Here is a 72,089-nt window from a genome sequence, read left to right as displayed (position 1 = left end):
CAAAGGACAACTTCAACAGCTTGATCAGGGCTGCCGAGTTTGTCTTAAAATACTGGGTAAAAGAAAAGAAATAAGAAAATGTAAAAATTCTTCTCTTTTCCAGTCCAGGCCAAAGTGGAGAAAAATACCAAAAGTCTGTTAAACAGATGGTCCGTCGGCAAATGTTCCCCAAAGGTGGTAAAAGCTCTTAAAATACAATTCTTGCCTTTAAGGAGTCTTTGGTCCTTTGTCATCTGAAGAAATAGGTCTTTGCTTTTAAAAGTTCGATCCGTCGATGCAAAGTTATTCTATCAGATGAAACCTCCAGCATTATTTGAGAAGTAACGATTAACTCCGAAGCCAATCTGCCACGCTCCTTTCGGGTCTCAAAAGAGCCATCGCTCAGAGTTATCTTCTCTACGTTTTACAACGTAGGGCACGCAACTTCTTAGAGCGTCTTGCACTTCTGAAAATGCTATAATAGCGGTTCTGGTTTTTAACCAAACTCTAGGCATTACCTCATTGATGCCTAGACAGGTTGACTTCATTGATAGATGAGTAATGTCTAAATGCCTCTTGGCAGAACTTCCCTTTTTTACCGGTCTTGACCAGTTTTGGGTGCAGAAAATAGCCTATTGTTTATGTCACTTCTCTTTTCTTAACGTTATCAGTTAGCTTCAGCTGCAGATGGCTCGGTGCTGCTTACTTTACTTCTCCTTTTCTGCTGGGTTTTGCCCTAACATGCCCCTTCACTGCTTTAACATGTCTCAACTTGTCTCCTCTACACACAGTAATCACAAATGAATCAACATTCATTTAAACATTCTTTTCTTAGGTATACTTATTGATCACATTACATATATCTAATTTAATGCAATACATCAGTTCAAATCATCTTTTTAATACTAAGCTGTACTTAACATTGGTTAAAATGCTGGGTGTTACACTTCTTTATGAGGCCTTCTGGTGCCTGGTGGACCTGTGGGGCCCTGACCTCTGCCTAACTTGACACTGTTAACACTGTAATTCCCTGCAGTGGATCAATAAGTCCTTATCTTATCTTATCTTATCTTATCTATCTTATCTTATCTTATCTTATCTTATCTTATCTTATCTTATCTTATCTTACCAGATTTTAATTCAGCACCTTGCAGGGATTGGATTGTTTTGCTTTCAACACACTTTATTTATTTATTTATTTATTTATTTATTTATTATTTCTGGTCTACAGTTAAGTTCAAGCAGGATGGCAACCCCTGCCACCACTACCAATCCTAATCCTCCTCTCCTTGAAACGTACATTGAGGACTGATAACCTTTCTTGTATCTTACTGAGAACAATTTCTGGATACAAGCAAAGGATTTGAGGAGTGAAGTCATGAGGAGTCACAAAAAAGAGAAATGAGAAGAGGCCCAGTTTGGATGTTCATTTGTGGCCTTTAGAGGTACTGACAGATGGACTCCGTGACCTTTAAGCAGAGTCAGACTGGATTCTTCTTGTTAAATTATCCCAACACCTTTCAATAGTGAGAAGTTGCGGCTTTAAAGTGTTCCTGTTCAGAATTAAACACAATTATGAGACTAGCTGTTTGGAAAACACCTTTTTACTTAGTGACCACTGAAACCATGAAAAAAAAATTACCGTTCCAGATTCACTTGAGGCTGTTGTCATGTTTTTCCAGGGAGATATTTGGTATTGTGTGAGGAGACTGATGTTTGATTTGTGCCTCATACCTGGTTTTCAGTCATGTTGAGGTTTGTTCTGTTGCAGGGCTGGGGTCTTGACTTTCCTTTGCATTTCTTGAATCTTATTATCAGCAGCAAGATGATCAGCAGAGCGATAGCCCCTATAGTCGAGTATAAGACTGTGGCTGAACAAAACCAAGAAAGACAGCTCAGTTTAACACAACCTCAACAGATGAACTGATAACTGATATGCCCTCGACAGAAACTCACTTGTCTTGATGTTCACACCCTTTTCTATTATTATTAGCTGTAAGATTAGATGCAACAATGGTTTTTTGAAGCATATATATATATATATATATATATATATATATATTATATATATATATATACATATATATAACAGTATATATATATATGTTGTGTATACAGGGTGGGAAGCAAAATTTACAATGACCTTTAGTTGTTTTTCTCAGCAGGCAACTACGTCAATGGTTTTGACACCAAACATATTATGGATGTCATAATCAATACTAACACTATTATCCGCATCCTTGTTCAGAAACTTTTGCCCATATGAGTAATCAGGAAAGCAAACGGTCAAAGAGTGTGTGATTTGCTGAATGCACTCGTCACACCAAAGGAGATTTCAAGACATAGTTGGAGTGTCCATAAAAGACTGTTTATAATGTAAAGAAGAGAATGACTATGAGCAAAACTATTACGAGAAAGTCTGGAAGATATCTATTAAAGAAGAAGGGGATGGAAAGTTGTCACCCAGATATTTGAGGAACACTTGCACAAGTTTCAGGAAGCGTGTGAAGGCAGTTATTGAGAAAGAAGGAGGACACATAGAATAAAAACATTTTCTATTATGTCAATTTTCTTGTGGCAAATAAATTCTCATGACTTTCAATAAACTAATTGGTCATACACTGTCTTTCAATCCCTGCCTCAAAATATTGTGTGTGTGTGTGTGTGTGTGTGTGTGTGTGTGTGTATGTATGTATGTATGTATGTATGTATGTGTGTGTGTGGTGTGTGTGTATATATATATATAATATATATATATATATATATATATATAAATTATATATACACATATATATATATATATATATATATATATATATATATATATATATATATGGTTTATTGTTCTTATTTATTATTTATTTTGTTGTTTTAATTGTATGGCTGTTTTTTGATCTATTCTTGTATTTTATTTTTATTTGGGTTTATTTATTCTTCTGTACGGCACCGTTTTCTTTTTTTGTACAGTTCTATGTCTTTATTTTATTCTTCTATTTTTTCTTTCAATTATTCTTCTGTACAACACTACGCTTGTACCACTGCGGTGTTTTAAAGTGTTTTACAAATAAAGCTGGATTAGATTGGATTGGACAAATGTGATTTGAAAAGAGATTGTAGTTTTGTCATACCTTGTGGAACTGTTTGCACTGGTGTCTGTATGAAATATCAGTTCACTTGAGCTGGTAACACTTTGGTTGTCCATGTGGAGAAGTCACGAATGTTGTAGCATTTGTAACAGTTTCTTTTTGGTCCGCTACATGTCAAAGCAGAGATATAATAAAAGTATTTTGAAACAACAACAACAACAACAACAAAATCACATTAACATAATTCACTTACCTTCTTTTACAGAGAGATGTATTTCAATATATGTATCAAAACCAGGACGAGCCACTGCACACCAATACTTTCCTGTATCTGAAAGCTGAAGTTTAGTGAAGGTCACAGTGAAGGCTCCATCACCCGAATCCTCCAAAACGATCCTCCCCTCCATTTTGCTCCACCGGATTTTACACTAACCAGTTTATCTTCATTGGCTTTGCATGGGGTCCTTGCAGAGGTACTTTGTGTATGGGCAGGCAACAGAATGTAGCACTTGAACGAGACTTCACCTCCCTCTGGTCCTTCTGCGTTTGATCCTCGTTGATGCACTTGCCCACGTAGCTGCCAGAATTGCATGATGTGAAAAGAGCTGAGGCAGTTTGAGTTAAATAATATGTTTAATTGTTACACTTACCACATAGGAGGCAGTAAAATGTAGAAATGCTCTTCATCCTGACTTCTTCAGTACCAGGTTTATTAGTTTCATTCAGAGGTGTCTCAATAGGTAATCACCTCTCTACATCTGTTCAAGTTGTGTACAGACTATAGAAACTGTGTGAAGAGCTGCCTAACCTTTGTTGTCTCCCCCTTTCCTGAGGTGTCGATTCAGAGAGAAGGTTGTGGGCGAGCGCGTGTCTCGCATCATATTTTCACATCGTCTACTTTTGAGGTCAAAGGCTGGTGATAATCAGCTGAAACAATCTACAAGTGGAGACAGATAAGCTACAAAGCATGCATTTTAAATGCATGTCTAGTCACCTTGCAAGATACAGTTGCTGCAATACGATAGATCACATATGGGTACGATGAAGTGAAAGTGACCATCAATATGAAAAAGTAAAATAGCACACATCATTTATAAGTGGGCTCATTTTTTAGCTGAAGATTTCTACTTTATGGAACTGTTTTTTCTTTTAAAATACCACTTGTAGAAAAAAAAAGTTCCAACTGCTTTTATTGATTGTACTTTTTACACTATAGCCATGCCTCGGACATAAAAATATAGCTCAAATTTGACGCTAAAAATTATATCTAACATTTTAAAGAATGTATTCAATCTGTTGATTATATAGATGATGTTAAGTTTCAAGTATATAGTCATTATTTTGTGAATATATTGATATTTATTGGTTTGAACATTTGTGAGTTGCTTAAAAGGCCCTGCCCACGTGCTTTTAATTTTCAAGTTACTTATAATTCAGATGTTTGAGTGAAACTTTCAGAAAGTAATGATCTTTTAATACGTTTTGGCTGATGCATACAATGGTAAAAAGTCATCCATGTGTCACTATGGCAGCTTGTCCACGTGTTACCACATTCTCATGTCAATAAAACAGAGACTTTTTAATATTTTACTCCTAAATTTATTTTCAGCATAGTTGAACATATTATCTAGAAGGTTTTATCCTACTTGATATCAGTTTCTGTTAAGAACCACGTGTTTTGAATGTTTGTGTGAAGCTTAAAAAAACTGATGTTCATTTCAAGTCTACATGTTACCAAGCAGTAATTTACCATTTTTCACCTAAAAATTTTACCTCCCCAACTTTTGTTGTACATAATGATAAAGTGCTTTTAAATACTTACTCAAATATGTATAATACATTCATATAAGTTACTCTGCTTACATGACAGAGACTGTTGAACACCAAATGTGTCCACGTGTTACTACAAAATGCCAATTTTTAATTTTCAAGTTACTTATATTCCAATATTTCAGTGAAAACTTTCAGAAATAATGATCTTTTTGATATATTTTGGCTGATGGTAAAGAGTCATCCAAGTCAATAAAACAGAGACTTTTCAATATTTTACTCCAGAATTTATTTTCAGATTAGTTGAACATATTTTCTAAAAGGTTTTGTCTTACTTGATATCAGTTTCTGTGTGAGAACCACAGTTTTTGAATGTTTGAATGTGACATTTTTGACCTAAAAAATGTATCTCCCCAAATTCTGTTGTACATAATGTTAAAGTGCTTATAAATACCTACTCACAATATGTATAATACATGCGTATAAGTTACTCTGCTTTCATGACAGAGACTGTTGAACACCAAATGTGTCCACGTGTTACCGCTTGATCAGACCCATAAGCCACAAAGTTACACAGCTCCCAAAATGTCTCTTTCATTTCAGTGTGATGGATGATTTAAGAAAAATATAAATAAAAAGGTTTTCAGAGATGGCTGTGACATTTAAATCGCACAACTCTAGAAAACACTCATCATATGGTATATTCTACACGATGTCTAATGTAACACAAAAACATAAAAGTGTGACAAACAAATAATAAAAAGTTGGAGATGTGACAGATATTTTTCTGGTTGTAGCAGGGTCAATGTTAACAAATTCTGAAGGTAAAATGAAATGAGATAAGTTAAATTAATGTAACTTTACCTTATTATTGCTTCCTCTTTTTAAACACACACTGGCTGATTGTTGGAGCTAGTGCTGTTTGGGGAACTGATGTCTGAGGTCAATAATGTAGTTAATAACAAAATGAAACTCACCATATTCTATTAATATGAACATTTAGAGGAAAGATCATTTCATAGTTACCACAAGAGATGTTACATATTTGCTTTCAGCTGTGTCATGATGTTATAAAAATGAACCATATGTGACTGACAGTACTGTGAAAAAATCATAGGCCACCTTCAGCTTTGTCGTTTTCATGGGATGAAATGTGCATACATATTATTTATTCATTGTCTATTCTTTATTTACAAGAAATTAAGTAAACATGTGCACAGCTTTAAAAGACACATAAAACCTGAACTAAACTGGTTCTAAAGGTTAAAGTCACTGTTTAGTGTGACCCCTGATCCCATGATATGAAGCAGCACAAACAATTGACCACACACAATAAAATAATGCAATAAATCTCTAGTAAACAAGATCTGAACAAAGGGTTAAAGACATTTTTAAGTGCAAAGGGAGGTCATAGTAAATACTAACACTTCGGTTTATTGTTGTTTTTTTCCTGATACTTTAGGTTTTATTGTTGTACATACTTTTATTGTTGTACATACACATAATATATCCAGATTGATCTTGATACAGAGACTGATAAATGCATATGTGTAGTTATTAAACTTTAACCCTCCAGTATCTGGGTGCACCTTTTAGGCACACTTTGCACTTCATTTTAAAAAAACTCATATTATTTTTCACAATTTATAAGGTTAGAATTCAAAAGTGTTCATTTTTGCATGATCTTTAAAATTCCGGCCACCAACTAAAAGTTTCACATTGTAAACAAAAGAAAATTACAAGACTAGCATCTGTCTCCCAAGTGTGCCTAAAACGCACTATTTCTTCCATTTGATATGTCTGATTAGGGCTGACCTTGATTTACAAAAATAAAATCAAATTAGAGCAGAAAAATTAAATCAATATGTAATATTTAAGTGTTTGATTTATAGTGTGTGTGCTATTTTTCGCACACTTGGTGACAGATGCTAGTATTTTTGAACATTGACCTAGCGCGCCAAAATAATAATGCAAATTAACCAATGTTGGAGTTAATCATTGACATATGCCGGATGAAAAAATCAAATAATATGTGATCCACTTTTTATGTAGTATATTGAAAACAAATTTTTTTTGTTTTGTTTTTTGCATCTAAAAAAATGGTTTGTTTACATTACAACAAGGCATTTAAAGGGTTAAAAAATGTGACAATTATTAAGTATTTGGTATTTTTATTTACGGCTCAGGTTTATGAAATAGAAAAAAGTAGTAAAGAATTAAATACAAACTGTAATGTTTGTTTTTTTGACATTATCCACAAGTGTGCGAAAAAGGCACACTTGGTGCTTAGTAAGGGCCTTGCTGGACAGGATACCGGAGGGTTAATAACCAGCACACTATTCTTGGCCTAGGATGTTTGCACTAACTGTATATGTACGGTATATGCATTCATTATCTGAACCCGCTTTATCCTCACTAGGGTCACAGGGGTCGCTTGGAGCCTATCCCAGCTAGCATAGGGGCGAAGGCGGGTACACCCTGGACAAGTTGCCAGTTCATCGCAGGGCATGTACTGTATATATTTTTATATTTCTTTGGGTTTCAGTTGGCATAACAACAACATATCTAATCTTTCTGTCTTTTAGGATTGACCCACCCCAGCCCTCCATGCACCCTTGTCCCCTCAGGAGCAGATATGACCACTAACCATACTACAGAAGTATTGGTTAGAGGCTGAACAGAATATGAAATAATTCCTTCTTCTGCTTCAGCACACTACTTCTATTCAATTGTAACTGTAAGCTCTTATAGGACTCTAAAAAGAGGGTCCAATCTCCCTGGAATTGTTTAGAGCCTTTAGGGCTGTAACTTATTTTCTCAGGTGCCTTGTGTTTCTAATCCACCCTTTGGAGGTGGAAAGCATTTGCACCTTCCTAGACACAAGAATGAGCTGCTGTGGGGAAAAGTTTGCTATCTCTCATATTAGATTGCCACTGATTTGTACATTTTAGTGTATACACAGTAAAATGCAACCATGAGAGTTTAATATGATTTTCCCCATTATTATTGTTCTTTATGTTATAAATGTTTATTTATACTTCCTGGTCTGGTTCCTCTTAACCATAAAGACCCAGTGCTAATTTTGTGACAGTTCTCAAATGAATTTTCTTCTCTATTTAACATTCTTGACTGATTTTTCATCAATTATTATACCATTATCTTACTTATTTTCAGAATCTCAGATCAGACCCTCTTTATTGTCATTGTACAAGTACAGTGAAATTAAGGTAAAGCTCTCCAGTTTAGTGCAAGACATTACAAGGCACAACAAATGACAGTAAGAAGGCACACTTAGTTTACATTAGAAAAAAATAAAAACTAGAAAATAGAAGTATTGCAACTAGGAATGTTTACCAAAAAAAAAAAAAATAGAATTAAGTAGTGCAAATAGAATGAGAGTAGTGCAAATGGTATTGGAAATAACGCAAATGATGTGAGAAAATAAATATTGTAGCATAAATAGTGTGAAAGAATAAAATAATACTTAAGACTGTAAACATTAGACAGATGTTGCAGATGTTATAGGGTATGGTGAGGTTATTGCAGTGAATATCAGTGTTCTTGTGGGTGTCCTATTGACGTTTGTTGGTTATTTATTATGGTGATAACTTTGGGGAAGAAGCTATCCCTCAGTCTGTTTGTCGTGGTTTTATGTGACCTGTAGCGCCGACCTGAGGGCAACAGCTCAAACAGGTGGTTACTGGGGTGAGAGGAGTCCTTGATAGTCTTGGTGGCTCTGTTGAGGTAGTAAGAAAAGGCGATTTTTCACTTTTCACTGTAAATCATATATTTTCCTATATTTAATTTCCTATACTGAAACTTAGATTTAAAGCTCAGAGTGAATTCAAAGGTTATTATATCAACACAGAGAAAAATGAAGAAAAAAAAGACTTTTTCCAGTAAAATATAGTCATTAACTGAATATAAACCCAGTGTTATTCCTTTAAAATCACATGTTAGTCATCTTTATTCAACACCATATGAATCTCACATGAACACGCTGGTCATTGCATCTGTTAAGTGTAACATTATTAACCCATAAAGACCCAGCGCTGTGTTTGTGTCAGTTCTCAAATGATTTTTTCTCTATATTTAACCTTTCTGAAGTGATTTATCACTATTATTACAATATTATCTCCTTCATTTTGCCTTTTTTTCAGCGGTAAATCATGTATTTTCCTACATTTAACTCACTGATCATGTAGATGTTCATTAAACCCAAAGTAAAATCAAAGCTTATTAGATAAAAACAGAGAAAACTGAAGAAAAAGGGATTTTTTTTCAGTCAAATCTATCATTAACTGAACATAAACCAAGTGTGTCCATCCACTGTCATTGATCCAATTCCATGGGTTTTACTGGTGAATCAATGTTGTAAAAGATGACAGTGTTTCCACGTTCAAGTTCCACGTTGAAGTCTCTTCAAATGTTTTGTTCTATTTACTTGGAGTCATACCGGTCAATGATTTTAATGCAGAGCAGAGATATATTTTACATATTTTACTATTGATTGCTAAAAAAATAGTAACAGTAATTGGAAGAGTGTCAAATCACCAACGGTAATAGAATGGAAACAAAGACTGAAACAAGTGTACACTATGGAAAGAATGACCGCATCATTACAAATGAAAATGGATCTTTTTAAGCGGAGATGGCACATGGTTGAAGACTATTGTATAATTACACTTTTTGGGTTGTTAACAAGAATTGCTCTTATAAGCCCTGACATGAGGTGTTTTGTATTTATATAGATGTGTACATATGTATACAAATAGTATGAATGTTTCGATACTTGGCAATGTATCTATAGATGTAGTGTAGTGTCTGCAACAATAATAATACTATGTGGTGTAATTTATTTATTTATTTATTTTCTTTTTTCTTTTTTTCTTTTTTTATTTATTTATTTTATTTTTTTTATGTGTGTGTCTTGTCCCAGATGTTTGTTCTGTTTGTGTCGTGCAAAAATCTAAATAAAAAGTTAAAAAAAAAAAAAAAAAAAAAAAAGACGACAAACTGTATTTTACACCAATTATTTACATGCATTGATTGGATTAGGGATCAATAGGTATTAAACATTTTAGATCAGTAGATGGTTTTGGCGATGGTGGATGTTTGGGTCTTTATGGGTTAATCTACAGTAATTTAAAAAAAAAAAAAAAAAATGTCTTGTTCATTCACTCATTCCTTCATTGTGGTGTGTGTGTGTGTGTGTGTGTGTGTGTGTGTTCAGTAACAACACACTGATGTCCACCCAGGCTTTCTTTGCTTTTTCCCAGATTTTTAAATTGCTGCAGAGAAATCTAGCAATAAGAGCAATGAGACTTTGAAGATGATCACTGAACGGCAGAAAAACAGAACAATGCTCATATTAACCTCCAAAAGCTGAGGCTGAATATATATATTGCTGTAAAATAACTGAATAACTGAACTCTGATGATTATCAGTCTGGAGTTTCTCTGTTTTTTGCCACATTTGTACATTAAGGGATTCCATGATTTATGCAGATACTTTATTTTTAACTGTTTAGTAGATAATAGTGATTATTTTTGAACACATGTATATGGTCAGTAATTAAATACAAATACCCGAAAAAACAATATCAAAATTAAGGGCCTTAACTTGCTTGAGTAAAGATTATAGTAGAAAAAAAAAAACATGGAAGCTGGAAAACAGTGACTTTCTGCAGTGTTCACAGTGAACACATTCTGTGTTACTTTTAATTGCAGTAAAATGATTCATTCTCAAACAAAGTAAAAGCAAAGTTTGTAACTGTAAAACTGTAAAAGACAAATGAAACTTTGAAGTAATTCCTAATCAAGACAACTGATTCCAACTGATTGAAAATTATAGAAAAAGTAGAATAACTAGAGGCACTCAGAGAGCGCAGACCTCCGCCAAGGCTGATCAGTTGGCCCCCCCGTTGGCCCCCCCAGCGCCAAGGAGGTTATGTTTTTGCCAAGGTTTGTTTGCGCCCCCCCCCCCGATCACCACCAAAATTTCATCATTTCTTCCTTATCCCACTTCCACAAACCCTGAAAATTTCATCAAATCGTCCCGTAACCTTTTTGAGTTATGTTGCACACTAACGGACAGACAAACAAACAAACAAACAAACAAACAAACAAACAAACAAACCCTGGCAAAAAACATAACCTCCTTGGCGGAGGAAAAAAACAGGAGAGGCAGAGGTCTGACACATTGCTCTGGGCTGTAGAGAGTTACAGCATCAAATCAGTGTGTAGCGTCCTCTTGTGGTCAAACACGAAAACATGAAGCAGAACCCAACCTCAGACCTGAGTGTCAGATCTATTTATCTACTCTTGATGTTTGCTCATAATCTTCCAAACATTTCAACCTGATGATCTTGAACATTTCAGACTATGAAGCTTTTCCAATTTTGTCATGTCAAAATGTGTGCGTTATTTTATTCTGTCCCTGGTCACAAGCATCATTTAAATATTTAACATTTTTATAGAGACCTGGGATTCCATTACCCTGTAATTGCACATGAATAATTGTAATGGGTCCCTGAAAACATGACAGAGGGGCTAAAAATTCAAACTAGATGTAGACTAATGTTATGAAGCAAGTTTGGAAGCACTTTGCATCTATTATAGAAATAAGTATTTGCTGAAATAAAAGAGACCCTATTTTTCAAATAAAATACATTTAATGTCATTTCATGTTATTTTTATTCAAAAATCCGCATGTAACATGAAAAAAAATGACATGAAAATTACATATATCTTTTTATTCTCTCACAGGCACATTATGGGAATCGAACTAATTATGTAAGGCAGAGTGTTTCACAAAAACAAAATCACTAATGATTTATACGTGTTTAAATGGGCAGGTTCCGCATGTAACACGAGTGGACACGATGGGTTACACACAAAACGTGGAATGAGACTGAGGAGTCATGAAAACCCACATGTCTGGTTTAGAAAAGCCACCAGAATCATCAAAATTAACACAGTGTCTTTATTTTATAGTCCTATATAAGACCATTTACAGCCATGTTTTCAGGATAAAATGTACTGACACCTAGGTAGTTTTTCATGTCCCAATTTTGGTCCAACTTTTGCCCCAATATTTTATTAAAATTCATTAGTTTTGGGATGGCTCAGAGGTAAAGTATAATTTTTTTGCATTTATCTGAGGTCATCATTAGGTACATCCTGGGGGGAAAGTATGTCTTACAATTTGTCTTTTATTATTGGGTCTAAAAAGCTGGAAAAAAGTGTCAGGTACCAAAATGAAACCCAGTTTCATAGAAGCACCCAATTATAAATGAGTAATTTAAGGATTGATGCATTCATTATATTACTGATACAACCATTTCTGAGCATTTCTGCAGACAGGAACAGGCCAGTAGTTTCACTAACAATGATGCTCAGTATCAACCGAGTCTCAGCTCTTCTTTGTTGCCTCTTCATCAGAGTGTGGTGGTAAAAGGGTGAATCGTACCCCATCAGCTGTTTAAGAGCCCTGGGACTGAACCATGACACCAGGAGGAGCAGCAGAGACTCAAACAATGCGGATGTATTTCTAGAAACTTTCATTTACATAAATATTGTTGTGATATTTGAGATAATGTAGTGATTTCATGTATATATTTAGATGAGTTAGACTGATTCTTTCAGCTCATGACCACTTTTTTTGTGGTGACTTCCAAATAATAATTTCTCTACATTCAACCTTTCCTAAGCGATTTATCACTAGTCATCCTCTGCATTTTGTATTTTTCAGTGAAAATCAGATATTTTCCTATATTTAATTTACCCATCACATGATGGTGATAGAGCAAATTCAAGGGTTATTATATTAAAACAAAACAAACAAAAAAAAGAGGAAAAAGCAGACATTTTCTGCAAAATGTATTATGTTTCCATGTTCCTATGACCATATCTGATGATGAAAAGCTGAGAAACTTCATTTTACTAGAATTACTTAAATGTATTGATAGGCTTAATGGTTCAAAGGTTATTTCAGATTTTAGAACAGTAGATGCTTTTGGTCAATGGTGACTGTTTACGTCTTGAGGGTCAATAAATGCATTCACTTCCTGTCTCATGCCTCCCTGATTGTATCAAACTGAGGTTTTTGCAAAAAATGCTTCACAGGTTTTCTTCCCCCGATTAGCTGTTCAAGGCAACAACAATTTAACACTTGTGCATGTTGTCCACCATATTATATCTATTCTAAAATCAAAATATTTACACATAATATGCCAGAGGAACAGTTTATATAATCTAGTGCATAACAGTAATATAATATTATCACAATTACTTGGTGGAATTAATTTATTTTTATTTATTTTTTTATTGTATATTATTGTATATTGTACATATTATGTTACTTGATTATCTTTATATATCATTGCTACGGCCACCTATATGTGAAACTACTTTGCATCTCCTCAATAATGTGCAATTATTAGATGTACTCTACTTGTATTATCTCTATGTTTTATCAGTTTATTACCTCCTGTTACAGTAAGTGCTTTTAATTGTTATGTACTATTGTATTGTTATACAATTATATCTGATTTGACAAGTAACATAAGGCACAAAAGTTTTATCTTATGTTATGTTATCTTATCTTATTTTTTTTATCTTATCTTATCCTGAAAAAATAAGAAGAAAAAACAGTTATTTACCATTGAAGTATTTTCTTTATATATCTTTAGTATAATTCTCTCAAAATAATTCCAATTGAAAACTAGAAGAAACAACTAAAAACCAATCTTTTTTTTTTTTTGTTAGATCGATGCATTAAATGAGTTTATGCTTTAATACTTTATGAACTTGTGCATTCATTCATCACCACATTAAGAAACTACATCTGTCATTTCATTTATAAAATGAAGTAGCAGATGCTTGACATGTAAAGGAAGAACACTATTCAAATATTTGTTCTTTATTTGAAAAAAAAAAAAAAACATCAGAGAAAACTTGAAATGCTGTTTAGTCCAGGGCTTTTGGGGTCAAGAGCCTGGTAGATGGAGGCATACTGAGAAACATCCTGAATACTGGACTGGGCATCAGCAGCTGTTTCTAAAGCCTGCATCCTCATTTCTGTCTGCGTGGAGGCAACATTCTATGTTCCACACAGTAATCTCCCTGTGAATGAATAAGCACCATCATTTATAACATGCAGTGAATATTTGTTCAGAATAACAACAATTAAAATCCATGACTAGCAGAAGTTGCTAACCTCATCCGTGTTGGTCACAGATATGTTCTCACCAACTGAAACAAACAAGCATCAAGAATTATTCACAATACCTCGAGTGTTTTTGTGCTGTTTGTTTGTGGAGAAATTTATATGATTAAAGTGTGCATGTGTCACATTACCTGCATTACTGCGCCAGTGTCCATAAAATATTACAGGGATAATTGCACAAACCAGAAGAGCCAGGCTCACTGAAACAATGATGACTATTGTTGTATCTGGAAGACAACAGGGACAAACATGCATTGACGTTGGTCAAACAAGGCCTCTGAGCTAAAAAGAAAATAGGTTTCATTTATCTTGAAGACTTATTCTATAAAAATACTGGTTCCAGTGTAATTTGATACATTTTTCAATAGCGGCCATTATATTCATCTTAGGGTTCTATTTTTAACCATTGCTTTTCATTTAAGGCTGCAATACATATGAGTTACTGTATAATAAATCAGGCACTAACACTTTTGTTTCAACAGTTGTTGTGGAAAAAAACACAGTTCTTGTTAACCCATAAAGACTTTTGTGACAGTCCCCAAATTAATTTTCCTCTAGATTTAACCTTTCTTAAGTGATTTATTTCCATTTATCATGATTCTATCCTCTCCATTTTGCATTTTTTTTTTCTGTGAAAATCAGGTATTCTCCAATATTTAATTTACTGATCATGTACTTTAATCATCATGCTGAGATTACATTTGAGGATCATTATATGAAAAACAGAGACAACTTAAGAAAAAGTGACTTTTTCAGTGAAATATATCATTAACTGAACATAAAATAAGTGTCTCCATCAACTGTCATTGATCAACTCCATGGGTTTTACTGGTGAATCAATGTTGTAGAAGCTGATGGTGTTTCCATGTTTACTACAGAGCCTCTAAAATCCAAATGGGTCACATCTGATGACCATGCAAAGATGACAAACTGCATTTTACACCAATTATTTACATGTATTGATAGGATTAGTGGATCAACAACAATTTACATTTTTATATCAGTAAATGATTTGGCCACTGGTGGATATTTGGGTCTTTATGGTTAAACAGCAAAAACACGTTGTAACATTCACAAGAAACACTTACAATGGAATGACATAACTTAACACAATCGATATTCTCATATAAAACAGACTATTAATGTGTTTATGACTCTGACATGATCAGTAAAAGCACAACTTTGAACATCCATTCAATTGAATCCATTTTAATTCAATCTCTTTTATTAGTTGGCAGTTAACTCAGTTTCCAAATCTACAATATCGTGACTAAATGAGTTATAAATTAACAATGTGAACGAAACCAGAGTATTTGGACATTTTGTTTCATATGTAATATCTGTAAAATATCCTTCATGCATGTATTGTTTTGAGTTTGAGGAAGTGGTACAGTTCTAATGTTATTCCCTCAGCAGCAGAGCCATAAGGTACCTGTAAGGCTGGTTGCTCCCTGCTTCTTTGTCATCTCCACGGTAGCCGGCGGGTGGATAATGCGTCCGGATGCCACGGTGCTTGATGGGAGATTGCCCTGGGTCAATGTTTGTGCCTGTGTCTGCAGTGTGGTGTTGGATTGAGAAGATCCAGGGGGAACAGTGGGACCTTTGAGACACAAGGGCAGATGCAGACAGAGATAACATAGTATGTTTGTGTGCAGTTATGTTCTATATGGGTTTGTGAAATTGCTCATATGATCAGGGTCAGATGAAGGCTGTATGGGCCCCCACACCGCCTCAGTAATACTATCAATCATGGAAAATATTGTTTGTTCTTTTTTTCAGAATCAGAGGAAAAAATTCTAAGACGTCAAATTCAGTTAACATTTGTACAATACGCATGTAAATGAATGTGACACCAGCTCTGATGCATACAGCTGGAATTGAATAAGCCAGTGTTATCATGATAAGGGCCACTAAAAAACAAAATGTCCAGATTTTTATTATTATTATTATTATTATTATTATTATTATTATTATTATTATGAGAAAAAAAGTCAGAATTCTGAGAAAAAAGTCAGAATTTTGACTTTTTTTTCTCAGAATTCTGACTTTAATCTCAGAATTTTGACTTTTTTGTGGACTCTTAATTTTTTTTTTTCCCTTACATTTAGGGAGAGTGTACAGAAGAGGGTTAGGGTTGCTGGAAAAAAAAAAAGGGTCAAATTTTTTAATTTTTTTTTTTCAGTGGCTTTAATCCTCTTCCATATAATACTGTATATATTGGAATGAGGAGTTTTTCTATGACTGCCATTGACACAATATATAATATGACCAACTAGAATTACTGCACACAGTTGAACGTCTCCACAAACAAGTCAAGTTGCAGAGTCTGTCCAGATTTGTACAAATATGGTGGAAAACTATTTTCTGAAGGAATAAAGGCATTTGTGTATTTTAGTGAAATGATCATCATCAGTATACTAATGATGATTCCAGTGAATTATTTCCAGCAAAATATTTTTCTAGAGCAGTATGTGCCTGAATAAAGAACAGAAAAGGTGTTTTTACAGAACAGTGAAGTCAACCTCTGATGTTTTAGATATCAAATGTCATCAGTTCATCATTTTTTCCTATATACACTTGAACCTTTTTTTTTTTTCTCAGAGTAATGAATGAGATAACAGACATGTTAACCTTGGCGCAAGTTCTAATCCATTATCCTTGGGTCCAAGTGTCCCTGTCATATAGCATTAATCAAAATGGACAGTAAGGACATTGTTCGGACGCTTGACGTCTGATCTTGGGCCACTAAAATGTTTCTAGTTAAATGAACATGTGTGTCCGATTTAAAGACATTCTGTCAAGTTATTCCTTTATATCATGTGTTAGTCATCTTTATTCAACACCATATGAAGCTCACATTGTATCCTGTTAAGTGAACATTATTAACCCATAAAAACCCAGTGCTGTGTTTGTGTCAGTTCTCAAATGATTTTTTTTCTCTCAATTTAACCTTTCTTAAGGGATTTATCACCATTTATCACAATATTATCTCCTTCATTTTTGCCTTTTTTCAGCGTAAATAATGTATTTTCCTATATTTAACTCACTGATCATGTAGATGTTCATTAAATCCCAAAGTAAAATCAAGCTTATTAGATAAAAACAGAGAAAACTGAAGAAAAAGTGATTTTTTCAGTCAAACTATCATTAACTGAACATAAACCAAGTGTGTCCATCCACTGCACTGATCCAATTCATGGGTTTTGCAGGTGAATCAACGTTGTAGAAGCATGACAGTGTTTCCACGTTCACTACAGAGCCTCTATACATCCAAATGGGTCATATCTGATGACCATGAAAGATGACAAACTGTATTTTACACCAATTGTTTACACGTATTGATTGGATTAGTGGATCAACAGGTATTAAACAGTTTAGATCAGTAGAGCTTTTGGTCAGTGGTGGATGTTTGGGTCTTTAGGGGTTAAATAACATAACTCATCCTTTTCCAAGATCTCAGTAAATCTTCTGAATAAACCTACGGAGGATCTAACTCACCATCTAGGACGTTGATAATAACTTCCTGGTGCCATACAGTAAAGTTATTCTTCAGTCCACAGTGGTACTTCCCAGCATCCATCTGTCTCAGCCTCATTACGGTCACATTGATGACTCCAGCTCCTCTGCTGACCTCCATGCTGTATCTCCCTCGCTGCACGATCACATCTCTTATCCTCTCAGCCTGAATGAGAATGTTTTCTTTGGAGCACACTCCCTTGCAGAAGTAGTACATGTTGTAGAGGTTGGAGCTGGTGTTTGTGGTCCAGCTACCGGAGCAGTGGATGGAGACCTGTCCTCCAACATAACCGCGTACCTCCAGGGCCCCTGAGGTCTCTGCACACACCACTGGAAGGAGAGAAGAGAGGGATGGTTACAGCTGCTGTAGATACTGTGAGCAATGTAACTTAAGTACTCGATAAACAGCTTTATTCAAACAAACAGTTGACAGTGGACTGTGAATATAAAAAATGATCAACTTCCAAATCCCTACATCTACATCAGAATACCATAAGAATATTACACAGGTTAGTTTGAAGATGTTTTAGTATAAAAACATGTAATCCATATTTTTACACAGCTTAGTCACATACAGTTTGTCATTGGAGCCACTTTTAGCTTTGATTACCGGACACATTCAGTGTTCATACCATGCAAAGTTTATGCAATGTCGCAATGAAAGTCACATTTATTTCTGCCCACACTCAATTTAAGGCTAAGATTTATTGATGGTGGCAGAGTCATACTGCTGCGTAAAACCTTCCCAAAGATGGCAAATCCACATGTGAAAAGGATGTCTCATGCTCTCTGAAGCACAAGCCCGATAACTCAGATCAGTCCTTACATTGTCCAGACTTTATTCTTTGTATAAAGTTGCTGTTTGTTCAAGAAATGAGAAATGTCTCCTTGTATCAGTTCCAAAACTTGTAGCTGAAACGTATTAATCACTGCATTAATAATGGAAGGCTCTGACCTATTTGTTAGTCAACTAGGTATAACTTTTGCCTAGCAGTGTATAATACTAACTATAATACATATATAACTACTGTATAATACTAGCGTGTCGACTCGTGTGGAACCATGGGTTCTAGATGTGGTAGATTATAATGATGCAGTTCATTCCTTTACTTTCTTGATAAATTCCACTGGCATTTTCAGTTGAATAACCTCTCAGCTGGCATGTTTGTTTCTGCACAGAAAATTTTACACCATGGCAACGTGGCCTTGTTGTTTATCAGTTGCTAGGTAACCCACTTCAGTTCTGTGATTCTGGGCAATTGTATGGCTATTGTATTCCAAAATTACCATCTCCCAAATACTAGTCCTATCAACTTGCTGTTTCGCTGGTCTCTTCCTTGACCAAAAATACATACGTTTGCCAAACTACAGCAGTCAGCTCTTTTTTTGTGATTTTGTGTGATGCCCGATACACACAGAGTCCACCTCCCTTTTATAATACAGATAATATTTAATACAGAAAAAGAAACAAAGCAACTTTGAATTCCTCCTCCTCATCTTTAAGATTGGTGCTCACTTGCATAAGGTGGTCATTTTGTTTCATAGGTTCATTTGCTCCATCAGTAAAATATTTAGAAATTAATATTATCAGTGTTTATATAAGGTAAAAATGTAGAATTTTAGGTAGACATTGAACTTTAAAGAACAACCATTAAATGGTTATAGTACTACTATGCACCAGTTTATGATAAGCGTGTCATTGTTTAATCTCCTAAGACCCAGCAATGCATTTCTGTCCTATAGGAGAGAAGAGTTTCGCAGCTTTATTGGAAAACAAACAAACAAACAAAAAACACCATAGGCTATTCCATTAAAAATGTAAAAATGCATCTGAAAAAACTGCTGCATCGTGTTGTTTCCAATAAAGGCAATTATTTAATGTAAAAAAGCCAAAACTTGTACTTTCCTGGGTGTCAAGAGGTTAAACAATTTTAACATTTACTCAATGAAATGTTAAAGATCTTATCCATGTGTATGTTAAACATTTTTTGTACAAAATAATAAAACTCACCTGTGATGAAACAAAGGTTGACCACCAGAGAAATCTTCATTCTTTGTCAAAGTTGAGAGTAAACCAAATTAAAGACAGCGGAGTCCCACAAAGCAAGATGAACTGGTGTCTGCTTCAAATTACAGTCATCTGATTCTGCACCATAAACATAGTTGTGTTAAAGATTCATAAAGGTACAAAGATGTGATTGTGTAGTAAGTGGTTGCAGCTCCTTGTTTTTCTTGTGCTCACTAAATGGGAATGATCCCTTTTCAGCATGCCTATGTGTGGTGGGGTTTTTTTTAAACACAGGATAATTTTCCATGCACCTCCTCCTTCACTCTGCTTTAACAATCCAGCTCATGACTGAGATACAGTATAACTCTTTACTGTTGGGTTTGTGTGCATTACAGTACATGAAGCTGCAAGGCAAACTCAACAGTCTGATGACCGTGTCATGGGGATCTTCTGTGGGTCCCCTGAGTCATGGTTTTTAAGGCACAATGATCAGACTGAAATCGCTGAAACATCTTGTGAAGGGTGAAGGGACTGAAACATAGTTTTTCTTTAAGTGCTCATCTTTTCATACTTTGTTTTTTTTTTCCCATATTCTTACTTTCTGAATTGTATTCCAAATTTGTCCCTTTGATGAGCAAAGTTAATTAAAATTCTTTTAGCATGGAATAATCAGTTTCTCCACAGTGCACGCAATATTCCAACTGGCCACAAGACAGCACTGTTTATTGCAAGTGAAATAACTTTCCAATGGCACCTCCACAGTATCTGCTGGACACTGACAGTATGGGAAAAGAATACAGGTAAATTGAGACTAAAATCACACTCTGAACTTCGACAAATGCTTCTGTAAATTCTTTTTGTAATTTAGTATACTTTGACTTGGCATTGTGCATATGTATTCATTTGAACTTGATGTGATTCGGATACTGACCAAACACCAGGGCCGTCCAGAAGAAAACGTTCAAGACCAAAAATAACCATCAACTGTTTTAAGAACCACAACCATTTTTATTGAGTGTCAAACAATGTTTCTCACTAAAAAGCTGCATTCTCCTCATTCAAACACAAAACATTCCACCATTCCAAGAAGTGTACTCCACCAGTACACAAACCATCAAAGTATCTCAACTATGTAAACAATTCAATACAAAACTTGGAATTTGCACATACAGAAAACACCTTCTTTCTAACAGAAAACCTACAAAATAGCTCCTGTATTAAAGTGTGCATTTATGTCACATGTTATTATACAGTTTTTGTCAACAAAATATTTCCTATGTGAAGACCAGTTAATGTCGGTCATATTTACACACTGTGAAAACTGCAGATGACAGCATACACTTCGGGCAGTCTGTCCCATGATTCTGTTCTTTTGTCTAGTTTGCATCACATGAACATCCATGTGATGACTGACAAAAGTAAAAGTTGGCAGCCTAATGTACAAAGTCACACTTGTCTTGTTTAAGATCGCGGTAGGACCTGAGCGATGGTGTCCTTAGCGCTCTGACTGAGCCTTTCTGGAAACTTCACTTCATACTCCACTATGAGGTCGCCTCGCCGATCGGGCCGTTTGGGATATGGCAGCCCCTCGCCGCTCAGCGTCGCTTCATGCCCGGCTGCACAATATCTGTAGTCGTTACAGTAACCGTTCTGCCTTCCAGTGTGGGTGCATTGATTGTGCAGCCACATAAAGCCTGGACATTAGAAAACAAAAAGCCCATTCAGAGTGTTAACAATTTCACTTACTGAGGCACAACATGAACATTTTTTTACTCCTTATTTTTTAACTAACAAGTCTTTGGTTATTAATATGCATTTCACTGACAGGACATTATAAACTGGCCAGTACATAATATTTGGCTCCTCAACCAGATTTAAGGACTTTGAGGTATGGCTGAGTCATTACCAGGATATTCTAATGAAATTATACAGTATATCAAGACACACAATGACACTGATCATTATGTAAAACAAAAACAGTAGTGATATTTTTGACATATCACCTAGTCTGATTATTATTTTTTTTATGTGTACAAATAAATATTTTCCTGTCTTCCTATTATTGCATCAGCCTTTAAAAATGTCAGAAAAAGAAGTAAAGACTAGAAAGATAAATTAAAAAGCTTCATCTAGATTCTGTACTTACATCTCTGAGTGAGATCTTGGCTGTGTAGATGATGTCAGAGCCGTCACGTTTGAACACCTGATGTGGCTTATCCTTTAATACAAAAACCACATCAGCAGGAATGTTTGTGGGAGTCTCATCCCCCTCTTTGGGAAATGTGATTTTGGTGCCCTCTTTCCACCCCTTTTTATCTGCACCTCCAGGATTTTATCTTCTGATCTTACTGTCCGTCCATCTGGGTTCAGCCTTTTACGTGACACCTTCATTTTCTTGGTGCAACCTGACAGCACTTCCTCCAATGTTACCCGGAGGTCACGAACCACAGCTGGGTCTTGCTGTTTCTTTACAACACTGCTATGGGGGCCCATTCCTCCCATGCCAGTGCTGAAGGAGCGAGGGAACCCGCCCATCCCACCCCCTCCCATCCCGCCACCTCCCATCCCTGCCCCTCCCATTCCAAAATGGGCAAAAGGATCATTAGTGTCCATGTTCTCATCCATGCCTCCATTGCGACCTCCAAAGAACTGTTCAAAGGGGTTACGTCCCCCAAAGAACTCTGCAAAGATGGCATGAGGGTCTCCCTGGAAAGTGTAGCTGTAGGTGCCAGGACCACCATTGCAACCACCTGTGGGACCACCACCTTTCAGACCTACAGAAGAGAAACATCAATAAAGATGAATAAAAAAAAATTTGAACAATATATGAACTTCTAACAGTTTAAAGTATACTTAATATACTGTAAATATAACAAAACATATCCTTCAACAAATACTGAATAAAACCTAACCCAAATTGTTTGTTAACAAATGGATTCTGCATACTGTCAGATGATTAATTAAATTAAGTGTGGTCCAGTTTTAACACGTACACTTGCTTTCATATGTTTGTATTATGTTGCATCAAAATGAGGCACTGATATCTGTATTATACAAGAATCTGTGTCATAGTGCCAAGGGGTTTTAGTCAGTCAGTCATCTTCTGAACTGCTTTATCCTCGAAAGGGTGGGGGGTGGGGGTGCTGGAGCCTATCCCAGCTACCTATGGGTGAACAGGTTTTAGTATTTTTCCAATTTTACTTGTGTTGGTATCCAAAATAACCTGTTTTAGTTATGTTCTGTGAACTTAACAAATTACAATAAAGTAGTAAAGTATCCCTAAAGTATTAAAGTATCAGCAATGCTAAAAAGAAAAAACAAAAACAAAAGAGGTACACTGGCTGCGAAACAGCCTAAGTTAAAATCCAAATCATAATAGTCTCCAAACTCGCGAACTTTTTAATTAGGAGCAGAATAAGACAGGGAGACAAAACTTTCTTTGACATAACCAGCACTAAAAACACCCCTCTTTACTGTTTACACAGATCACAGGAGGAAATGTGGCGCAATCTTGCAAAATTCTGCTGCTTCAGGGGGTCAGTCCTGAATGAATAGTGCTCACTTTTCCAGATATTCTAAGCTTATTAAAAGGCAAAAAAAAAAAAAAGAAATCTTGGAAATAAACAGGACTTTACTTGTATGATGAATGATAGATAAACAGTAAATGTTGAATCATCTTCTATAAATTATCGAAATTATAATCACCATTATTATTTTCATCTTATTTAAGATGTTTATGTTGAAAAGATAGAACAGACAGTCTTTGCACAACATTACAATACTGCTCATTAGAAAGATAAAATAAGATGGGTTTCCACGGCAACGTATAAGCCGCCATATTGGATGGATTTCTAATCAGCTGTTTTTAACTATTTACACTCCCAAACTGCCTTGCAAAAAGTGAATATATTTGTGAAACACAGCCTTTGCCTTTTTAGGTTTCCATACTCATACAAGGTTAAAAACAGACTTTAGTGACAACATTGTCAAAGCATCCTAATCCGCTGGACCACTAGAGGGTCTGCTAATCCCTTCATGACGTCACATATAAACGACAACGGCTCTACAATTGACTGTACATGTTTTCTGCGTTACTTGGTCATTAACTTTTTGTATGGGCATGTAAAGTCAGTGTATCTGCGTGCAGAGCCTCGCCTTTCCTGGCTCTGAAACTATGCCTGACAGACGAGTAGATCCGCTTGCTGGGAACGCCATTAAACTGGATGGCACGCGCGTCATCGGCCCGTGGACTGAACTAGTTTTGTCGGTCCCACACGCGCATCTTTAAATGTAAAAGGTACTAATTCACTCCCAGTAGAGTACAAAGTTGAGCTACTGAAGCTGAAAACGTCCAAAAAAAACATCTAACAGCGTCTCTGAATCTACGGATTTCGAGAGCCTTACCTTCTTCTCCGAAGCGGTCGTAGATGTCTTTTTTCTTCGGGTCACTCAAAACATCGTAAGCTTCGGCGATTTCCTTGAATTTCTCCTCTGCTCCCGGGGACTTGTTTTTGTCTGGGTGATAACGCAGAGCCTGTTTCCGGTACGCTTTCTTTATTTCGTCCTCTGATGCTCCCTTCTTAATTCCTAAAATGTCGTAGTAGTCTTTTACCCATTTTGACCATCCGCAAGTCTTATTCTGTCAAAGCTGTTCGTCGAAGGCCAGCGACACGTCTAGGGTCGGTCCGTGAGTGAACTCAAACCGCCGCGTCGTGAATATTTGCTTTATAAACAGCGTGGAAACTTCTCGACTTTTCCATAATCAGCCTGAACAATCTACACTGACAGTAAGACACAGGACACGCCCCGCGTGACGTCACAGTGTGGTGCCTTCACGGCCATTCGGAAAAAATCCCAGACCGAAACGATGATCCTGTAAAACATAACAAACACTGGTCATCAATTAAAATATTCCAGGATAAAAACAGTTGAAACGCTACCAAGTTTCAGAAATCACAATCGTGGAAAAAGGTTTTCAGACACCCCTAACAATTTTACACACTCTCAAATTATATTATTATCATGAAGTATTTGTGGGAAAAAAAAATCTTTCTTTTGCTTGAAATTCATTGGTCAAGGCAGCAACTGAATAAAATGCAAGAAATAGTGTGAATCCTAAAGAAAAAACAATATAAAACAATAATAATAAGAACAACAACAACAATAATAATAATAATAATAATAATAATAATAATAATAATAATAATATACATAGTAAAACAATATTATTATTTTGGTTATTATTATTATTATTTATCATAATACACAGTGAAATATTGGCTTAAACTGCACTTTTGTCATTTTTCCAATTGCCTATCAAAATCAAATTAAATCTTATTTATATAGCACCAAATCAGTCATAACAAAAGTTATCTCAACAACAACAAAACTGTAGACTGGTATTATGGTTGTTAGACAAGAGAGCAATAATGTGTCAATATGGCAATTTCCACACAAGCAAATAGTCTTTTAACAATATTTATAACTCTGTTGCAAGTAATTTGTCTTTTCATTTTCACCCAGAGAACGTATTCTTAAGGGAGTTGGACAAGGCCGACTGGAATGACAGTCATAAGCTCAGCTCATACCAACTGTCTTAGCTTACAAGGGCAATAAATAAACCACTACTACACACACTCTAGGTGGATTCAAATACATGTTTATTAAAAAGAAAAAACAGGCCTAAGTCTTTCTGAAATTAATCTGTGAATGATCTTTTCTGCCACCACAGGTTGATACTGTTCTGGGTGTGACTCCATGGGGCATGTTTGAGTACACAGTAGACAATCATGGCACAAAGCCTCTTTATGGTACTGTGGACCTTCAGGGGGTAGAGAACACCGAACCAATTAATTTCAGTCTTCTCAGGTTGCGTTGGCCATCCCTAAAACCCACTGAAACAGAAATTCAGATTGTGTCTGAATTTTATTGAATGTTGGCCAAAGTAGAGGTGAAGCTTTTGATCATTTCTCTTGGTTTTGTTTATAGAATGTGTTTTGATCTTAATGATTCCAACTGTAGATTCTGGCTGCAGTGTACTTAAAGGGCTAAACCATGTTGTTAACATCTGCTTTTAAAGTTGTCAAAGATTGCATTATTGTGCTTTGTAGACATATGGAAAGACATGTTGTTGCTGAACCATTCAGACAAACATGCAAGAGGCAGTGAAAAGCCTGCCATGGAAACATGCAATGCATGTGTTCATTTTATCTCTAAAGTTGTGTTGCTGCACAACACTGAATGAAGTTTAATGAAATAAAAACAAAAGTTGTATTGATAGGTTAACTACAGCCCCAGATGGTGGAACAGAGAATAAGATGGTTTATATTTATAAATAATTTGCAATTACTGTAATGACATGTAATCATTAAAGACTGAAAATGATACTAATTTACATGTTACAGTTGGAGTTGGAGTCAAACTCATTCACACAACAGAAAATAATACAACTGGTCTGTTTTCCATTTTCAATCATAGTGTTTACTTTTTTTGTTTTTAGATGATGATTAGATCAGTAGATTAATATAAACAGTTGATAGGATCTTTGGTAGCATGTGCATGCATGTCTGACATCAAGCAAAACCTGTTTTTCATAGATGGGAGTGGTGGCGCCACAAGTCAACCTTTTCTAGAGACTCACCCAAAACACTACTGGATTTTTCAGAACTCTATCATTTTATTGAGCTCATTTGATTCAGTTCAGTGTCATGTGTATATTTACAAATAAAGGAATGAAGACATTATTACTTACACTGTTGTTCCAGTAAGTGTATCAGTTTGCTTTTGATTTAATAATATTATGTTTGTATTAATCAATATATACATATATGTTAGGGCATCTCTTTAACATCGCTAGTGGTTTTAAATAACTGAAACACCAGCAATAGGCAGATATATAGAACTTTACTGATCCTTTGGGCAGAACCCTCAAGGAAATTGAGCTTCCAGTGGCAGCACAGCACCGAGATAAGTTAAAAAGAAAAAGAAAAATAATAGCTACAACAATAACTATAAAAGCAGTTGTAAAACAAGCAATTGCCCCTTACAAATACTAATGGGAATAGTAGTCATAGCAGTAATAAAAGTAATAACAGTAATAGTCCTAACAAGGATATCAGTAATATCAGTGGTAGCAAAACAACCACAATAAGCAAGGAAAGAACATATTTTTACTTGCTGCACAATTCACACTCAAAGTAGACACAATTAGTAAAATTAAGAGGTACAGAATATAAAGAATACATGAGCAAAAGTTTTATTGATGGTGTTGAAATGAATAAAAGGGCATTCCATATGGAAATGATAAAATCTCCAAAGATAGACAGAAAAGTGTATCAAAAAGCAATTAAAACACATGATTTATGTGAATGATCCCAATCATTAATGATTCACTAGAGGTGTAGTTTATGCATGCATCAATCCAATACGTTTGGTACATAGATTTAGCGTCTCCTCATGACCTCACATATACTCAAATGTCATTGGCTACGCAACTGACTTTTTCTTGATTTGATTGGCTGAATACTTACGTAGTTCCGCCTACCAACGCCTCAGTGCTCACATATTTCTCCGGTGATTGGCGCATGCCCTGTCACTCACCTAGCTTATTAAGGAAGGGGGTGCAAGCTGCCAAGATGAAGCACTACGAGGTAAGCAGTGTCCGTGAAACTCTAAACCCTCAATGGGACGTTGTATGAGACCACAGTTTATTTAGTATGATCAGTTTAGCTTTGGGTGTGTGTTTTGCAAAAGCGTAAACGCCACCAACAAAGTTAAAGGTAAAGGCTTAAACAACAGAACTGAAGAAGAGCCAGTGGTGCAGCACCGCCTGTCAGGAGCTGGTTCCTGTGGCCCGGCTGCTCTGGCCTCTTGTGAGCTAAAATATGTTTTTTATTGGCTAATGTCGGACGGTTTGGAAGCGGAGATTGTCTCAGAGTTAAATAAGTCACATGTATACTTTATATTTGTCCTTTATGTAAACTGAACGTATGCTGGATTAAAACACATAAGGCTTTGTGCAGGATAATGCGCGGCACAACGCCATCTCTGGTTGGACTGAAGAATGGCGCTTCTTATCTCGTTATTACCCAATAATGCAGGTGAACAGTCAAACTGTTATAGTCCATTTAACTGTTATCTAGTGGGTGTGATTGCTATAGCTCTCTGATTGTGAAATATCCAGTTATTCCCTACCATCCCACTGCGGCAAATTGAAAACTCTGCAGGCACCAACACCCACCAGACTGGATTCTTAGATGGCGTCTGATCGAAACTGACCCACCAAGCAGTACCTCCTGTTCCCCTTCATTCTGCTCACTTCAACAACCTGTGGGGAGGGAAGCACAACACAGTGAAAGCATTAGCTGACTTATCTTGCAACCTGAGTGAATACATTAATATAAGATGTGACTGGAAATATCAGCACATTCGAGTTATCTCCTTTAACATCCATTATTTGCACTGTTGCAAATACATTGTTGCCCATAATTTTTTTTTTTTTTACCTCTTTTCATGAAATGATTGTGACAATGTGATTTATTCTTGATAGGTAAAGTGTAACTGGGACTTAATATGTAATCGTTGCACCTGGTCAATGGTGATTAAATAGGAATAAAAGAGGAATGTGTTGAAAACAAAATTTATTCCAACTTTATGGGCAGCAGTGTAGATGGTGTCAGTAAAAAACTTTTTTCTCAGTCTTCTCGTTAAAAATATCCTCATCATGCCTCTTTAGTCTTCGTCTAAATTAATCTCATATTTAGAGATATGTCTGCTTCATGGAGGTTTTCGGAGCTGAAACATAAAATAAGAGTCCAAATTGTGGTCAGTACACGTTATCGTAACAAAAATGTAGGTCTACTGTCTGTGACTTTCAGATTGTGTGAAGGTCAGTAATGGAGAGAAATCTAAATGGTTGCCAAAAACTGACTAACTGCACTTCCCTCTTTGTTCTTGTTCAGTAAAAACACCCTGTGAACACCAATATTTGTTAGCATAGGCTGTAAGTACACTGGTGTTCATCAGGCTGTAGAATATGGTGCAACAGCAGGTAGGAAGTGCAAAGGTTTTTGCTAATACAGTCAATTCTCTAGCGACAGAAAACTGAATAACTGGCCAAAGCCTCAGCAACTTTAGTAGCTAAAGTTGCTAATTAAAATAGCAAAAATACAGGCATGTTAAACAATAAATAAAGACCATAACTTTCTTTATAAAATCCTTCCATCACAGAATTTAAGAGCAAGTTTGCAGATGTTTACAGATTACTACTTTCTGTCCATAAATTAAATAAATAATTTCATTGCATTTACACAAGATAGCACCAGAGAGCTGCACTATACTGATGGAGATCTTTGCTTTCTGTCAGTGTGCACAAAAATACCTTTAGTTAAAAATTTAAAAAAGGTAAAAATTATACATTATTAATAAACATGCTTTCTTTCTCTTACCTCAGTCATTACAGCAAAACTTTGCCTCTACTCACCACACAGTGAAAGTCTACAGCCTTGGTTATTTCGTGTTTTCCTCTACCTCACCCTCACCTAGAGTGCATTACCAGGACAGACGGACATGGGCAGACAGAGGCTTTATATAGCCGAGGTGGGGGGGTGGGGGGTACACCTGGCACAGAGAGGAAGACATGAGGTTTTCCCTGAAGTCTGCTCTGCAGTGTCATGTTTTCACTTGCCCTGTTTTTTTTTTAAAGGTGTACCTTTAGTTTTACCAAAGTAATTACCAACATATTTGATTTTTAAGATACCAAAATATGCTGCTAAAAGTAAAAAGAAAAAATGGATTAAGTACTAAGGGTGTAACATGCACTTGTTTGCATTGAACCGTTTCGGTTCGGGGCCTTCGGTACAATATGGAGGTGTACTGAACCAATACATGTAGACTATGTGAAGAATGCAAACACTTAGGAAGCAACCCATGTGAGGGTTTCCCCTATATACATTCTGCAGCAGCGCCACACTGCAAAAAAAAACACTTTTATTGTGAGGCTGGGGCACCGATGGGTGGTGGGGGGGTAAACATGACAACAGAGGGTATAACAGAGGCACAGAAGCCGGGTCAGACATTTGAAGCATGTTAAGTTTCACTTACAGTTTTTGGTAGTTCTGGAGCGCACCCTCCCCAAACCTCTCCCCCACCACTGGTCTCCTTCACATGTTCCAAAAATGTATCAAACTGCAGACCCCTATACCAAAAACTTACCAAACTTGAAATTTTTCTGTACTGTTACACACCCTATTATGTACACATTAGGTGAAAATATTAAGGGAATGCAACTAAAATACTTAAATGTTTACCTTATACTTCAAAATCACATGCAAATCAGTCACCAATTATTATTATTTTTTCTATTAATGTCATCCGTAATTGCTCCTCGGTTCAGTGCTTGTTTTTTTCTCTTGAAGTGAAACATAAATGGCCTCTAATTCTTTTTTTTTTTTTTTTTTTTTTGTACAGTTACTTGCATGAATTTTGCAGTTTAAGAGAAATGGATAGGAGTGATGTTGGACCTTTTGCACAACACGTATTCACTCCTATTTGATACTGTGTATTCCACTGTGCCACTTCACATCTCCCTCCTATCTTACCACTTGTGACTTCATGTCTTTCATTCAGTATGGAAACTGTACCCCTGACTGTTGGTCATTAGTGTGGAGGGCTTCACCCAGGGGAGTGCCAAAGCTAAGCCCTCAGAGTCTGGAATATTATCACCGCGTGAGCAGCCCCACTGTGTTTGACTGAAACGCCTGGCTGTTGTGCTTGAGATTAAGATGCAACAGGTCATGCAGGTCTTGTGTGTTTTTGGTCATGAACTGGTTCATTCAAGGCACCAAATGACATCATTAAACAGGGGTGGCTCTGTGGAGGGTCTGATGCTGGTGATGCAAAGTTAGCAGAGGATGTTTATATTTAGCTGGAGAGAGGAAGAGCGGGGGTCTAGACTTAAGAAGTGTGCATGGAGGGGGCTGCTTGTCATTATATCCACAATATCTCCCCGTGCCCACTTAGCCAGGAGTTGAGAGGTGTCTGGGATCATCAGGTGTCATTTTTAAGGGAGGGGTTCAATTTCAAAATCAACTGTATCACTCTGAAAGGAAACGCCCCAGTCCAGAAGTTTCCTTCATGGCTTACGACAGATGATCTGCTGTAGACAGTTGACCAGAGGGCATTCCTGTGGATACAACTGCGTACACATATGTCCGTGCACCAGGGGTCGGCTGGAAGTTAAATAAAGCAGCATGGTTGAAGTGAAGGAATGACAGCGAGGGAGGGAGAGTGAGAGAATGACAGACAGGAGGAAGAGGGAGGTGCAGAGGAGGATGGTGGGGGGCAGACAGATTTATTTCCACAGCTGAGTGCTGCCCCTCTCCTCCTCCTCCTGTTGGTGTGGACCACACCAGCCATTCGAGAGGTGGAGAGTGACGATAGAGCCGAGGGGAAGAGTGAAGTGGAAGAAGGGAATAAACTGCGTGCAGGGGGAGCGCTGTGGATATGGATGCCCTAGCATTAGAGGCCAGTGGTAAAAAGGCTAACGCGGCGGCTGTGCCCGCCCCAGTGCCGAGTCAAGCACCTGTTAAACGCAAACCTGCTAAAAAAGCTAAAAAGGCTGTTGTTTTTTTTGAGGTGGAGATACTGGATGCTAAGACCAAGGACAAGCTCTGCTTCCTGGATAAGGTGAGTAACTATCAATTTATCATCATTAAAATGTTTATTACTAACATCAGTCCTGTCAGTTGTTTTGCAAGTGTGCGTGTGTGTGTGTGTGAATATTTAATTGCATATTGCGGTGTTTGTGTGGTTTATGGTGGATCCATTAAATGCAACAAGTGCAGCGTTAGCTGGATGTATTCCTGTAAAAAGTCTGTGTGTCCCAGACTTTTTCCAGAACACAGTGACGTTGCTGTAGCTGTAATCATTCAGTGGGTGTGTTACCTTGTGAGAGTAACTGGTTGTAAACGAGACACCACACTGAACACTCTTCATGCATGTGACATAACACTGCTGGATTCAGTTACATACCTGGAAAGAAAAGGTAGCATGCACACAAACAGAGGGTAGACAAAGTATCTTAAACAACTACAAACCTATTTGACACAGTTGCTGCAAAAATCTACAGCTGAATGTTTATTTAAATGTTAATTTTTATGAGGATGGGGTCAGAGAGCTGCTCTTTGGTCATTTTGAAGGTTCTGCTTAATTCAATTCAATTCATTTTTATTTCTCTAGTGCCATCTTGCAATGGAAAATTATTTCAAGGAACATATAACAGATCAACACCATACTACCACAAGCTGTGGCCTCAAAAAAAATAAAAAGCAAATATGAAGCTGATGATGAAAGTAAAGAGCATGTTTTTCATAATGATGACAGATGGGGTGAACTGTTTTTGGGAACATCATGTTCATGTCCAGATTCTATACATTCCCTGTGGTTAGATGGTTTTCACTGTGGGCGTCTAAACTAAACATCTTTGCAGTTTATGTTCACATTTCCACCTGTTTAGGGCATTTAGTGGAAACATATCACTCAGTTCCCACTCAGGATTTTGCTGAAGTTGCAGAGTTCACATGTGAAGCTTGATCATCACAATGTTCAGAGTTCATTGTAGTTTTGAAAATTTGCATTAGTTTTAGTTTGCTTTTTTTGAGGAATTGACTGATTCTACTTTCGTATTTATTTAGTTGTATTTTTTCCAGGTATTATGAGGAGACCCTCGATGTGCATATAGGGTGAAAAAGCTTGGATGAAAGATTGCATGATATTTAATATGATTTACAAAAACGTTGTTTATTAAAGTTCCTATAACATGCAAAGTAGAGCTGGATGATATGGCCAAAATATTGAACCCAGGCTTTTTTCAGGGTTACAGATTATTCATAGATTAAATTGATTGTGTCTGGCTTCATGAGGTGAAGACAAAATATGATCCAACAACACTCTTACTAAAATTATACAAAATATCTGATTGGAGAAACACATTCACAGTTAATATATTACAAGAAGCAAACAGGTTGCATTTTTTGTTGAGCAAGAAAGGCCTTATGTGGAATCTCAATGTTGTGATTTTTTTTTTCTTCACTAATTTTAGAAAACAAAACTTTGATTAGTTGAATTACTTCAATATATTGTCCAGCCTTGGTGTATCACCATTTTATTTCTAAACATAACCTGTTAAAATTTTGGAAAACCAGCCTTATTTACCTTTAATTCAATTTTATTTTAGATCATGTTGGATTGTCTGCTTCAGTTTTATTTATTGTTGTACAACTTTTGGTTATATGTATTTTATCAACAAATTTTTTTTTTCACTGCCCATTGTATTCTAGCCTTAGTTTTAGCTCACCATTGATAGTCATTGTCATTGTCTTCCTTAGCAATTTCTTCAAAAATCTTCTCTGATAAAACTACTAGTCAGATTCATTTCAAATTTTATATGTAGCTTTCTTGGAACAATGTCTACAATGTTCACAGTTTTGAGAAATTGTAATTTTTTTTACTTATTTCCTTTGCTTATAACGGGCCATGTAAGATGGCTTTTAACATGGAAATGGTTAAAGATATCAATATAGTTACCAGTGGTCACTGACAGGAAGTCATAAATAGACTTTCATTTAATTAGTTGAGTTATCCTCCAGTGAAAGTACCACCCACTTCTGTTGGAAGATTGATCTCTTGCATCAAGACCACTACACTGACATAGCAGCAGGACCTGACAACTTCACATATTCACATTGTTATTGATTCTTGATGGAATATGGAGATACAGAGCCATTGGTCTTATTTTTGTTAAGAATGATAATGTGGTAATGTGTGGCAGTTTTAATTTAACACACTTGGCACGAGTTAGGTTCAGTCAGGACTGTTTGATGTGTTCCTCAGTGATCGACTGAAGATGTGTTTACATTCAGGATTAGTTGCATTAGCCACATTCATTTCAACTGGACATCTAAGCCTTTTGTTTTCTCAGGTGTATTTCGGAAATTAGTGCTTGGCCCGTACTTAGTTATTGTGTTGTGTTTGGGCTTTAATGCGTTAGTGTTAGGTCTGATAGTTGGTGCTGTTGCATTAAGAGAGTTTATCATATTGTGGGTGTGAGGTCTGTGGTGTATAGAACCTCATCCATCATGGTTACAGTGGTGTCATCCTCTCACACAGGTCAGACTGCTAATCAAAGGCTGTCCCTCACTACACCAACACCTAATGTGCCATCTGTGTTAGATTATACTTTGCTAAGTTGTCGACTTAACAGAGTTTCCATGGTGATAAGCATCCGCAATCTTCACACCATTGACGGATATGACAAATATAGATTTGTTGAGGGCCCTTTTGGGGAATGAGTTCCTGAAGTAGGGTAAAGAGCAGCTAACCCATTAGGGTGAGGAAGAAATAAAACTGTCTTGGTTAGACTTCAAAATGTACACTCGAAGGATGTGGGCTCTGAGTGAAGCCTGTGGAAAGGAGAAAGTTCGATGGGGGTGTGTATGTGTGTGTGTGTGGGGGGGGTACAGGGTCACAGAGAGGTGGTGTCGTAATGAGGTCATCCTGCTGAAAATGGCCCGAGGTTTTGAAGAGGACGTGAACAGAAGCCATGTGCGACGGCAGACTGCCAGTCTGACACTGTGTCTAGAAAGTCTGTGCAACATGGTGGGAAGACGATCGCAGTCAGGAAGCGTGTTTATCAGCACTTTAATCTGCTGTTATGAGAAGTGATACTCACTGACCAACAAAGGCAAAGCCCTAGAGTCCAAAAGTAGGCCCAGATAGGGCAGCATTAATACACTGCAGTTTCTTTTCTTTTCTTTTCTTTTCTTTTCTTTTCTTTTCTTTTCTTTTCTTTTCTTTTCTTTTCTATAATTGCTATTTATACTGTACATGTATTTCTCTGTTGCATGTTAGCTAAATGCTACATATTCTTTGTGCAGAACATCAGATGTTGTACTGATGTTGTATTGTCACTAATAAATAAATAAATAAATAAATAAAATGTATTCTACTATATACTACTACTTTACACCTAATTAAATATACTGATATTTATTGTAGCATGATGAAGGCAGTACGTGCCTTGACCTGTTTGTAAGACAAAGTGAAGGTGAGATAAATGTATTTAAACAGCACATTCATACCTATCACAAACCTCAAGTGTTTTACAGAGCACATAAACAAAAAAGCACAAGACACAAATGATAAAATCAATGAAAACAAGCAAATGCATATAAAATAAAAACCATCTCAAGTCTGGACTTAAAAGTCCACTCTGATAATGTCCTCTAACTATTGTACAGGATTATAATGGACTGATAATAACTAAATTTTGCAGACATCATTCTCATTGAGCTCTTTTAGGGCTTTGCTTTCCACTTTGTTCAGTGAAATCTTGGCTTTCATGAGTTTTACAATAAGGTTCATTTATCTGAATTATTTTTTATTCCTGAAACTATTTAATAGTATTTATTTGTAGAAGAGGCCTTGGAAAAAAAAAACAAAAAAAACTACCAACAGATAAATATATATACTGGCTGATAGGGATGCACCGATACTGATACCAGTATCGGGTATCGGTCCGATACTGAGTGTGTGTACTTCTACTTGTACTCCTAAAAGTGCTCCGATACAAACACACCGATACCACTTTACAGCAGCGTGACGTTCACAGTTAAGTGCAGCAGGTACATCTTGGAGGAGTAATGTCAGCAGTGTGGAAATTTTTCAAAATAAACAGTGGTGACAAAAGTAACGGTGACTGAAACTTACGTTAAAGACACAGACAGAGCGTTCTGTCCGTCCTCTGTGTACATTCTGTACATAATTCTGTCCATTTCCGGGTGCTCACGGATGCGTACCCAGATGAAGAATTTGGAGCACTATCACCAATAACTGTGGAGGTAGCAGATCTGTTCAAAGAGCGACTGTGTGAGTTAGAGAAAAAGTACTGACATATTTATGACAACTACCCTCATCAGTATCAACATTAGTATCCATATTAGTGTTACCTCCTCTGTCGCGCCATGTTTGTTATTATTGACTTCCTTCTTCTTTGTCTCAAAAAACATTACTCTTCTTTGTGATATTTGGCAAGTATGGTTAATTAAGAGTGGCGCCCTCTGGTGGATTGATTGAGAAATGCTCATTCCAATGCATTAAATGTCAGTAGCAGCACTTTGTTCCAGTCAGACTAATGACAGTGACGATAAAGCACATTTTCAAAGGTAACAAAGAACTGTAATGGTGTTATTAAGTACTCATATTGGTACTCTGTATCGACAAATGATCAAATGTAAGTACTTGTACTTGTACTTGGTCTGGAAAAAAGTGGTATCAGGCATCCCTACTGGCTGAATATTAATGAGTATTAAACATTTAAGATCATTTTGATTCAGATTTTTAAGATGTTTTAATGAGGACTATATATTCCATTACATACTGATTCCACACCTAAAATCAAACTTTCTTCAAGTATGTAAAAAACAAAATAAAACAAACAAACAAACAAAAAAAACAAATTGTGCCAATGTGCTCATTTGGTCCAATTGATTAGATTTGAGGATCAACCTGAATGAAGAATAAACTGTTCTGCTTCTAAATCTCTTGTGCTTGTGGGTTTTGACAGTTTCTTACTGTGGAACCAACAGTATCATCGTCATCGTGTTTGGGTCAAAGCCCCTCGGTGTCTGGTTTCCCCTTCAGAAATATCTGGATGAAATCATTCACCAGCTCCTCAATTACATCACCCAAACTGGACACGAGTGAAGGAAATTAATTTTAGGCAATATTCTGTGACCCATCTGTTCATATCATGTCCTTAGCTAGTTGATTTTAATTTGTGCTCTATTTTTGACCACAACATTTTTTTTTCAAAACTGCTGTTAATTTTAGAGAGCTGAGCTTTGAACTGAAAACAGGATCAGCAATGAGTTCTCCAATCTGGACTCCAATGTGCACCACATTCTGTCTAGTATTGAATTGACATCATTTAGAACATTTTGAACCATTGAGATTATGCTGCTGATGGCTACTTACTGACTTTTCCATAACTTAAAACCCTGAAATCCTGAAGAAATTCTGATTCCACATTTGGAATCAACATACTTGATTTAGGCAAAATCAGATGTTTTTCTCTCACAAAATCATATTTGACTTGATATGCACTGCTATTTTGGCTAATTTCACAGTGTTTTACACCAGAATATTAGGATGATAGATATTCTATTTTGCATTCTAACACGTATCCTTTAGCTTCAGAGAGGAAACAAAAGCACCGCACATGAAAATGATTAAAAACCATTGGTGAAAACATCCACTTGTCTACATTCATATGGGTGTTGATGAAAAAAATAGGTTTGGTAAGTCTGGTAATAATTTGTTATTCATTAGACACAGGCTCAAAGTAATTGTATCTAATTGTGGCTGAATTCCCAGGGTGATAAATGGAAAGCTGTTAAGGCTGCTATGACTAGAGGACTTACCTTAATTAAACTTTACACACACGTCATTATCACATACAATGTCGGGAGTAAAACACTTCCTGCGTTTGTTTGCAGTTTGTCCATTGTAAACAGTGTGGAATATAAAGCAGCAGCAGCTGTTCAACATAATCAGATAAATCCATTCAATCATATAATGGGAATGTGGTGATGACTTTAATCATGTGACTTAACCTCAGGCCAGGGGGCTTCTCTACTCTGCTCCGGTGTCCCACCTATAACAGCTGCCTTTGTTTGGGCTTCATGTCTCTGTTTTGTGTTGTGTTTTGTGTCATTGTGTTTATATTTGTGGTTCTTTGGCCACTGTTGGCAGGGTGGTACAAGGTTGTGTGTGTGCTCTTCTGTGTGTGTCACTTTGAAACCCTAATACCAGCTGTTAAATAGTCCACATCCATGGGGTGTGTAGCTACAGCCAGAGCTAAATTTACCACTAATCACCATCATGAATGGAAAATAGGGTTGTTATCTGTTCTTTTGTGTGTGTGTGTGTGTGTGTGTCTGTACATGCCCCTGCACTTATTTATTGTGGCGTGCTGTTATTTGTAGGTTGAGCCAAATGCCACTATCGGGGAGATCAAGTCTATGTTCCACAAGAGCCGTGAGTACCCTCTCTGAAGGACACAAAAGCCTCATAAATCAGACTCAGTACCAAGGAAACGTGACCGTAGACATCTGTAAAGTATTTGTCTGTCTGTTTTAGATCCCCAGTTTTATCCAGCCAGACAGTCCATTCGCCTCGACCCCAGTAAGTGACTTCATCAGCACCATTAACGCTTCTATCTTTCTGTCAATCCTCAGCGTGTAAAAGTGAATCTGAGTGTGTGTTTCAGAGGGCAAGTCTCTGAAGGATGAGGAGGTTCTGCAGCATCTGCCTGTGGGAACCACGGCGACCTTCTACTTTAGGGACCTGGGAGCTCAGATCAGCTGGGTCACAGTGAGTACACCTCACACAGCCGTCAGACACAACAGCCCTCACAAGCCCAGATACTTCAGAATGCAAGCGGGATCAAGCCGAGCTATATTGAGGTTTCCCGCTGGATAAAAGGGGTGTGTGCATGGGGGGGGGGGCAGGGCCACTTGAGGTTAATTTATCTCTTGTCAAAGTCACATAGGGCTGAGTACCAAACTCCAACACTTATGGTACTAATCACATTTGGGTATCTAAAAATATCTGGTATTTTGCATCATTTGATACTAAATAATGTAAGAGATATGATATGAAATGATATGATATGATGCAACTTAAAGGTTGTTTTTTTAATTTATTTAAACAGGTTTCATTTTTATGTTGCAAAACTGTTTTGAGCCAAAAAATAAAGTGTAAGATTAGTATTTTTATTATAATTTAGTTTTTATTAAATACAGAAATGCACCCATTCCAGATTTCTTTGCTGATATTTGGTCAACAGCTGAAGCCACTACTGGTGTTATTTGCTGTTTGCTTTGTGTGTTTTTTGTGTCATTTAAAGACCCACAGTTTAGTATTATATTTGGACTATCTTATGATATGATTACTGTGCAGATTTGGCATTTTTTCAATAATTTCATGCATTACAATATTTACTTGAGTAATTTTTGTGGATATTTCTGAAAAGACCAACTGAATCAACCCCAGGTCATAACACTTCCCCCACAGGCTTGTACTGTAGGCACTAAGCATGATGGGTAATCAATCAATCTTTATGCTCTCTATCAAACTGATGGTGGTTTAAAAAATGAGAAGCTACTCTTTGCATCAGGTAAAGGGTTAAAGACAGCAAAAACATATTAATCACTGCAGTAATTATTTAGTGGATGGACCTGAACTATTTGCTTAACCCATAAAGACCCAAATATCCACCATCAACCAAAACCATCTACTGATCTAAAATGTCTAATACCCGTTGATCCACTAATCCTATCAATCCTTGTAAATAATTGGTGTAAAATACAGTTTGTCATCTTTTCATGGTCATCAGATGTGACCCATTTGGACGTTCAGAGGCTCTGTAGTGAACATGGAAACTCCGTCATCTTCTACAACATTGATTCACCAGTGAAACCCATGGAGTCGGATTAATGACAGTGGATGGAGACACTGAGTTTATGTACAGTTAATGATAGATTTTGCTTTAAAAGTAACTTTTTCTTCATTTTTCTCTGTTTCTGATATAATAACCCGAAGCTGCAATCTGAGCTTTTATGAAGATCAACATGATATTTTGTAAAATACCTGATTTTCACAGAAAAAAAAAGAAAAAAAGACAGAGGATAATATTATAATAAATGGCAATAAATCATTTAAGAAAGGTTAAATATAGGGAAAAAAATTATTTGGGAACTGCCACAAAAGTAGCACTGGGTCTTTATGGGTTAATTAAATCCACTTTTTTTGTCTTGGTAGTGTATATTTGTATTAATTGATATTGGAGTCCATGTAAATAAAGGGAAGTGCAGATTGCAGACTTCACTAATCTCATTGCTTGTGTATCTTGAACAGGTCTTCCTGACAGAGTACACTGGTCCTCTGGTCATTTATCTGTTGTTCTACTTCCGAGTTCCCTTCATCTACGCACCCAAATATGACTTTACCACCAGTAAACACTGGGTTGTACAGTGAGTGTCTCCAACGCACATCCTTTACAAGATGTCTGTTCAAATGTGTCTGAACTGAACAGCAGTGCTTTTTTCTGTTTGACACCTGTCCCAATATCTTTTTAATATCCATTTTTATTAAAAAATTAATCTGCAGGAAGCAAAGTAATTCACATTTCTATTTTTGTCTGAAGGAGATGTGTGTGTGTAGTCTGGTTCTCTGTTCCTGTTGATTTGTTGTCAGTGTTTGTTAACCAGAGAGTGTTAGTGGTCGTAGGAGGATGTTTTGATAAATGTGGGTAGCTGGTTAGCCACTTCACCATCACTTGATGCTATGCTAAGCTAAATGGCTGTACCTTCATATAGTTTCATCATGATTTTTGTTAAATCATTTAGATTTGATTGGGTGTTTAATTACACATTTAACTTTGGTGCAACAAGCTCGAGTTGCATATTAATGTCTGCTCTATATGAGTTTTACTGTATACAAATAAAAGTTAATATCATCCTTTTACTTAACGTGTGATTGAGAAAATAAACCAAAGAGAAACATTTTTCCCAAGGTGTCAAGCAGATTTATTCATATGCACCATAACATACCTTAACATTTAATTAACTAGAAAAGCACTTGGACAGCGGAGACCTCTGCCAAGGCAGATCAGTGACCTCCCCCAGATGTTTGTTTGTCTGTCTGTCTGTCCATGTGCAAGATAACTCAAAAAGTGATGGACGGATTTAGATGAAAATTTCTCCGAGTGCTTTTCTAGAAAAGAGAGCGCAGACCTCCGCCAAGGCAGATCAGTTGGCCCCTGTGGCCCCCCCACACCCCCGATCACCACCAAAATTCAATCATTGGTTCCTTGTGCCAGTATCAGTATTTCCTGAAATTTTCATCCAAATCCATCCATAACTTTTTGAGTTATCTTGCACACGGACAGACAGACAGACAGACAGTCAAACCAATGCCGGCAAAAACATAACCTCCTTGGCGGAGGTAATTAAACTATTACACAAGATGTTTTATCAGTGCACTGGTTCTTTATCAAAATGCCAAATGTCCTCGGTTTAAGACTTGTCTGATGAACCGTCTCTGCTGTTTCTAGTCTCGCCTGTATGTGTCACTCTTTCCACTACGTTAAAAGACTGTTGGAGACGCTCTTTGTCCACCGCTTCTCTCATGGAACCATGCCGTTACGCAACATTTTCAAGGTGAGAAGTAGTTTCTTTGTGTATGCAAGTGTTTCAGTTCACATTTCACTCAATGTATAATGTTTCTGTGATTTTCTCTGTCTCAGAACTGTACCTACTACTGGGGCTTTGCAGCATGGATGGCCTATTACATCAACCACCCACTGTACACACCACCCAGTGAGTTCATAGACACAATACACACATAGACAAATGTGTGTCTCATTACTTATCTTACTTGTGTCTTGTTTCAGTCTATGGAGAACAACAGATCCGACTGGCCCTCATCATATTCTTGGTATGAACCTAGTCAATAATTTGTTGTGATTACTTTTATTTTAAAGTTTTATTTCTGTGAAGTTATGTGAGTATTTTCAGATTCAGACCTTGGGCTCTACACATAGAAAGTATCTCTCTTCATGTAAAACGTTATCATTATTTTCTTTCACAGTTCTGCCAGTTCGGCAACTTTTCCATCCACATTGCTCTCCGAAACCTCCGTCCACCAGGTACGCACACAAAATACACAAAACACACCTCTACATCTGCATTTCACATCTAAGCAAGAGTGTACAGATTAAGCTACAGTAAATACCAAGACATGAGGCATTTTCTTGATGACATGCAACTAGGACAAATATTATTGTGTTACTTCTTCACCTTTTTAGACACTGCCTGTTTTCTGTCAAATTCTAAAATCCATGAAACGATATTAAATATAGGCTAAATCCCATTTCACCTCTTGGCCCTCCCCCTTACCCCTACCCCTCCATTTTGCACTTTCACATGAAGGGGTAGGGGCGTCCTGATTTTTGATGAGTCGGGGGGAGGGGGCTCTGTGGCCCTCGAAACAGAGATTTGTCAGGACCACATTACAAATGGAGATGTATGAGAAATCTCCTGTGAATCTGTTCGAATCATCGGCAAAGTGGAGGTAAACACAGTTAAAAAGTGCATCAGTTTGATGAAAGAAACATAAATGCGCAGATTTTCTTCGAAACAACTTAATCATTTGATCGACTGTTTAGTGCCGTTTCAATGTGTTATAGATCGCATTTCTGCAGTTTATAGCTGATAGCCACAAAAAGATGACCAAAGCCTGTGCAACAGAGACGGTTACAGCTACTGACGGCATGGAGAATTCTTTCTGAAACAAAGTTGTTGCATCTATTTATAGCAGCATCGATGACTACTGATGACATAACAAGTCTCAAAATGTTGTCTCATTTCATAGGGGAATGTTTCAACCCCTACTCCTTGTAAGTCTGTTTCAAGGGGTAGTGCCAAGTGCAAGGGCCAAGGGGTGAATTGGGATTGGGCCTTAGTGTTTAATTTGTGTTGTTTGTTGAAATCATGTGCACTTTTGTCCTTGGGCTTTACCCACCTTGCCTCCACTGTCACTCACACTAGTGTATGAATGTGTATGAATGTTTGGTGGTGGTCAGAGGGGCTGTTTGGCGTGGATTGGTAGCCACGCTTCCATCAGCCTGGCCCAGGGCACCTGTGACTACAGATGTAGTTTACCACCACCAGTGAATGAATGAATAATGGAGCAATAATGTAAAGAGCTTTGGGTGCCTTGAAAAAGTACTATATAAGTCCAATCCAATTATTAGCATTGCAATGATAATATGAGTTGTGCTAAGTAAACTGCATCTGATTGGCCAAACGGTGTAAATACAAACACTATGTGTCCAAGAACTTACCTGATTAGTAAAATATTTGCATGCAAACACATTTGTGCTGTTATTCAGGCCATCTTTTGCAATTTTTCATTAGCATGTCCATATTGAGATGAAAATGTGATTTATCAGCCCACAGTGTTGAAAGCTGCATTTGAGGTCATGACAAACAGAACACTGTCACTTAAATATCTTTGAATGGTTTTAAGTTAATTTACAGCACATTTCTTAGTAAAGATGACTTAGGTACATTATGTGTAAACATATCTGTACATACAAAAATATATTTTCTTTGTCTCTTTCATCCAGGTTCTAAGACCAGGAAGATTCCCTACCCAACTAAAAACCCCTTCACCTGGATCTTCCTGCTGGTCTCCTGCCCCAACTACACCTACGAGGTAAAGTAATAAATAGAAGTAATAGTGACATGTAACTGCATTATGACAAAATAAATGACACAGTAAATAAAATTGTCATCACTTGCAGTTGGTAAAAAATCTGTGATTAAAACATAATTACTAATTGAAGTATTGGTGATTACAAAGGGGTTATATTCTTTATTCTGGTAAAGTGGTTTGCACAGTCACTGAATAAGAACAGTGCTGGAAATTTAGTGTATTCACTCGATAATCACAAAAACACATCAGCACAGTGTGGTTTTAAATGTATATTTTTGGGACTTTACACCTTCATTGTAGAGTTTAAAAAAATAAATTTTAATCCATAAAGTTATATTCCTCTCAAATGGGTAGTTATTACATTTCTAAGTAATCAGTAAAATATTACATTTCAAAAGTAACTTAACAAAACAAAATGCATGCAATCTGGTCTGTTTAATTCTGATCTGGAACACTTCCCGATGTGATTCTTTTCACTGTAACCCCAGTCTGAACAGTCAGATCAGAATATGTGCGACTTGTCACAACTCTGCACTGGGGGGAGCCACTGACATTAAATCACCATTGTAACATACATATGAATAAAGCCGTAAAATGGACCCAAACATCAGATAAAATATCTAAGCACCAATGTATTTATTGCACAATGAATATGAATAATATTTGATTATTTATACTTGATTGATTATGCCTATTTTAGCTTACAAGTAAACTAACTTTTAGCTGTAGTTGAGTATTTTTACTATGAGTATTCATACATTTAGTGAAGGAAACCCTTTGAGGACTTCTAGTTTTGTGGATGCGTTTCATTTCAGGACTTTGGAGTCTGGTACTGGGCACATTTAAAAATAATGTGACCAGTCAAACAAAAAAATGGACGTAACTTTATCATTAAGGAAGCAAAAGTAATGTGTTATGTTGTATAAATGAGAGGTGGGGTGGGATATAATAGGTTTTTTTCTTCCCACTCCTTTTTGAGCAATACGTATTGAGTTTATGTTTTTGTTATTACTAGTGCACATGGCAATTGCTATATTGTCTTGATCACCTCTATTTATTAATGTATTTGCTCTGCAATTAGTTCGTTGTACACATAAAAGTTTTGTTTTTTCTTCTGCTCGAAACAAATAAAAATTAATGATCCAAGTAATAAATGGTAAATGGACTGAACTTATATAGCGCATTTACTACTCCTTAATGGTGCCCAAAGTGCTTTACAATTCCTCACATTCACCCATTCACACACACACTCATACACCAGTAGGCGGTTGCTGCCAGGCCCTGCTGGGAGCAATTTAGGGTTCAGTGTCTTGCACACTTCTACATGTGGACAGTTGGAGCCAGGATTCGAACCGCCGACCTTTTGGTCATTAGACGACCCGCTCCACCACCTGAGTCACAGTTGCCCATAATAAGTCAGACACGAGCCCTAAGGCTGGCAGTGTGAGCCGTGGCTTAGCTGTCCCTCATATTCATTCATTTTCCCATGTGTTGACGTTCATCCTGGTGCTACTGCCCTCTGCTGGTGTCAGCCTGCATGTAACCTCCTCTTCCTTTTGCAGTTGGGCTCTTGGCTCGGCTTCACCCTGATGACCCAATGCCTGCCGGTGGCCTTCTTCACTCTGGTGGGCTTCATCCAGATGACTGTGTGGGCCAAGGGGAAGCATCGCAGCTACCTGAAGGAGTTCCGCGACTACCCTCCCCTCCGCTCCCCCATCCTCCCCTTTGTCCTGTAGAGGACTGCTGAGCTTCTTCCCTGCTTCCTCCCCTGAATGTAGAAGTCCACCCCGTTCCCTAACTTATGTCCCTGAACATAAAACGGCGTTCTTTCTGTTTTCATGTCCTCAAATCTACACTGGAGCCTGTTAGACTGACTGTAAGATCCTAACTCCCTTTTCACTACAAAAAAAGTTGTCTGTGTCCATCCTGCAAAGGAACAATGCTCAACACAACACCCCTGTACTGGTTTTTTTTATTGTCCTCAAACAAACTCATGCTGATTGGTTGATTTGTGCTTTTCAGCTCCCAGATCAGTCCACCAGTGAATAACATGCTTTACATAAGAGCTGTGGTTTGTCGTAGACTGCATCTGCTTAAGTAACTTTCAGCAAGTCTTAAACTGTTAAGTTTTCCAAACCATAAGTCTAAATTTGACACCATGACAACTTTTCATTTGTTGATGTCTGAAGTAATTTATTAATAAAAGGTAAACCACACTTGCGTTGCCCTGTTCAGTTTTGTATTATAGGTGTGAGTCATACACATGTACAACAGGGATGATGTGTTGTATTTGAAATCTGTCAGAACTCTGTCACTACATTAATGCTGTAGTATCAATGGGTAGCTTGACAGTATATTCTACAGGAATGATGAAGGTTGAGATGCATGTATCACCTTTTCATTGCAACAGTGTTGACCAAGTGCATGAAAACAAAACAACCAAAATGCACAAGCTTTGGTTAATAATGGTTAACTTTCAAATAAATGTAGTGTTTATATGACCACAGGGTGTTGCCCCCTAAACTACAGACAATGGTAATCTAGGCTCCTCCTGTTATTTTAAGTGATTATTTGGTCAGGAAACTGCACATTCATTCATTAAATTAATAATAAACTGTATTGACCATTTTAGTTAATTGAATATAAAGCATTGTCTTAGAACTGACACTAAACATACTCAGGGTTGTAGAGCTCAAACAAGATTGTTTAATGTGAACAGCAGCAGGTATATACAGAGACGAACAACTGCGATATTACACTGATCACGCAGCTTCAGCCTGAGCCTCGATTCTCTTCTTCCTCAGTTGGAGCCTCCTCTCCCTCTCGTACTCCTTCATACGCATCACATAACTGGAGAAAGAGTTGCACAGTTAGTTTATTGTGTTTATATACAGTTTATCAAATTTCAGAAGGCTGCAAATTTTTACACTATTACATTTTTAGGGAACTCAGCCCAGGTAAATAAAGTAAAAAAAAAAAAAAGCTTTTCATTCAGGCCAACATTGATGAGAAACCTTTAAACTGTTTAGAAGAATATCTGTCAGATTCAGTAGTAGATTCAACTATAAACACTTACTCTTGGTGTTGACAGTAGTCCCAGTCATGTCTCTCATGCTTGCATGCCAGGATGTTGGGAAAGTTGTCCCTCTTGCACTTCATGAGTTTCAGAAGATGATGGGCACAGTAGTCCCTCTGCTCTAGAGGCAGCTGAGCCAAGTTCATCTGCTCCTGGCTCGCTACCATCTCTGAAGAAAAGAAAGAGAATTTGATGAGTATAGACACATGTTGATAGCACACTATATGATGTGACTGCATTGTAACATTGTAAATAAAAGGAGAAGGTGAAAGACAAAAAAAAAAAAAAAAAAAAACTGCTCAGGGAGTCAAAATTTTTTGTACCATTTTCATTTTTAAAAAGTAAAAATTATATTACATTATTTTAAAAAGCAAGCATGTTCCCTTAGATCTGGAAAACCTGATTTATTGTAGCACCACAATACTGGGTTTATAGTAGGGATGGAAAAATTGATCAACTGGACGTAAGTATAAGACTATATTTGCTGATGATGGCAAATATTAGTACTGGTATATAGGATGACAATTTCACCGATGGAAGATATTTATCTGTTGTAATATAATAAAGGTTTTTGATAATACAGTTTTTTATGTTTGAATCTATATGCTTTCAAACATAAAGTTAAAAAAATGGTTTAAAATCCTTAAAAGAACCAACAAAATAACAAATAATAGATTTTTATATATGGGTCTGATCAAGAGGTAACACGTGAACTCATTTCGTGTTCAAAAGTCTCTGTCATGTAAGCAGAGTAACTTATATGCATGTATTATATTTATAAGCACTTTAACATTATGTACAACAAAATTTGGGGAGATAAAATTTTTAGGTGAAAAATGTCAAATTACTGCTCAGTAACACATGGACTTGAAATGGACATCAGTTTTTTAAGCTTTACACAAACATTCGGTTCTTGATAGAAATTGCTATCAAGTAGAACTAAACTTTTTAGATGTTATGTTAAACTATGCTGAAAATAAATTCTGGAGAAAAATATTGAAAAGTCTATATTTTATTGACATGAGAATGTGGTAACACATGGACGACTCTTTACCATTGTATGCATCAGTCAAAATGTTGACCTATTTTGACTTAACAAGCCGGATATAATCACAATGCTTTATTTAATGTATTTAACACTAACACAGTGTTATTTACAACTTGTGGTGGTCCATACTAATATAGGTAAATTACAAATAAAGAGTAATTTCTCAGTAACAGCTCACAGATAGTCTTTTTAAATGTGACCAGTGTATGAATTCACAAACTTCATCATTAAGAATTTTAATTTCTCAAAGTAATAGACAGTCTTTTTGTTAATTTATTGCAGCCTAGTAGAAGGTTCGGAACTTCTCCTGTACTGTGTAAGTGGTATTCTAAAAAGGATAACAGTTCCATAAAATAGAGATCTTTAATTAAAAATGTACCCACTTGATAAATGATGTGTGCAAATTTACTTTTTCATACTGATGTTCACTTTCGCTTGATCGGACCCATATGAAGGCTTATAATTTCCAATGAAATAATCAATCAATCAATCAATCAACCGTACCTTTTACCTCTCTTTCTACCTGTGCATCATAACACTAGAAACATGCCACTGCTCACTGTACTGACTTGTGCATTTTTGGAAGCGCTTTTCCTATTTGCAGTGTGAATTGTTTATGGAGAACAAACACCACTACACTTTCAGTAACTATATATAAACTATTCCAAAGGTGTGACGACACTGAAACGATTTCAAGTGTCAATATGAAAACTATGTCTAAGTGTCCATCAACAAACCCGTGTGTAGACTGTTATTGTGATTTTTTTGTTTTTTTTTTGTTTCACTCCGTCAAAATGATCTAGAGGCCAGCGAAACAATATACACAGTAACTCAAATAGCTGAAGAAAATACCGCCACAACAGTACATCATAATACTTCCTCTTCTGATAAACGATCACTACTCCGGTACCAAATATCAGTATTTTATCCATAGTACATAAAAATATAAAGTTCCAGTCAATGTTTGAAACTAAGCTAAGACTATGCAGTTTTGTGTACATTATTTCATCTCGGTTACCAAAATCTGTGGAAGTCAGACCACGTTGCAGTGAATTGTAGGCCACTATATTTTCAAGAGGTATTTTTTCCTCCTATGACATATATTTCAGTGTATTGTAGTTGATTGCCTTGTAATATTTATCAATGCTGTTGTAATTCTCTACGCTGACTTTGAGACTCTATAGTAACATGTGTGAGATAAATAAACATCTAAATAACTTTCCGTGAGACGATAGCATCGGACTTCTTCGTCTTCTATTTTATAACGTGTTAAGACGCATTAATCGACGCCCGTTTTGCGGTTGGAGCTGTGAAATGAAAATCCTCCGGTCGCTCCTTCATTTCACATCAAACTCTGCAGACGCCGATTAGCCTCTACGCTAGATATCATCAGTGCTAATATAAGCATACGGCGGTCAACCAAACTAGCAATTCCTATCATAAATTAATGACCCATCTTCAACCCGAACAGCTACAGTCACATTAACTGGTATATAAGACAAGTGTCAAACCTCTCTCTTTCCTCTCTGGAAAGCCGAACTGAGGGTCGAACTCAAACGGCTTCTTCGGGTCCGGCTCCGTCTCTGTTTCGGTGATATATCGTCTGGCCAGATGGGCTCCCATGACGACGACGATATTTACAAACTGTCAGCTTAAATAAACCCTTTCCTATATCTTTGAATATGTGTTACTCTAGTATTTTCACACTAATGCTGCTATTTGCCATTCGGTCACCTCCACAAGTACCCTGCTCCCACTTCCGCCCTACACCGGAAATAAACAGGAGCAGGTACGTCACAGAAACAGGTCCCCTGGAGCCAAAAGGTTCTGGTAACCGATATAAAACTTGTTTTAGTGTTCAGTTACTTTGACAGAGAATATAGAGATGATATAAATACAGTGGGTTTTTTAATGAATGTATTTGATTTTGACGGGTTTTAAAACTGGTTAGATTTGTGCTTGTTTGACGCTCCAGCCCCTCAGGTTTGTGGGTGTGAGTTTGTTTTTTAACCTTACTTTTTATTACTGATTTTGATTTCTGTGGAACTATGCCTTTGCTTTTTATGCATATCCTGTTTCTTTGTGTTTACCCAAAGACAATTCTCCAACAAAGTTCAATCCAATCTAAGCTTGACAAAAATAAATAAGTTAACTTTTTTTTTTTTTTTTTTTTTTTTTAGCCAAATCAGGATCTTTAGGTATAAAGGAATAAGAGTCACATAAAGAATATGTGAAAATGTTGGGGGAAAAAAGGTGTACATTGTAAAAATGAGTAATCACATAATATTATTGGTAGCATCCCTATAGTCTGGGTCCATTCTGAAAAGGTGTGATATGTCTTAAATGTAACGACTTAAATCCTGAAAACCTTGATTTGTACCGGACCATAATTTCTATCACCGCTTTTGTTTTTAGTAATATTCCATTGTGTATGAATTTATACTGAAATAAATAGTATTTCTAAATGTATATATATATATATATATATATATATATACACTGAACAAAAATATAAATGCACGACTTTTGTTTTTGCTCCCATTTTTCATGAGCTGAATGCAAAGATCTAAAACTTTTTCTATGTACACAAAAGGCCTATTTCTCTCAAATATTGTTCATAAATTTGTCTAAATCTGTGTTAGTGAACACTTCTCCTTTGTCCTTTGCTGAGATAATCCATCCACTTCACAGGTGTGGCATATCAAGATGCTGATCAGACAGCATGATTATTGCACAGGTGTGACTTAGGCTGGCCACAATAAAAGGCCACTCTAAATGTGCAGTTTTACTGTATTGGGTGGTCCAGGGGGGTCAGAAAACCAGTCAGTATTTGGTGTGACCACCATTTTCCTCGCACAGTCTTCTTCATGAATTCTCTGAAACAGCTTTGGAGATGGCTGATGGCAGAGAAATGAACATTCAATTCACAGGCAAAAGCTCTGAAGGAGATTCCTGAAGTCAGCATGCCAATTGCATATTCCCTCAAAACTTGTGACATCTGTGGTATTGTGCTGTGTGATAAAACTGCACATTTTAGAGTGGCTTTTTATTGTGGCCAGCCTAAGGCACACCTGTGCAAAAATCATGCCGGTCTAATCAGCATCTTGATATGCCACACCTGTGAGGTGGATGGATTATCTCAGCAAAGAAGAAGTGTTCACTAACACAAATTTAGACAGATTTGTGAACAATATTTGAGAGAAATAAACCTTGTGTGTACACAGAAAAAGTTTTAGATCTTTCAGTTCAGCTCATGAAAAATGGGAGCAAAAACAAAAGTCGTGCATTTATATTTTTGTTCAGTATATATATATATATATATATATATATATATATACACACACACACACACACACACACATATATATATATATATATATATATATATATATATATATATATATATATATATATATATATATATATACATATATGTATATGAATGTATGTATGTGTATGTGTATATATATGTATATGAATGTATGTATATGTGTGTGTGTGTATATATATATATATATATGTATGTATGTGTGTGTGTATATATATATATATATATATATATATATATATATATATATATATATATATATATATATATATATATATATGTATGTGTGTGTGTGTGTGTGTGTATGTATATATATGGCCTCACCCAGAACAGAACAACACAGACTGATAATTTATATTTTATTTTTCAACATAATCTCCATTTACAGCAATGCACTTGGTCCATCGATGTTCAAGCATCACTATCCCATCACGAAAGAATGTAACATCCTGTATTATAACAACCAGTATTTCTGGGTGAGGCCATGAACTTATTGAACAGCCCTCATATAAGCAAAATATATTGATTAGATTGTTAACAAGTGGTGCCAGGCACAACAAACCCCGCCCCTCACACATATTGTAGCTTATTTTGGCATGGATCCAGCTGATGTCATCATGTCTATGTGTGTGCTGATGTCAGCATATCAACTGCCTCTACATATGTGCCAAGTTTGAAGTAAATTGAGACGAAATTGATGTTTTTATAAACATTTAAAATTCCCCCCATTATTAGTAAATGGGAGAAAAAAAAGATGAAAAAAAAAAATCATAAAAAATTTGAACTTTGACCTACTTTTCCCAAAATGTAATGACCTCTATTTTGGGTCACTGGCAATCTATAAAAACCCAATTTGGTATGAATTGAACCTATGGTTTTGTTGCCAGAGTATTAAAAAACTGAACCAAAAACAATAGCCCTTGCCTCCCCTTTGGGGGGGGCAAGGGTAATAAATGTGTCAGAAGTGATATCACAGAGAAAACAGCACACTGAACCTGTAAACTGCAGTATTAAAGGGGTCAAATAGGTTAAAATATGAAGAGTACATTTTATACAGTATTTTTGGAGACTTAGTCGATAATTTCAGTTTTTAAATCTATTTTGAGAGAATACTTGGTGCATGTGGTGTAAATGCAGAAGCATTTTATCAAATGATTACAGTGCTGTGCAAACATTTTACACAACCTTTAGTTTTATTGTTTTTACAGGATTAGGAACATTCATTTTTATTATTCAGTCTGAGCCACAGAGACAACAAGAAAATACAAAAAGAAAACTATCTGCACAGTGTTAACTGAACAAATGGATCCTACTTCATGCAAAGGGAGGTCACGTTAAACATGTATATATTTCCTCTAATCCTGGTTTTATCTAAATACAGAGACTGGGAATTACACGTGTGGTTATTAGAATGTTTCTAAAACAATAAACCTAATGGTGGCTTTTACATATTGGCTGTCTTACATTAAGTCTATTTAATAGTTAGTAAAACTATGTCACCTTCAAAGAGGTGTAAATTTAATCAATTTTAATCATGTAACATGTTCAGAAGCCTTTAGTTGTACTTTTGGGTAGAAATGGTGTAAAATCTCATTTCCTTTCTTTGTCACTGGCTGAAATCTGTAAATTTTAGGGAGCAGCAATGAATGCATCAAATACTTAGAAAAAAAAAAAAAAAGAAAGTCTGTATCACAAAAGTTAAAACTGTTAGATGAAACATTGCAGATAATAGATGAAACCAGCAGCGAACTCTACCCCCACGTGACAGATATAAAAATGCTGCAGTCTAATTGAAAATCAACCCCCTAAGAATAATCACACTGACATAAACAACAATTTACTAAGCAAATTTTAATCTCATACATAAGTAATACACCAACACAGCTCAAAGTGCAGCGTGCAAACTCATACCTTTGTTAGGTTTCAAATTTTATTCCAAATGTAGTAATTCTATTTTTTTTCCATTAAACTAAATATTGTAAGATCATTTTTAGTCTATTATTTTTCATACTGGTTGCTCTTCCCTGTTATTAAAAGCCTTGAAAAGAGTTTTTAATGATATGATTCTATTGATATTTGAATACGCTCATGTTTCCATTTATTAAACTCCACTTCCAGTCCCATATTTTCCTCTAAAAACAGAGTGAAGAGGGGAAGAGGAGCTTTTATCATTGATAGAGGTCATCATCTCCTTCATTTCTGTAAAGGCTCGGTCTTCCGGACCCAGGACTTGACCCCTGACCCCCAGGCTGTGCTGTACCTGTAGCAGAAGGAAACCTGCATGGAAAGGAAAATACAAGATGCACTGAATGTGTCTTGAAGCCTTGTACGCACTTTTATATTTCCTGTGTTTGCCGATATGTAAGTGTACCTAAAGTTTCCAAATCCTCGGCTCTGCTGCAGCGTTTGAGCAAACATCTCATATTTACGAATGTCATTGTCACTGACGGAACGCCGAGCAAAGCGCATTGCCTCCTCAAAGTGGTCCTTCCTGATCTCTGGGACTGGATCATAGTCCTCATCCTGCACACAGGGAAAACATTAGGAGAAAAAAACAGACTTCACAAGTACAGTGTAAGGTGTGTGTGTGTTCCCAGTCCAAAGGCTGAAAATTACAAAACATACAGCCGCCCTTTAGGGAACTTTTTATCTTCCACCATCTCATTCTGTACCAAGCACACACAGCCTGGTACTAGTGAGGAGTGGAGTGTGTTAATCTGTCAGAATTACACAGTATAGTATAGTATAGTATAGTATAGTATAGATAAGGCTAATATAGTATAGTATAGTATAGTATAAATAAGGCTAGTATAGTATAGTATAGTATAGTATAGTATAGTATTAATAAGTATAGTATAGTATACTGTAGTATAGTTTAGTAAAAATAAGGATAGTATAGTATAGTGTGGTGTAGTGTAGTATAGTATAAATAAGGGCAGTATAGTATAGTATAGTATAAATAAGTGTAGTATAGTATAGTATAAATAAGTATAGTATAGTATAGTATATTGTAGTATAGTTTAGTATAAATAAGGCTAGTATAGTATAGTGTAGTATAGTATAGTGTAGTATAGTATAAATAAGGGCAGTATAGTATAGTATAGTATAGTATAGTATAGTATAAATAAGGGCAACATAGTATAGTGTATAGAAGTGCAGTCTGACCATAGGGATGCCCGGCCTGTTCTGCCTCTGACGCTCAGCTTTGATCTCGGCTTCAATAGCCTCTCGAATCGCTAATTTACAAGCTCGCTGGCAGATTTCTGTCAGGTCAGCTCCGGAAAATCCATCTGTGATTCCAGACAAATACTCTAGATCCACATCCTATAGAAAACAAGAACAAAAAGAATACTACTAAAGGGCAGTGTTAGGGATTAACTACACAGATGTAACAAGCGATGTCATAAGGTTACAAAATAAATGTAGTTGTCATTAGTTACTTGTTAATGACAAAAATATGCTATTAAATCATAGTTACTAAGAGTTTTGTCAGAGTTTTGATGATTATAAAGTGTTTACTAGTGAGTAGGGATGTAATGATATGACAATTTCATATCATGGTTACTGTGACCAAAATTATCATTATTATTGCAGTATTGTTGAAATTGTGCTCAAAATTAAAAGTAGTTATACACACTGAAATAATTTAACCAAGTTGTATTTTGAAAAATAAATAAATAAAAAATAAAAGGCACAATGTACTTTCTGTTGGCAGAAACATTCAAATATTAACATGTAAACATCAAACATACAAATGTGCATTAAAGATGTTACCATAGAGAGAGAGAGAGAGAGAGAGAGAGAGAGAGAGACAGCTACCCAGAATATCAGCCAGTGGGAGTGCAGCGTCACAGAACACCAGCCAATGAGAGCGGAGCGTCACAAAACATCAGCCATTGAGAGCGCAGCGTCACAAAATGCCAGCCAATGAGGGCGCAGCTTCACAGAATGCCAGCCAATGAGGGCGCAGCATGGCAGAATGTCTGCCAATGAGAGCGCAGTGTCACAGAACGACAGCCAATGACAGCACAGCATCACAGCACATCTGCTAATGAGAGCGCAGCGTCACAGAACGCCAGCCAATTAGAGAGCAGCGTCAGAGAACGAGAGCCATTGAGAGCGCAGCGTCACAAAACATCAGACAATGAGAGCGCAGCATCACAGAATGAGAACCAATGAGACTGCAGGGTCACAAAACGTCAGCCAATGAGAGCACAGCATCACAAAACACCAGCCAGTGAGAGCGCAGCGTCACAGAACATCAGCCAATGAGAGCGCAGCGTCACAGAACATCAGCCAATGAGAGCGCAGCGTCACAGAACGCCAGCCAATTAGAGCACAGCGTCACAGAACGAGAGCCAATGACAGCGTAGCGTCACAAAACGCCAGCAAATGAGAGTGCAGTGTCACAAAACGTCAGCCAATGAGAGCGCAGCGTCAAAAAACATCAGTCAACGAGAGCGCAGCATCACAAAACGCCAGCCAATGAGAGGACAGGGTCACAGAACACCAGCCAATGAGAGCGCAGCATCACAGAACGTCAGCCAATGAGAATGCAGCGTCATAAAACGTCAGCCAATGAGAGCGCAGCATCACAAAACGTCAGCCAATGAGAGCACAGTGTCACACAACGTCTGCCAAAGAGAGTGCAGAGTCACAGCACATCTGCCAATGAGAGCGCGCCAGCCAATGAGAGCGCAGCATCACAGAACATCAGCCAATGAGAGCGCAGCATTACAGAACGCAAGCCAATGAGAGCACAGCGTCACAAAACGTCAGCCAATGAGAGCGCAGCGTAACAAAACGCCAGCCAATGAGGGCGCAGCATCACAAATCGTCAGCCAATGAGGGCGCAGCATCACAAAACGCCAGCCAATGAGAGCGCAGCATCACAGAACATCAGCCAATGAGAGCGCAGCATCATAGAACGCCAGCCAATGAGAGCGCAGCATCACAGAACAAAACCCAAGAGAGCGCAGCGTCACAGAACGTCAGCCAATGAGAGCGCAGCATCATAGAACATCAGCCAATGAGAGCGCAGCGTCACAAAACACCAGCAAATGAGAGCACAGCGTCACAAAACGTCAGCCAATGAGAGCGCAGCGTCACGGAACGTCAGCCAATGAGAGCGTAGGGTCACAGAACAACAGCCAATGATAGTGTAGCATCACAAAACGCCAGCCAATGAGAGCGCAGCGTCACAGAACGAGAGCCAATGACAGCGCAGTGTCACAAAACACCAGCAAATGAGAGTGCAGTGTCACAAAACGTCAGCCAATGAGAGTGCAGCGTCACAGAACGTCAGCCAATGAGAGCGTAGGGTAACAGAACAACAGCCAATGAGAGCGCAGCATCACAAAACGCCAGCCAATGAGAGCACAGCGTCACAGAACGCCAGCCAATGACAGCGCAGTGTCACAAAACGCCCGCCAATGAGAGCGCAGCGTCACAGAACGTCAGCCAATGAGAGCGTAGGGTAACAGAACAACAGCCAATGAGAGCGCAGCATCACAAAACGCCAGCCAATGAGAGCACAGCGTCACAGAACGCCAGCCAATGACAGCGCAGTGTCACAAAACGCCCGCCAATGAGAGCGCAGCGTCACAGAACGACAGCCAATGAGAGCTTAGCGTCACAGAACATCAGCCAATGAGAGCGCAGCGTCACAAAACATCAGGTAATGAGAGCGCAGAGTCACAGAACGTCAGCCAATGAGAGCGCAGCATCACAGAACAGCAGCCAATGAGAGCATAGCGTCACAAAATGTCAGCCAATGAGAGCGTAGGGTCACAGAACGACAGCCAATGAGAGCGTAGCATCATAGAACATCAGCCAATGAGAGCGCAGCGTCACAAAACACCAGCAAATGAGAGCACAGCATCACAAAACGTCAGCCAATGAGAGCGCAGCGTCACGGAACGTCAGCCAATGAGAGCGTAGGGTCACAGAACAACAGCCAATGAGAGTGTAACATCACAAAACGCCAGCCAATGAGAGCGCAGCGTCACAGAACGAGAGCCAATGACAGCGCAGTGTCACAAAACACCAGCAAATGAGAGTGCAGTGTCACAAAACGTCAGCCAATGAGAGTGCAGCGTCACAGAACGTCAGCCAATGAGAGCGTAGGGTCACAGAACAACAGCCAATGAGAGCGCAGCATCACAAAACGCCAGCCAATGAGAGCACAGCGTCACAGAACGCCAGCCAATGACAGCGCAGTGTCACAAAACGCCCGCCAATGAGAGCGCAGCGTCACAGAACGAGAGCCAATGACAGCGCAGTGTCACAAAACACCAGCAAATGAGAGTGCAGTGTCACAAAACGTCAGCCAATGAGAGTGCAGCGTCACAGAACGTCAGCCAATGAGAGCGTAGGGTCACAGAACAACAGCCAATGAGAGTGTAGCATCACAAAACGCCAGCCAATGAGAGCGCAGCGTCACAGAACGAGAGCCAATGACAGCGCAGTGTCACAAAACACCAGCAAATGAGAGTGCAGTGTCACAAAACGTCAGCCAATGAGAGTGCAGCGTCACAGAACGTCAGCCAATGAGAGCATAGGGTCACAGAACAACAGCCAATGAGAGCGCAGCATCACAAAACGCCAGCCAATGAGAGCACAGCGTCACAGAACGCCAGCCAATGAGAGCGCAGCATCACAAAACGCCAGCCAATGAGAGCGCAGCGTCACAGAACGATAGCCAATGAGAGCTTAGCGTCACAGAACATCAGCCAATGAGAGCGCAGCGTCACAAAACATCAGGTAATGAGAGCGCAGAGTCACAGAACGTCAGTCAATGAGAGCGCAGCATCACAGAACAGCAGCCAATGAGAGCATAGCGTCACAAAATGTCAGCCAATGAGAGCGTAGGGTCACAGAACGACAGCCAATGAGAGCGTAGCATCACAGAACGCCAGCCAATGAGAGCGCAGCGTCACAGAACGCCAGCCAATGAGAGCGCAGCGTCATATCTCCGATTGTATTTACTCTATCAACATCAAATAAAAAGCGGGAGAGTGTTTCAAGTCCGCACTTTTAAATGCAAATGTGGTCTACCTGACTGACTTCCAATGCCACGACGTGTTGAAAGTGTCATGTGATTCAGTCACGGAGCCGTGACCGTGGACCCCTAGGGGTTAAGTCAAGCTTTCTCTTCAGTTCATGTAGCCAGAAATTCATCCATAACATAATACAGTAAACTAAGTAACAAAAATTTAGATAGATAGATAGATAGATAGATAGATAGATAGATAGATAGATAGATAGATAGATAGATAGATAGATAGATAGATAGATAGATGGTCTCATTCTGTCTTTCTCTCTTTGTGCGCCCAGACTGGTCCCCCCTTACATCTCTCTCTCTCTCTCTCTCTCTCTCTCTCTCTCTCTCTCTCTCTCTGTGCACTCAGACTGGGTCACTATCCCCAAAAAACACAGTGCTGTCCATGCAGGTGCCTTCAGCCATGTTTTCAGAGGCCAAACATTGCATGCGCACCAGGAATGCCGCAGCTTCTCCATGAAATGAGCAGTACCGTGAGTTTCCAAAGTGCAGTAATCAAACACGGTTATTATGATAATTACAATTTAAATGGTAATACTAACTGTCGGGAATTTTACCGCAGTTTATTGTTATACCGGTAATCGTTACATCCCTACTAGTGAGTATATTTGTTTTGGTGGAAAGCTCATGTAATGCTGGATGCAAGAAGGATCTAACTTTACTATGCTTTCATTTTTTTTTCAGTGTTTTTGCCCAATTTCAAATATTTTCCAGAAAAATAATCAAAAAGTTAAGGCATATAAAGTATCTGTACTCTATAACATTTCAGGGGGAGTTTTCCTAAAACTATAAATGTGTGGCTGAACACAGTGAAAAGAGAAATTTGTTTCTTTCTGCTTGTACTATCAACTAACACGTGCAACAGGAGACTTGCGTAGATTTGCACGCAGGATCGCTGTGCGTGAAGGTTTGTCTGGGAGGGGGATGTAGATGAGCTGGTCCAGACGTCCTGGCCGCAAGATGGCGGAGTCTATGATGTCAGGTCTGGGAGGATTAAGGAGTGAAGAGTGTGAGCAGGAAAGGAAGATGAACTGAGATTTTGATTTCACCAGATCTGTAAAACTGCTTGCACACCTGTTGGTGGCACCGATGATGAAAACGTTCTTCTTGTCAGACATGCCGTCCATCTCTGTGAGTATCTGGTTGATGACTCTGTCGGCTGCACCACCGGCGTCTGAATGCCCTCCTCCTCTGGATTTGGCAATGGAGTCCAACTCATCGAAAAATAAGATACAAGGTGCTGCCTGTCTGGCCTGAAGCATAAGGAAAACACCAGAGGGGTTGGTAGTGTCACAGTTTAAATCACAGAAAAACACGCAGGAAGTTTTCCTGCTTGTGCCTTATTGTTTTTTCATCTGGTCTCTGCTCTCACCTTATCAAAGACGTCTCTGACATTCGCCTCGGACTCACCAAACCACATGGTGAGCATCTCAGGGCCTTTAATGGAGACAAAGTTTGCCTGGCACTCGTTGGCGATGGCCTTTGCCAGCAGGGTTTTCCCACATCCTGGGGGTCCATAGAACAACACCCCTCTGGATGGGGTCATCCCAAACTTCAGGAACTTGTCTGGATACTCAACTGGGTACTGAGGAGAGGGAGATAGATTTCCTCAAGTTGGTATGTTGTTTTTCTCTTTTTTTTTGATTAAACCTTTACTTAACCAGATAAAACCCCATTGGGACTGAGATCTCTTCTACTCTTTTATTAGGTTTAGAGTCTGATGGCATGAATGTATTGCTGCATTTCCATTACGTGGAACTGGCTTGATTTGACTCGGCTCGACTCGGGTACTAGGTCCTATTCCCGGAGACCGTTTCCATTCAAGGATACTACCGACTTCGGAGTACCTGGACGTCATAGCGATGTGGCGCGTCACTTCCGTGTCGTCTGCTCAGAGAGTCGCTGATAAACTCACTCATTGCATGTTGTCTCGTCAAGTTCATGCTGAATTTTTACGTCGGCCATCAAAGACTGAATCTCCTGACTGAATGGTGTAGTTTTGCAGGCTGTCATCATGTGGATTAACCTACCACTATGTTTACTGTAAACTTCTGCATCTGGTTTTTGTAAAACGGCGGGTAACTCTCTGACCAATCAGTGTTCTGCAGTGTTTACAAGTCATGTTTTAGTATCTGTTCCCCAGTCTTGGAACCTCAGCGGAGGTGATTCCAAAAAAGTAGTACTGGATACCAGATTCCAGGTCCTTTTTCATAATGGAAACGCAAAAAGGCCGAGTCAAGTCGAGTTGAGCCAAGCCGGTACCACATAGTGGAAACGCGGCATATGACTGTTTCCTCTACCTGAACCAGCTCTTGAAGTTCTCTTTTGACCTCATCCAGGCCTCCGATGTCCTCCCAGTTGACCTGAGGCACCTCGGCCACAGTTTCTCTCAGGGCTGATGGGTTGCTCTGACTGAGGGCCCACTAAATGGAAGCAAAAACTACCCATTTGGTCATTTATTAAAGTATTAGAAGAGTGACAAGTTGCATGAGTGTGTTTACATACTTGGAAATCATCCATGGTGACCGCCAGTGAGTTCAGCAGGTCGGCGTCTATAGACTCATCCTCCAGGTCTATGAGGGTCAGCTTCTTGCGAATGGCCTGTAGAGCAGCCTCTGAGCACAGAGCAGCCAGGTCAGCGCCCACATGGCCGTGGGTCTCTGTGCCAATCTGACAAATGTTCAGGGGTTGGTTAATCACGCAATCATTTTAAAACTAAGCCAAATTTCACCTCCTCTGAGCCTTTTAGTACCCAGCTTTTCTCATGGTTTCTGAGGCTCCTTAAAAAGTCCAAAATCCAATAATGTCAATGTTAGTCCCTAAAATGCCTTCAGTATTTTAATGCATGCATTGGTTGAAGCTTGCTAATAAATATTAACAATAATAATGTAATAATAATAAACCCGAAGATCATGCATATTCTCAAGTTAGAGAAAAAACAAAAAACCACCACAGAAACCACCTGTAAACCACTGCTGTCACCCAGTATTATCAGCAGCACAAACGGATATTAAATGAGTCTGACACCTTTTAACTGAAAAGTATCTATTCACATATACCTGAAAAGAGCTCTAACATTACTCTGCAGTCTTTTTTTCAGTTGTCTCAGCTTATATATAAAATCAATCAAATATAAAGCACAAAATGTTAAAAAAACAAAACAAAAACAAAAACCTAGTTGAGTTACATCTATTATGTATATGGACATAGACAGACTTTATTTGGCATTCAAATTTACACTGTACTGTACTATAAAGATAAAACAGCAGCAGTTTTGTACATAAAAGAATTTGTAAAAAAAAAAAAAAAGAAAAAGAAAAAAAAAAGTGCTGGTACAAAATCTAAAGACACTATTTAATGATATAAACATACACTACCAATCAGAAGTTTTACAACACCCCAATTTTCCAGTTTTGTATTGAAATTCAAGCAGTTCAAGTCCAATGAACAGCTTGAAATGGTACAAAGGTAAGCGGTAAACTGCCAGAGGTAAAAAAAAAAACACCAAATCAAAAAAACGTAAGGTTAAACAAAACTGAAAAATAATGTACATTTCAGAATTATACAAAAGGCGAACAAGAAATGGGTTAACAACTTAAAGCAGTTCTGCAGCAATGGAGGTTGATCAAGCCTCGAAAGTTAGTGCTACCAATTTCTACAGGTGTCCCAACGTTTCTGAATTCCTTCCAACCCCCTCTGTCTGTATAAAAGTAGTGTTGGAACACACTTTGGTACCATACCGATGTGAGCATTATTTGAACAGTATTGTACTGCAGAAAGTAGAGTGTTACTATAAAAATGGAAAAGAAGAAAAGGCAATTAATGATAGAAGAGAGACAGACCATCAGAACACTTAAAATGTAGGTCTGTCCTACAGAGAAATTGCCAAGAAAGTCCAGGTGTCAGTAAGTCCAGTTTCCTTCACCATCCAAAGGCACTCAGAAACTGGAGGAAATGCTGACAGGAAGAGGTCTGGCAGAGCCAAAGACACAACACAATCAGAAGACAAGTTTCTGACAGTCAACAGCTTGAGTGATAGGTGACTGACAGGACAACAGCTTCAAGCACAGCTCAACAGTGGTCGTAATAAGCAAGTCTCAGTTTACACTGTGAAGAGAAGACTTCCAGTTGCAGGTTTGATGGGTCGAGTTGCAGCAAGAAAGCCATTGGTGAGACTTCAGAATAAGAAAAAGAGGCTTGGCTGGGCCATGAAACACCGCCAGTGGACTACTGAAGACTGGAAGAAGGTGTTCTGGACTGATCAAACCTGCAACTGGAAGTCTTCTCTTCACAGACAAAAAAGTGTTGTGCCTGTATGTTATGTATATTTCAAAGCATAGCATAATACTTTGACACCGCAGTAGTGCATTAAATTCCTGCATAAGGTAAAAAAAAAACTGCTTTGTCTGTGACAGTCCAGTAGCTTATGAGACAGATTTTGCTTCAAACACTTCATACAATAAATCTGGAACTTGAATGTGATTGTACATTACAGGTCCACCTCTACTGTTCAGTGTCATTTAAATGAAATAACTTTTATTTTTGCCTGTGTCTGCTTCATCTCACCCTCTCCAAGTCAACGTCGTCTGCCAGTTTCATGTTTTTGGTGTGGATCTGCAAGATCTCCAGTCTGCCAGTGGCGTCTGGGATTCCAATGTCAATCTCACGGTCAAACCTGCCTGAAGAGAGACATCACCATATTTATATCCATCTGTACTGTACTGTGTGAGTGTGTGTGTGAGTGTGTGCGCGTGTGTGTGTGCATGTGTGTGTGTGTGTATGTGTGTGTGTGTATTGATTTTAGCTGTCCTGACCAAAACGTCTCAGTGCAGGGTCCACACTGTTAGGTCGGTTTGTTGCTGCCATGACAACCACATGGGCTCTTTGCTTGAGGCCATCCATCAGGGTCAGAAGCTGGGAGACTATGCGCCTCTCCACTTCCCCATGGGTCTACACACAAGGACACACACATACACACACATGCAATCACAGGGTAACACATTTTCTTTTTGTCTGAGCTCAGTAAAGTTGTAGACACGCTCTACATCCACCAGATCAGACACCATTTCTACCTCATACACAGTTGTATATTGATGTAATTCTGCAGAAACAGGCATTTATTTACTTCCTGTTGTTTACCTTCTCTCTCTTGGGAGCAATGGCGTCCAGTTCATCGATAAAGATGATGGCAGGAGCGTTTTTCTCTGCTTCTTCAAAAGCCTTTCTTAGGTTGCTCTCTGACTCTCCAGCCAGTTTACTCATGATCTCAGGCCCTTTTCACAGAGGTGGAAGAAGTATTGAGTTCCTTTAGTTATAAGTAAAAGAACTGTTGCATTATGCTGTTTGCAATCAGGACAATTAGTAACTTTTACTTTCCTGGGTCTCAGGAGGTTAAGTAAAAGTACATAAATACTTATACTGTCACTATAAAATGTGGTTAAAGTATGTTCTTGGTCTCTGTGACTGATATATTATTATGTATGTTTTAATACTGGGGCACCATATACATCTAAGATATTTCTAGGGTTTTTCTTTTATATTTTAGTTTTTATACTCTATAATATACATTATTTATGCTTTTTTATGACACCTAGGATGAATGCACTTTTTAAATTTTGTTGTACCTGTAAAATGGCAATAAAGACATTCTATTCTATTCTATTCTATTCTATTCTATTCTATTCTATTCTATTCTATCGTAATAGAAGAATGAATAAGGTCTGATTGGTCTCATCTCATCTCATCTCGTCTCAGATTTTTTGCTATTCTTTGTCTCTTTTAGATATTGGTTGACTCTGATCAATTTACTGAAATAAAACCACATCAGACCTTTACCGTTTGGTGAAGCTGTTCACAACTCCACTACTTTTTTAAAGAGGTAAAACTATCAGTAACAAATGATTCAGTCTTTATGTGTTGTATTTAAATGCTTGTTATATTATCAGCTGTATAAAATCTTTATCCTAACAGTAACTAAAGCTGTAGATTCTATTTGTCTTTGAATAAGCAGTGGATAAAGTAGCAGAAAACAGATATACTTAAGTACACGTACCTCCAAATTGTCCAGTACTGTATGCATACATATGAACATGTGAAATACTTTTTATAAGGTCTGTCAACATAAGAAAGTCTCACCATTGATGAGGAAGAAGAAGGCACCGGTTTCATTGGCTACAGCCCGGGCCACCAGGGTCTTTCCTGTCCCTGCAGGACCGTACAGCAGAATACCTCTGGGAGGCTGAGAAAAAAGAAGACAGGAGAGATTAAGAAAAGAAACAGGTATGCAAAGAATGACCTGGAGTGACAGTTTGAGACCTATATGTTTATGACACAGCACCTTAACTCCGATGGCCTTGAAAAGCCCAGGGTGTCTTAAAGGAAGCTCCACCATCTCTTTGATCTGGGCAAGCTGTTTCCGACAGCCGCCGATGTCGTCATAGCCCACGTCATTAAGTGTCTCCTCTTCGTCCTGTCACATGTAAGGTAGTAAACAGTCTAAACAGGATGGATTAAGGATCCCAATGGCAGCAGTTAGCATGCACCAGCAACAAGAAGGAGTATCACCCTCAGTCTGATATTAGATCATCTGTATTATAGCACTAATGTAAACACATAAGACCTCACACACACCCAGACACAAACATGTGTCTGGGTGTGTGTGCGCAATTGCACAATTAGCTTATTTATCTATTTATTTATTCATCTTAGTCTCTCTTTTTTTTCCTTCTCTCTCTCTTCTTCTCCCCTTCTCTTTCTTTCTTATATATCTTATTCCTGTTCTAGGACAGTTAGTGTATTTTTTAGAATTTAAGCCCTGTTTTATGTATTTGGCTGAAGCCGTTCAGTCTGAGCAGACTTTCCTATGTCTGTCATGTTTAACGCTTTTCTTTCAGTATATTAGGACTTTGTAATCTAAGTGATGTTTGTTGTGTTAGTCGTTTGCCCAGGACAACAGATGGAAATTAGCTTCTCTGCTAAAACTGGTGCATGCATCTTGTTCTTTGTAACTAATGCCAATACACACTGTCCTGTAACTAAATAAATAAATACAAATACAAATACACAAGACTTCTCACAGACCTCTCTTTTGATTGGCTCTCCCTCACAGTAGATGACGGTGTCTGGGGCAACAATGCAATGTGGGCTGGGGTCTGTTTCCACCACCTTGAACTCCACCGCACGCATGCTCCCCCTCACCAGGAAGATATCGTCTGTTGCGACAAAACATTGATGTTATTCAGAGATTAAAGCTAATAACCTAATGCCCATATGGAAATGCAATACACAATATATGTGACTCTGTGGGTCAGGTTTCATCTATAATTTAGGACAATGTTATCATATACAAACAGGAATATATACGTTCATTGTCCACAGTTGAATTATTTGCTTTTCAGACACATTCCTCTTTTTATTCCTATTTATACACATTAATAATAACCTTTCACCAGGTGCAATGATTACGTCAGGGGTGTCAAACATACGGCTCATAGGCCAACCCCCCCCCCCTCCGGCTTAAGGTTCCAATGGGATGAATTTGTGAACATCAAGGTGTCAAACTCAGTTCAGGGGCCACATACATGACAATTTCATCTGAATGGGTTCAGACCAGTAAAATGATAGCATAATAACCTATGAATAATGACAACTCCAAAGTCCAAACTCCAAAAGTTTAACATTATGCCTGTTGCTAAATGTTTTGTGATATTTTAGATTCACTGTGATCTATAATGCAGATGTATAAATGATATGTTGAGGCTTAGTGTTAAAATTGCACTTATTTTTCTGGTTGTTTACATTTTTCTGTGAAAGGACAGTTTGTAAATGTAAACATTGTCATAATTTAATATGAGTTCTTTTGCACTAAAACAAAGACAAAAATTTGTTGTTGTCATTATTTATAAGTTATTATGCTATTATTTTTAACGGTCCTGGTCTGATCCACTTGAGATCACATTGGGCTGTAAACATCCCTGGATTACATAATAGTCTTAGTTACATTTTATCAAGAATAAATCATATTGTCACAATTATTTCATGAAAAGAGGTGAAAATATTTTATTACAACTTTATGGACAACAGTGTATAAAATGAGCATCAAAAAAAGAGCCACACAAAGTGCATCTCCAAATAGGAAATTCTGACCTTTCTCTAAGAGGGTTTGAATATAAACGTACACAGTATATGTTTTCACGTCATACACATCCTTTACTTGAGTAAAAGCACTAATACTGTACTAAAAACACGACACCACAAATAAAAGTTCTTCATTGAAAACCACAAAAAAACGTAAATCAAGGCTAAAGTTTAGAAAGTAGAAGTTGTCACTGTGGAGTAAAATGGTTCCTGTCAGTGTTCTACTATTATAAATGACACTTTTGGATCCTGTTTACAGCTGCTTTAATGTGCATGTTGTGAATGTTTTCTGAAACACAGCATGGTCTTTACTCTTTTCCAGTCTGAGTCTGTTGTTATGATTGAAGGGAGCTGCTGCTATGGCCAATGCTGCACACACACACACACACACACACACACACACATGCACACACAAACACACACACACACACACACACAGAGTAACTCCTTCATGAGTACAAGCCTGCGTAAAGTAACCGTTTAACAATAAGACTACCCTCATAAAAAATCATAGAGAATTATGTTATTAATTGCATTGTAAACTCTTAATAATAATTAATAAACAATTATAAAGCATTCATACAATTTCCTTCCACTATCTTTAAAATGTAAAGTCAGCTAAATGTATCCCTTATGGAGTAAAATGGTTTGTGTTGGTGTTTGACTCTTACATATGATGTTTTTGAAATTGCTGAACTTATTTCAGCTACTTTATTAGATGCTGAAATTTTAGTCATGCATCTGATTCTTTCAGATCATCATATGGTTGTAGGATTGATGTCCTGTGACAGTAATGTTCCTCTAAAAAGTCAAACTCATAGAAAACAAAGAATAACTGCATTTTCCACAAACAAAAGATGGTTTAAAGAATAAAACTGTAACTTAAGAGGAGAACCTTAACCTCAACATATAGAGAAACAGGAAATCCTTCAGAAATATGAGAAATATTAAAACTCAACACTTTTGGATATTTATTTTTGGCAAATGTAGAAAGTGCAATATCTGAGTCTGAGACATTGTGTAGTAGATGTACTGTATAAATTACATAAAATAGAACCATAACAAATACAAATGTTTCAAATCTTTTCTCATAGTAAGAAAAACAAATATTTAGTTGCATTTCCTCACAGTTGGCAATGTAATATATGTGTGTGAACTATATATGTTTTCACTGTAGATATAACTTCATGTATGGAAATTCAACATAAATGGATATTACATTTCAATGAGTATGAGGAAAGGTAGGTTATATCTGGAAATAACATCTAATCAGCCATAACTTTCTGACCACAGACAGTAGAAATGGCAATAGTATTGACTGATTGATTGATTGATTGATTGATTGATTGATTGATTGATTCATTCATTCATTCATTCATTCAGCAAAATGTTCAACATAATGAACTGAGTGTCTTTGACGAGGTCCGTATTGTAACAGTGATGACTAGGTCAGAACATGTCCACAATTGCAGGTCTTGTTGGGTGTTCCTGGTCTGCAGTGGTTAGTACCGACCAAAAATGGACTAAGGAAGGACCACTGATCATCTGTGAGAGGTGCTGGACAAATAAATCTGATCCATGTAGGTCCACCTCTCTATTTCCAGGACTTCAGGGATCTGCTGCTAACATCTTGGTCCAGATACCACAGCACACCTTCAGAGGTCTGGTGGAGTCTAGGCCTCAGGTCAGAGCTGTTTTTGTGGAAAAAGGAGAACCTACACAATATTAGACAGGTGGTAATAATGTTGTACTCCCATAGATGCTTCACTGGTTGAGATCTGGTTATTCTTTAGATACTTTTGGTCAGCTCTAACCACTTCACACTGGGAATGAACAACAAGATCTGGAGATGATCTGACCCACTGATTTGGCCATCACCATGTCTTTTGTCAAAGTTGCTCATATCCTTCATTTGCTCATTTCAGTGTTTCCAACACATCAGCATTGAGGACTAAATGTTCACTTGCTGTCTATTATAGCCCGCCCACTGGCAGGTCTCACTGGAATGAGATAATCTATATTATTACTACTTCCCCTCTTCTTGTCCTGATCGATGTGTGATGATGATGATAGGAGTGTTGCAGTACCTTTGTGTACAGGGCGGTAAGCCTCCAGAAAGTATGGTTTGAGAAAAACATCAAAGAGGTTTCCTGTCAGGCCTTGGATGGTGTCATCTATGGGGAGGACGTGGATTTTTTTCCCATATTTTATATCAGGGCAAGCAGAGATACTGAGGACACACACATTGACAACCATAAGTGGATTTTTATTTCCCATACACTGACCTCAAAACTAGGGATGGGAATCAAGAACTGTTTCTTTTTGAGAACTGGTTCCCAGTCGCTCAATTCTTTGGAATCATTTGCCTGCCTGCGTAACAATTTTGCTTATCGATTCCTCCTTCATTGCACATGCGTGGTGGCGTCAAATGTACGCTGCATTGTTTTGGATTAAAATGTAGCCAACATGGTGCCGAGGCAGAAACGCTCCAAAGTATGGCTATATTTCACGTGAAAAGATGGCACCAGGGCCAAAGGGGGGAAATCTCCCCAATATGCTAAAACATTTGTCCACACAGCATGCAATTCATTTGCAGGAATGTCATGTGTTTGATATGCTACTTAGCGATGCTTGTGAATCTAGCAGCAGAGTGAACACCAGGGTGTCATCTGAGCTTGGTTCTGGGGGGGCAACAAACATCCTGCCCCCTCAAATAAAGTATCCAAAGGCAGGAAAAAGGAAAATGAGGTGCACAACAGCGGAAGACGTAAAGGAATTAGTAAGGCATCTTAAGTTTCACTTTCACTTTGTATGGTCATATGGTGTGACCCCCCCCCATTGCCGCTTCCGTCACCGGCATGTACCTTCTAAACATTCCTGATTGCCACCTCACATATGACTATCTGGAACCGGGCCCGGCATTATCTGTATATGTTATATTTTCTGTCCAGAGATGGAAATATAAAAGACAGTTAATGCAAACAAACTCGTTTGTACTCTTTTATTCCCTCACCCAATGAGAATCGATAAGAGAATTGATAAAGAATTGGATCGATAAGCAAAATCGATAATGGAATCGGAATCTTTAAATTCTTATCAATTCCCATCCCTACTCAAAACCCCCATCAAACCTTCTCTGCCATCTACCTGATGACATCACCGAGCCGCACACGCAAGTTGTTGCGGGTCACACGGTTCATGCGGATTCGATCTTCTCCACAGGTGTCATCGGTGAGCACTATACACACTGTTTGACGACGTTTCCTCCCCCTTAACACCACCGTGTCCCCCCGGAAGAGCTGCAGCTCCTCCATCTTATTCTGGTGCAAAAACACACACAGATACAGCTACTGTCACTACCAGTACTGAACATGGTTTACAGAGTCATCTATCAAACACACACCTGTGATAAGCTGACAATGCTACTGTCTTCATTAAGAGCTTCATCCACAATGAGTCTGTTGGGTCTGTGTTTCTGTTTCAGGATGGCAGTGGAGAAATCTTCTCCCTTTAAGCTTCCAAACACAAGACACACACATTGCAGTCACTGGACTAGTAGCTCCAATTTCCTCATGTGACTCTGAACTGTATTTAGACTCTCTTTGACTCTGCACATAGCAACTACAGCTGAAAGTAGTTGAAATGCATGAAAAGTATGAATTGAATGTAAAATAAGTGGAGTTCTCTAAACTTGATTGACTATACTGCAGTCTGTCAATGAAACATGTCAACGTCTATAAAAACGTCCTTTACTTAAAGGAGTAAGAATACACATTAAAAGCACTAAGTGACCCAGATTCACCCACAGACATACAGATGTTAGACTCACTCTGATCCTCCTGAGCCTGGCATGATGGCCCCCTTTGTCCTCTGTCAGTCTTCAGATATCTTCAGTTTCCTCAGCTCAGACCCTCACCAAGATTTGCAGCTGCTTTGACCGTGGTGCATTCAGGAGCTGATCTGGTATGGCCTGTTTTGTGCTGAGTTCACTGCTGGACGTTTTGAATTCTGTCAGACCTGGCTGGTGCTGTTTTGCTGGAGGTGAGCTTTTAGTTTTTCCTCTCTCCTCCAGTGCCCTGATCCACCATGTTCGTGGCTGCCTCAGCCCATCTGTTTATCGGTAGAGGGATAAATATGCCCATCTGCTTCCCTGTCTTGTTTGTAACCACATACACACACTCACACACAACACGTACACAGATATCCCATGCACTTACCTTGGAGAGTGTCCCAGGACAGATATAGCGTGATATTTCCACCTCCCCCCGCTTCAAACTGGCAAATGTAAGCAGTGGTGCCTAACTGGTCATGAAAAACACTTCCTGACTTACTGTGAAATATTCATGGGTGTAAATATTTGCTGGATCCTCTAAAAGGCAGACTCTCTTCTTCTTTGGTCTTTCGTTTTCTTAAACGCACCATAGTCTTTGCTTGGTTGTGATTGAAGGGAGCTGCTGTTATGGCTAAGCTGCTTTAACACTTGTTGGATTCCTTCCTTCACACACAGACACAGACACAGACACAGACGCGCACACACACACACACACACACACATGTACAAACACAGACACAGACACACACACGCACAAACACACACACCTATACACACACACACACACACACACACCCTTACACACCTACACACACCTACACACACACACACACACACCACTGTGTAGCCGCTACATGATTACTATTAATGTGATTTGGATTCAGTGAGTCTTCAATTCTTTTTGATCTCGACTGTCTGAATGTTCTTAAATAATCTTGTGTTAAATTACACACCTTCAGAGGCTTTCAAGGTCTTTTATCCTTTTCTCTGTCCATATGCCCCCGTATCGATTCTATAATATTCATATTTTTTCTGGAACGCACTTTTGTTATAAATACTGTTTCCACATTTGCTGTATATTCCAGGTGTGTGTGTGTGTGTGTGTGTGTGTGTGTGTGTGTGTGTATATATATATATATATATATATATATATATATATATATATATATATATATATATATAAAACTACAAAGAGAAAGACTACAAAGAGAAATGTATGTCTGGTCATGCATTTCAGAAAAAAAATAATAATGTTGTAAAACTAATTTGGAGTTTGCCCTTTTTGAATATCAAATGTCATAAATATTCCTATTTTGTGGGACCAAAAAAAATGAATTTTGAATGGTCCATTTACAAATGGGCACATAAACACTCTTCACTCATATAAACACACACAAAAATCCAACCAAACAAAAAAAACGTCACTGGTATCCTTTTTTGATACCTTCATGATATATCTATAAAAGGTCTGTGCATCTGTCATTTGGGCCACATTATACTTGAAACATATACACTGTATCCCAGGAACTGTTGCAGAATATCATATCTATTTAACACAAAGGTTACAGGTGAATGCCATCATGTCCTCACGTTTTTAGACTAACTGATGAAGGTGCTAACAGGCAGCTCAGGCTCTGCCAGGCTTTCACAATTTGTGCAGGGGGAACAAGCAGATTGGACTTCAAAATTTTTCAGAGGGTTTTCAGAACGTTAACCAGCTGTTCACAGAGAAGTTGGTTAACAACTGGTTGAGCTTCAGGGATTCTTTGTGTCCCTGGGGGTGCAAGTAGCAAATTGCGCTCACGACGAGGCAGGTAACCCCAGGGGTGGTGGTTTCCACCAGAGTGGAGCATCTTTTCTGTGCTTTCCTTTTGTTTAATGTTTTATTCTGCTACTGTCCTATGTAATTTAATGTGTTTCTATGCCTTTGTAAAGCACTTTGAATTGCCTTGTGTATGAATGGTGCTGTACAAATAAAACTGCCTTGCCTTGCCTTGATACAAACCAAGAAAACCACTTTAACAGACTATGAGTATAGTGGACATATCAGACTGGACTTATAGCTCTTATTCTAATGTTCTATAACAACTGCTGCCCGAATAATTACAGTTTAGCTGGTGCTTATCTTCATATACATATGAATTCAATTTGTCTTCTTCTGTTCCTTTTTTGCCAGTGGTGCAGTACAATAGTTTGTCTATACACATACAGTTTACCCAGTAAAGGAAAAGAGCCATTCATTGGCACTGGACACTGAAATGCATAAATAGAAAATGTGTTGAAGTTCACTTTGAGAATAAGTAAGATTCAACAAAAATAAGCCTATTCCTGAAATTTACAAATAAATCACTGATAAGGTAATAGATGGAAACATACATTATTATAATAGCACCAGTGATTCATAACTTTCATGACTTTATACAAGGGAATGGAGACTGTTACACAGATTTACAAAATATCTACAGTTATCTCAAGTAATTGTGATAAGGCAAATACATAATAATTGTGACAGGCCTAATTACAGCTGAATGATTTATACAGTGGTTACAACCTCATTACAAACTAGTAACCCAGTAATTAACCTAGTATTAAACAATTTATAAATCTTAAAAGACAAGTTTTATTAACCTGAATTTAACAACCAGCAAAAAAGAGCATCTGAATTTCCACACACACTCAGATTGG

At 37.8% G+C, this 72,089-nt stretch overlaps 3 protein-coding genes, 1 long non-coding RNA gene and 1 pseudogene across 6 annotated transcripts; 1 reads left to right on the top strand and 4 right to left on the bottom strand.

Annotated features, from left to right (window-relative positions):
* Positions 1–13,938: 13,938 nt before the first annotated feature.
* LOC115426897 (uncharacterized) lies at positions 13,939–15,548 on the bottom strand. The gene is made up of 4 exons (XR_003936400.1): positions 15,496–15,548; positions 14,195–14,290; positions 14,055–14,089; positions 13,939–13,960 (listed from the first exon to the last, which is right to left on the bottom strand). It is a non-coding gene; the product is annotated as an uncharacterized LOC115426897 (long non-coding RNA).
* Positions 15,549–20,596: 5,048 nt separating this feature from the next.
* Positions 20,597–27,172, bottom strand: LOC115417670 (dnaJ homolog subfamily B member 1-like; annotated as a pseudogene).
* tecrb (trans-2,3-enoyl-CoA reductase b) lies at positions 27,153–44,927 on the top strand. Of its 2 annotated transcripts, XM_030137502.1 has the most exons (12): positions 27,153–27,236; positions 31,222–31,272; positions 37,629–37,680; positions 37,783–37,827; positions 37,913–38,016; positions 39,562–39,677; positions 40,760–40,865; positions 40,952–41,024; positions 41,099–41,142; positions 41,296–41,353; positions 42,836–42,924; positions 44,487–44,927. In XM_030137502.1, the coding sequence occupies exons 1-12, from the start codon at positions 27,171–27,173 to the stop codon at positions 44,658–44,660; spliced, it is 978 nt and encodes a 325-aa protein (XP_029993362.1). In that variant the 5' UTR covers positions 27,153–27,170; the 3' UTR covers positions 44,661–44,927. The 2 variants fall into 2 exon arrangements, with proteins under 2 accessions (XP_029993362.1, XP_029993355.1); XM_030137495.1 differs by lacking the exon at positions 27,153–27,236 and having other exon boundaries at positions 30,941–31,272.
* Positions 44,928–45,601: 674 nt separating this feature from the next.
* On the bottom strand, positions 45,602–48,829 carry ndufb7 (NADH:ubiquinone oxidoreductase subunit B7). Its single transcript, XM_030137514.1, has 3 exons — positions 48,560–48,829; positions 46,001–46,169; positions 45,602–45,774 (listed from the first exon to the last, which is right to left on the bottom strand). Exons 1-3 carry the CDS (start codon positions 48,669–48,671, stop codon positions 45,687–45,689), a joined length of 369 nt encoding a protein of 122 aa, XP_029993374.1. The 5' UTR covers positions 48,672–48,829; the 3' UTR covers positions 45,602–45,686.
* Positions 48,830–52,318: 3,489 nt separating this feature from the next.
* Positions 52,319–69,934, bottom strand: LOC115421546 (transitional endoplasmic reticulum ATPase-like). Of its 2 annotated transcripts, XM_030137474.1 has the most exons (19): positions 69,790–69,934; positions 69,402–69,682; positions 68,976–69,087; positions 68,720–68,892; positions 67,660–67,802; positions 64,517–64,647; positions 63,774–63,905; positions 63,572–63,674; positions 62,576–62,709; positions 62,251–62,386; positions 62,003–62,115; positions 59,942–60,106; positions 59,737–59,859; positions 58,809–59,021; positions 58,511–58,689; positions 58,291–58,420; positions 53,542–53,700; positions 52,748–52,899; positions 52,319–52,653 (listed from the first exon to the last, which is right to left on the bottom strand). In XM_030137474.1, exons 2-19 carry the CDS (start codon positions 69,422–69,424, stop codon positions 52,545–52,547), a joined length of 2,430 nt encoding a protein of 809 aa, XP_029993334.1. In that variant the 5' UTR covers positions 69,425–69,682; positions 69,790–69,934; the 3' UTR covers positions 52,319–52,544. The 2 variants fall into 2 exon arrangements, with proteins under 2 accessions (XP_029993334.1, XP_029993343.1); XM_030137483.1 differs by lacking the exon at positions 68,976–69,087.
* Between the last annotated feature and the right edge of the window lie 2,155 nt (positions 69,935–72,089).

The sequence above is a fragment of the Sphaeramia orbicularis genome, chromosome 1, assembly GCF_902148855.1.
Source record: "Sphaeramia orbicularis chromosome 1, fSphaOr1.1, whole genome shotgun sequence".
NCBI classification, from domain to species: Eukaryota; Metazoa; Chordata; class Actinopteri; order Kurtiformes; family Apogonidae; genus Sphaeramia; species Sphaeramia orbicularis.
Note: the sequence above shows the minus strand (reverse complement) of the source record. Positions and strands in the feature narration are given on the sequence as shown.

Coding starts and splice junctions, on each gene's coding strand:
- tecrb (XM_030137495.1), top strand. CDS start 31,090: ATGGATGCCCTAGCATTAGAGGCCAGTGGTAAAAAGGCTAACGCGGCG. Junction 38,017..39,561: donor CTCAGATCAGCTGGGTCACA/GTGAGTACACCT, acceptor TATCTTGAACAG/GTCTTCCTGACAGAGTACAC. Junction 41,354..42,835: donor CCGAAACCTCCGTCCACCAG/GTACGCACACAA, acceptor TCTTTCATCCAG/GTTCTAAGACCAGGAAGATT.
- LOC115421546 (XM_030137474.1), bottom strand. CDS start 69,424: ATGCCAGGCTCAGGAGGATCAGA. Junction 69,088..69,401: donor CCAGGCTCAGGAGGATCAGA/GTGAGTCTAACA, acceptor TGTGTTTGGAAG/CTTAAAGGGAGAAGATTTCT. Junction 59,022..59,736: donor AACTTCAAGAGCTGGTTCAG/GTAGAGGAAACA, acceptor CCCTCTCCTCAG/TACCCAGTTGAGTATCCAGA.
- ndufb7 (XM_030137514.1), bottom strand. CDS start 48,671: ATGGGAGCCCATCTGGCCAGACGATATATCACCGAAACAGAGACGGAG. Junction 46,170..48,559: donor TCCAGAGAGGAAAGAGAGAG/GTTTGACACTTG, acceptor TCTTTTCTTCAG/AGATGGTAGCGAGCCAGGAG. Junction 45,775..46,000: donor GACTACTGTCAACACCAAGA/GTAAGTGTTTAT, acceptor CTCTTTCTCCAG/TTATGTGATGCGTATGAAGG.